Source organism: Mauremys mutica, chromosome 20 (genome assembly GCF_020497125.1).
Source record: "Mauremys mutica isolate MM-2020 ecotype Southern chromosome 20, ASM2049712v1, whole genome shotgun sequence".
NCBI lineage: Eukaryota > Metazoa > Chordata > Testudines > Geoemydidae > Mauremys > Mauremys mutica.
In genome coordinates, this window is record NC_059091.1 from 5,930,550 (window position 1) to 5,999,726 (window position 69,177).

General features: G+C 54.9%; 2 protein-coding genes across 10 annotated transcripts in view; both read left to right on the forward strand.

The window, feature by feature from the left end:
* The first annotated feature begins 1,634 nt into the window (after positions 1 to 1,634).
* EIF4B (eukaryotic translation initiation factor 4B) lies at positions 1,635 to 30,748 on the forward strand. 5 transcript variants are annotated; one of them, XM_044994670.1, is made up of 16 exons: positions 4,518 to 4,534; positions 5,935 to 6,016; positions 14,057 to 14,200; positions 15,027 to 15,235; positions 20,245 to 20,361; positions 20,551 to 20,605; positions 21,128 to 21,268; positions 22,472 to 22,594; positions 23,050 to 23,229; positions 23,400 to 23,637; positions 24,366 to 24,475; positions 25,024 to 25,240; positions 25,607 to 25,674; positions 26,861 to 26,960; positions 28,039 to 28,111; positions 28,538 to 30,748. In XM_044994670.1, the coding sequence occupies exons 2-16, from the start codon at positions 5,965 to 5,967 to the stop codon at positions 28,616 to 28,618; spliced, it is 1,908 nt and encodes a 635-aa protein (XP_044850605.1). In that variant the 5' UTR covers positions 4,518 to 4,534; positions 5,935 to 5,964; the 3' UTR covers positions 28,619 to 30,748. The 5 variants fall into 5 exon arrangements, with proteins under 5 accessions (XP_044850604.1, XP_044850606.1, XP_044850605.1 ...); XM_044994669.1 differs by lacking the exons at positions 4,518 to 4,534; positions 5,935 to 6,016 and adding an exon at positions 1,635 to 1,779; XM_044994671.1 differs by lacking the exon at positions 5,935 to 6,016 and having other exon boundaries at positions 4,398 to 4,534.
* A 15,113-nt stretch (positions 30,749 to 45,861) lies between these two features.
* TNS2 (tensin 2) overlaps positions 45,862 to 69,177 on the forward strand; it is a 50,249-nt gene continuing 26,933 nt past the window's right edge. Inside the window, exons 1-3 of one of the 5 annotated variants that reach the window (XM_044994601.1) lie at positions 45,862 to 46,031; positions 63,817 to 63,928; positions 65,544 to 65,581. In XM_044994601.1, the coding sequence (XP_044850536.1) occupies positions 45,936 to 46,031; positions 63,817 to 63,928; positions 65,544 to 65,581 (246 nt within the window). In that variant the 5' untranslated portion in view covers positions 45,862 to 45,935. Of the gene's footprint in view, positions 46,032 to 53,049; positions 53,201 to 57,421; positions 57,657 to 61,467; positions 61,613 to 63,816; positions 63,929 to 65,543; positions 65,582 to 67,647; positions 67,895 to 69,177 lie in introns of those variants that run through there. The other 4 variants (XM_044994602.1, XM_044994600.1, XM_044994603.1 and 1 more) reach the window with 4 other exon arrangements.

Below are 69,177 nucleotides of genomic sequence, written 5' to 3' on the forward strand. Positions count from 1 at the left end.
AACAAACCAGTGTGCATGACCCCTCGCTCAAGTGACCCTACAGGAACAAGCTGGTGTGCACCACCCTGCAGCTCACGGTGCCGTCTCACAGAAGTCCCAGACCCCTTTGGTAGAGTAGCAGCCACATGAATAATGTTAAGGATCATTTCACACCAGCCAGGGAAACTGTGTTAACACCCTTCTAGCAAGAACCAGCTCACTAGCAAAGGGCTAATGCATAAGCCAGCCCCCCAGCTAATGAAGGCAGGGACTTGCTAGGCCACCCTAAAAGCATCAGCTAAGTCTCCGGGTAAGCGATGGAGCTGGTGAGTCCACAGCAGCTTCACGTGATCGCAGCAGAGTAAAGGAAAGAGCCATTAGCCCATCCTGCAGGTCCATGGATTCTCTTGGCTCTGCACTAAAGGGTTTGGATCTGCCCTGTGGTTCTCCCTTCCACGCCCTTGCCTCATCTCACGTGCAGAAAGGGAGAGTGTTCCAGATTCTCCCAGAATGCACTGAGACAAACCGAGTCAGGCAGCGTGACCAGAGCTTATTGTTATTATTCATCTCCTAACAGCAGGGTATCATGATGCCAGGTGTTGTACAAACACAGTGAGAGAGCTCCTGCCCTGAAGAGTTTGCCTGCTAAACAAATACAAACAATGATTTGGGAGGGGAAACTGAGGCACAAAGCAGGGAAGTGACTTATTCAAGGCCATGCAGCAGAGTCAGGAATAGAACCCAGGTCTCCTGACACCCAGTTCAGTGCCCTAACCACTGTCTTGATAACACTGCAGCTTGGCTGCTGTAATCCTTAGGCAGTGTGACCTAGTGGATAATGGACTGGACTGGGATTTAAGAGACCTGAATCCTGCCACCTGGCCTGCTGGGTGACCTTGGGCAAGTTTCTTCCCTGCTCTGTGCCTCAGTTTCCCCATAGATATAAAATGGGGGTAATGATACTGACTTCCTTTCTAAAGCATTTTGAGACCTACTGATGACCAGCACTAGATCAGAGCTACATATTGTTATTTAATGAAGATTTTCTGTCCAATCTCACTGGGGTGGGTCTTGTTTTGTAAATGCCTTTTCTGGGCAATTTCTCCTCTTCCTCATCCCCCAGTTGTTGAAATGAAATATAGTGAAGGACCCTGGTTAATGTAGCCACAATGGGCGATCATCTACATAGTAAATAATATTCTTACTTCCACTACTGACTATGAGAATTGGGATACAAAGCGACATTCCTTTATTAATAGTTTACACGTACCGAACTCCTTTCATCGGAGGATTTCAAAGCACCTTACGTGTGTGAATTAAACCAGTGTATTTATTATAATTATTAGTAATGATGATGATTATTAACTTCCCTCTCAGGTAGGCCAACATTATTAACCCCGTCATTTTACAGGGCTGTGCAGTGAGTTGACCAAGGTCACACAGGGGGTTACTCATAGGATTAGGAAGAGAACCAAGGAGCCCTACGTCCCAGTCCCCTACTTTGACCAATATGCCACATTGTCACTATTGTATCACAATCTCTCCTGGAGCCAGACTGGATAAAACTACAGTCCAGGAATGGATTACAGCCTTTTAAAGTGACAGCCCCTTTAAGAGAGACAGAGAGAACTTTGAGCATACCAAGTTCTGAGTCGGTTGGGCACAGAAGTGGAGGAACAAGCTGCAAAATGGGGCTTTCTCTTAGCAAGACCCAAAAGGCTTCCAGAAATCTGGGACCCAACCAGAAACTGGGGACCAGAGAACCAGCGATCCTGTGGTTTTCCCATCAGCTCCACAAAGGTATGGGGATTTAGGTATAGGCTAATTGGAACAAGGGGCATGATTTCGGATGGTTCTTCACTTTAGGACTCTTGGGTTCTAACCCCAGACCTGGCAACTACCTTGCTGTGCGGACTCAAGCAAGTCACTATGCTGCACCGTGCCTCAGTTTCCCCATCTCATAGACTCATAGACTTTAAGGTCAGATCATCTAGTCTGACCTCCTGCACAATGCAGGCCACAGAATCTCACCCACCCACTCCTGTAGCAAACCCCTAACCTATGTCTGAGTTACTGAAGTCCTCAAATTGTGGTTTGAAGACCTCAAGCTGCAGAGAATCCTCCAGCAAGTGACCTGTGCCCCATGCTGCAGAGGAAGGCGAAAAACCTCCAGGGCCTCTGCCAATCTGCCCTGGAGGAAAATTCCTTCCCGACCCCAAATCTGGCGATCAGTTAAACCCTGAGCATGTGGGCAAGACTCACCAGCCAGCACCCAGGAAAGAATTCTCTGTAGTAACTCAGATCCCACCCCATCTAACATCCCATCACAGACCACTGGGCATACTTACCTGCTGATAATCAAAGATCAATTGCCAAATTAATTGCCAAAATTAGGCTATCTACAATACTCACCTATGCCACAGGGGTGTGTGGAGGAATCATCAGCTCATGTTTCCAGCAGCATTAATAATGCAGAGAGTTGGCCTGAGAGAGAGAAATGGGAATTTAGAGATTATTTTTGTTTCCTTTTTTCAAACAGTAAATTGGAGGATTTTGTGGGGTGAAAGAAAGTGGTTCCATTGGCAGTCTGGGGACCCTAGGCCTGTCTAAGGAGTTGGGACCAATCATCTCTGGGAGCGAAAGGGCCTTCACTCTCTCTGTTAGCCGAGATGATGAGCCTACCACAGATCATAGGTTAAGTACGGGTCAGTACTAGGGTGCTGCAGTAAGTGGTGCTAAGGACGCACCATGGAGTGCTCTTTCTTCCAAGTCTGCAGGGATACCCCAGTATTGCCCTTGGGGGTGTGGCGCTGCAGGAGCGGTGTGGCTCTCCCCTCAAGACAGTACAGACTCCAGCATGGTGAAGGGAGGAAGGAATTGTGCTGCAGCAGTAGCCGTATTTCAGATGAGCTATAAACCCCATGAGTTATTCAAACCCTATGGCAGGGTGCCAATAGCTGGGGTGAACCCCTTTCATCACTGGGGTAGGCATCTGCACTGTAGCTGGGCGACTGTAGCATTTTGAGTGTAGATATAGCCTTAAAATGTATATCAGCATGAAAACCCAGACACCTGAGCCATGTAGCTATGCCGTCATGACACCCAGTGGAGACGCAGCTATATTGTCGGAAGTGGGCTTCCATGGATGTAACTTTGCGGTGTTCCTACAGCGACAGAAAAACCCTTTTGTCGGACAGGCTGTGGCGACACTGTGGGTCTATGCCAGCACCGACTCCATAGCGTAGACATCTCTTATCCTGATGTAAGTGTGGCTTTCTTTGGGTTAGCTTAAATCCTATCCCAAGTGACATAAGTTAAACCGAAAAGGCCATGTCCACATAGGAGGAGGTGGTGTCAGAGTAGTATTATTATACCGGTATAACAGGTAACACTTTCCTGTGTAGACAAAAGCCCATGGGGCTGTGGGTTGGTTACACAGCACTGGTGTACAGCTGGAAATAAACCTGTTCCTTGCTGCTCATGGTCAGTCCTGACCACACTGCTGTGAACTGCCATGACCCCAGAGGTGGCTGCCTTGCAGTGTCAGGGAGATGTTGATTATCATCCCGCTGTGGTCTTTTGAGGAGGCCCAACACCCTGAACAAAGTTCCCCTCACAGACATGCTCTCGCCTCCGCCAGCTGCCCCCACATCCCACCAATCCCACTAACTGCCCCTCTGAGTCACCCAAAACCCCACTAATTGCCCCAAGTCACCCATAACCCTACTAACTGCCCCGAGACATTCCCAACCCCAACTACCCCCTGAACTACCCCAACCCCACTAACTGCCCCTGAACTACCCCAGCCCCACTAACTGCCCCTCTGAACTACCCCAGCCCCACTAAGTGCCCCAAGTCACCCACAACCCTACTAACTGCCCCGAGACATTCCCAACCCCAACTACCCCCTGAACTACCCCCACCCCATTAACTGCCCCTGAACTACCCCAACCCCACTAACTGCCTCTCTGAACTACCCCAGCCCCACTAAGTGCCCCAAGTCACCCACAACCCTACTAACTGCCCCCTGAGACATTCCCAACCCCACTAACTGCCCCCCTGAACTACCCCCACCCCATTAACTGCCCCTGAACTACCCCAGCCCCACTAACTGCCCCCCAACTTGTCCCCCAAAACATTCCCAGCCCCCTCACTGCCCCCCACATCCAACCAGAGCCATGCTCAAAGGGAGGGTGGGGCCCCCGCGGGAGCTGCCCTGGGGGCTGTGGCTGGCCCTGGGTGGGGGGCGAGCACTGCTGACAGCCCCACAACCGTGGCCATTCCAGCGCCCCACCTTGGCGTCAGAAAACCGAGAGCGTGCGGCGATGCTAAACGAAGAATCCCTCCCACGTTACTTTCGTGCCTTCGCTCGCCCGCCCCGCTGGCCTGGGATTTGATCTGCATCGCCCAGAATCGCAGAATCAACCGCGCTCCCTCCCCCTCCCCCCTGGAGCCCCGCCCCTTCGGGAGGAGGGCTTGTGCCTCGCTATAGTCACGTGACGGCGCCATCCGGGTCCTTTGCCTTCTCTCCCTCTGCCCAACATGGCGGCTTCAGGTGAGTGGTGCTCGGCGGCCTCCGGGCCCTTGAGACCTGAGCCGGGCCCGGGTCCCTTCTCCGGCCCGAGGACTCCCCCCGCTTCCTCGCCCCGGCCCGACCCTCGCCCTCCCCGGCCCGAGCGAGGCGAATCCTGTCCGTCTGTCTCCGCCACGCAGGGATCGCCCGCGCGCGCACCTCCCCTCCCCTCCCCTCCGGCCTCGCCGGCGCGCGCGCGCACCGCCCCCCCTCCCCAGGCTGCCGGGGCGCGCGCGCCGCGTCTCGGAACGTTCCATCCCGAAACGTTCGGAGCCGCAGCGCGCGCCATCCTACCGTAAGGGGTGAGGGGGGGGGCGGCTGGGGGAGGGGCGGCTCGCGCCGCCGGTGATTGACGGGGGAGCCAGATGGAACCTTCGGTCGCGTGACTGCGCAAGCGCAGGGATTGGCTGGCTGGGGGGGCGGGAGCGGCCACGGAGAGAGGAAGAAGGAGACTGGGCGGCACCCACGTGGGTGCGCTGGCGATTGGGAGGGGTGGGGGGTGGAACAGCCACTGGCGGCGGGCGGTGCCCAGCCCGGGTGCGTGCGCGGGCCCATCTCTCCTGGGAGAGGGCGGGGTCCCGGGCCCTGTCAGTGTGCGCACCCAGGCCCCCCACCGCCACGTGCAGCCCCCAGGACAGGGCCGGGGGTGCAGGGGGGGCCCTGATTCCTCCCCCACCCCAAAACTAAGGGGTGTGGCCTGACTGCTGTGCATAGAACCCCGTGGGGGGGGGTCTGCGGCCTGCCCCCAGTGCTGGGTGTCTCTCCTGCCTCCCATCCCTGCCCTGGGGGAGGGGGGGGTGAAGCTCCAGGGACCAGAGGGTGCAGTTCGCCCACATGGTCCCTTTCTCAGGGGAGGAAAGCCCAGCCCAGCCAGCGCACTCGCCACGGGCTACTTTCCATCTCTTATCTCTGCCCCCAGGGAGCTGGGTAGACCCTCTCCTGGGCGGTTGCACACCTCCCCCCTTGAACACATCGTTGCCCCATGCCATTTTGCCCGGTCCTGTTGCAACACCCTTCCTCTTGCGCTGTAGAGTTCTCCCTCCCCGAAGCAGGATCTGCTGCTGTCCTGGGTGGCAGGGATTCAGCGCCCCTTCTACTGCAGGAAATGGGGTTTGTGCCCTGCTCTGTACAGCTCCTTTGCCCCTTTCTCTTTGATGTACGTGGCTCCCTGCCCCTTCCAGGGCTTGCTGTCTGCCCTGTATTTCTAATATGGTGCATAGGGTCAGGACGGAATCCGGGGGCGGGGTGGGAAAAAGCATTGCCTTCCTTCAGAATAAAAGGTGAAAGATTTGGCTGTTCTAAACTGAAAGGGCTTTCTCTGCTGTTGAGATTCATTTATCTCCCTGGATGATGTTGAACTTGAATTTCTATTACTGTCTTAGTCTGAAGAGTGACTTTTATATGCCTTTGAAATGCACCAGACTGCACCATTATCTGCAGGTATTATCCAAAATAAGCCGGAAGGTATGTACCCTCAAATCTCCTAGCAGGGCTCTTCTTTCTAACCCTCTGAACCCAAGACCCCATGCTGAAGAGTTTAATCACATGCCCCATATTGCAAGTTATCCCTTTGGAACATTCCTTCAACAAATGCTGTTTGTTTAGAAAACCTCTCTGGAGCTAAAGGCCTGTCTGGGGTAGGGAAAGCTCCATTATTTAAATATAGTCTTACCCTGTCTGGAGCGATGGGTCTCCCATTAATTTATGTGAAAGATTGGCTTTACTCTGTTGGACTCTTCCTGGCACTCAGCCAGGATTGCTCCATTAAGAACTGAAGGGTCTGTAGCTATTGAGTCAGGATGCCTTTGTTTTAGGGCTATACTGAGGTTCTGCAGTTTAACTAGGCCGGAGAGCTTTTAAAATAAACTGTCTTCTGTTTCTTATCTCACTGGTTACACTTCTGATGACAGTAACCACAAAAGCCCTAGCTGTGTGAGAGTCCGTTGGTACTAATTCGGTCGGCGTGTCCCATTCAGTTCCCTAGAGAAAAGGCAGCAGAATTTGTGTGTTTTGTTGGATTTATTTTTCACAGGATGGTACATGCAGTGTTTGACATATAGGAAAGGTCGAGGCATGAGTATAACTGTTCAGGCAATTTTCTTCACTCACTTTTTCTCTAAAATGAGTAATATTTGATCTTTCTGAGTTAAGTACACAGCCAACTACATCCCATATGAACTGCAGTAACGTTGCTCTCTCTGTATGACTGAAATGTTGCGGGGGCATGGATAAGGATAGTTAAGCAAAACTGAAACACTCAGAATTTGCAGATGCAATTTGGAGTTCCCCCAGCAGAACTGTAAGGTCCCATATTTCATAGCAAGCAGTTTGAGGCAGAAATACCTGCCTTTCCCCTAGGTGTTTGCACAATCATGCCTGTAGCTGACTAGAGCCCATGATGTGCTTGTGCATTGGTGCAGCCCAAAAAGCGAAATATTGCTTTGAGCTTAAGGATAAGGGAAAATGATGAAACACACAATCTCCAAGTCACTCATTTAGAGTTGCATTAAATATACTTACAATATACTAATTCTGCCTTGAATTTTTATTTTCACATTTGCTGGGGTAACTTTTGAATGGGGTAAGTTTAAAAAAAAAAATTTAAAAATCTAGCATTTTCAATATTGCATCAAAGGGTAAGCAAATAGGCTTTGTGCCTAGGCTAATCAAATTTCCCAACAGTTTTACAAAGCGGCATTAATAAAACAGATCTCTTACAAGTGCCTGTACATCTCTTAATAATGGTAATGTTTCAATGAGCGAAGTTTGAGTAGAGCCAGTAGCATATGATTTTTGTTTGTATATAGCAGCTGGGTAAATTCCGATTCCAATTCCAACAGTAGATGTTAAGAAAACACGCTTGGAGGGCTTGGTGCTCCCAGGTATAACTGGTGCCTAGTCTGGAGTTTGCCTCCTTGATATGAGCAGAATCAGCTAATTCTGGCCTTATTGGAAATCCACAACTGGCCAGAAAGGGCTTCTTTTGTCCAGGTGGCTTTCCCTGCATTGTTCTTCCTGAGCCATATGAGGTTTTGACAGGCTCAGTGATGCATAAGCAGCGAAGTTGCTTCATACTGTTCTTCGCTGCTCCTGCCTGTGACGTGTCAGCCATTTGATGCAAATTGAGCAAACAGCCAGCCTGCAGGTTTTATGAATGCAGCGTCTGCTCTGGTTAGCAGTGCATTTGCTGTCATTTAGCAACCAGTCATTGACATCAAGTAGACTTCCTTGGGGGGTGGGAACATGCATGAAACACAACTTCAGCCACTTTTCTTTCTGAGCAACGCTCGCCTACAGCAGGAGGGCACTTAAGCCTCATTTTCCAAGACAGTCACTGCAGTATGTCGCTGTTGCTGAGCTGCCAGTTCTTTTATCCTTGGCCGATGTCGTAATTCCATGAGTTTACCCCTGACAACTGAACTTTAACCATCCTAGAGGACTAACCCAATTTTAATTCTCAGTCCATGTAGACTCCAGTGCTTTAACAATTGATAGTTCTTAAAGGTTAGCTAGATTCCTCTGTCATCCTCATTTGCAAGAATTCTTGCAACCCCTGCCTGCCATGCTCAGCAACAGCATTCCCAGCGTATACGATAAAAACATCAGACCAGAGAATTTTGCAGGAATGGGGGGGCACTTTGAAGTCTTTTCAATTTCTTCTGCTGCATCAAGAGGGTCACCTTAAACATCATGCAACCTTTACCCCTGAGGTTTTCTGGAAGACTTCAAAGCTGCACAGGTAGCAGCATGTGGAATTTGTGTGACCACCTTTAAAATAACTAAATTTTGTAAACCGAGCGGCTAATACAGTGGCTATGAACTTCTAAAGCTCACCCCAGGGTAGACATTTCTCATTTAGATCTAATTATCTATAGTGCTGTTTTAGTCACTGGTGAGGCCATGTTCTGCGCAGTGTCTGGAAGTCTGGTTGCTGAATTAGGTGTGTGACAGGAATTGAGATGGTAGAGCAGAAGGCAACCTGAAAGAAGAGATGTTTGCAGTGAAGTAGGAGGATGCTGGCAATATCATTTGAGTGATGGGGGACGGAGGAAGCAATAAACCTGTGCCTCTGTACTCAAATAGTTCCAGTAAATTATACAGACCCTCCTTTAATCACTTCCTTCTGACAGATTTTGGGTATAGGGCATTATTCCTGAAACAGCTGCTCTAGGTAGAGTGCAGAGTGGGCTGGCCCTGTGATCAAATATTAATCATTGCTGCTATGTAAGAAGCCTAGCTGCAAGTCTTTTCTCTTCCTTCCATAGTCAGCATGTGTAAATGCTGTGTAGATGCCTCTGACTCCTCTGGATGAAATGCTATAGCAGTGAGGCTGCAATGCTGGAAAGCAGACACTTAACTACAGCGATGGAAAAACTCTGTCCATTGCAGTAGTAAAGCCACCTCTCCCAGAGGAAGAATTCCTCCGTCAACCTAGTGCTATCTACGCTGTGACTGAGGCTGGCTTAATTACATTGCACGAGGAATGAAACTTTGCAGCCCTGGGCGATGTAGTTAAACCAACCGAAATTTGGCGTGTCGGCCAGCCGAGTGCTGTTGAGGGGCTCTGGAAAAGGCAGTATGGCTTAGTGGATAGTGTATTGGACTGGGATTTTGGGCCTGAGTTTCTTTGCTGGCTGTGGCCTTGGGTAAGTAGCTTCCTCGCTCTCTGCCTCAGTTTCCTCCCCTGTAAAATTTGGATAGTGATACTGACTTCCTTTGTAAAGTGCTTTGAGATCTACTGATAAGAAAGCACTGGGTAAGATCTCTGCTAGGAGGATAGTAACTGCAGGGTGGGCTTCATAGGTGATGGATTAAAATAGGGACTAGCAAATGGGATAGGAGAATCTACCCTATATGTTTATCGTCCTGTCACCTCAAAATTCCTCCTGGCCATAGGAACTGAGGGTCTTATTAACTGGATCTCACTGTTACTCCTTGGAACTCAGCCTGCAAGGCTGGAGGAGTTTTAAGGCTCCAAGTCCATTCCCATCTTGCTTGAGGTCAAAACTGCCTGTGCCTAAGGGTTTTTTCCCCTCCTCCTCTTAACCTAGCCATGAAGTCATAATGCTGAATCTGTGATTTCACAGTTGCTTCCATGGCAACAAAATGAGGTGGTTTAATAAAAAAAAGGACCATGTGGCTTTGCTGCAGGATTTAGACTCTAGAGTGGGCTGTGGGGGGGGGAGGACAGTGAGGAGGACGAGCAGTTCAAGCAAATGCCATGTATCTTTGTTCAGGATCTGCCCAGTTACCATGCAGACAGCAGAGGAAAGTAAGTAAACTTACTTGAAGCTGCTGCATCTGAACCAATTCATTTCATATACTGAGCTGCCCGGTAGGGCATGGGAAGTGCCCTGTAGTCAAACTTAACTTGGGAAGATTATATGCTGCTGTAAGAAGTGTAGTTGTTTAATGTTGTGGGCAGTCAGGAGTGTTGAGGAAGGGAAGAAAAGTCAGGGGGTGCTGGACTCCCTCGGTATGCTGGTAGGGAAAGCTGGGCAGGTTGCAGAGAAATCGATTTCTTGGGAGCTGCTGGAGGAGAAATAGTCATGCAAAGACCCCCTCCCAATAGCAAATATCAAGCCGTCTCCAAGCCTGGGCGGAACAGAGGCAGGAGGAGGTAGGGAGGTGGGAGCACAAAGAAGGGGAACGAATAGAAACACAGCAGGTACCCCTAAAAGTGTGTCCTTTGTGGGATGCTGAATGCAATGGCCTATCCTTGATCTGCTGCAGAAGTCCCGTTGATGTCCCTGGGACCAGATGGCCCTAGCTTAGCGGTCTGATTCCCCTCTCACCAATTTTATACCATTCTGGCTTCAATGGCATTCCTTCCTATCATTTGGGTGGAGGAATAATCTGGCCCAGCTAATGAAAATACTCGGATGTGAGCCTGCCTGTGAAGATGGGCACCGTGAAATCCTCGAGGCCCAGGCTCCATACTGCATGCAGAGGGGGCACTAAAGGCTGAAGATCAAAGCCAGAACATCCTCAAGGAGCTAGTAGAAGCCAAAGAAGAGCGCAGACCTGCATCCTAAAGTCCCAATACGTGTTCTGTGTCACTCCACATTGCTAAGCTTATTAATGCTGAACACATCCTCTGCCTAGTGTGTAGGTTTAAACCAGCCCGTGATATGGAAACTCCATTTTAAAGACACTGAATGAACACTGGTGATGGGTAATCTTGCTCATATGACTTCTTTACCACCCCCAGGAAAGCCATGAGTGATTTGGAAAGCTTTGCATCGGTGTAGGAAGTGCTACAAGTAATACCTGCTCTGACCAGCCTAAGGGGAATTATAAAGAGCCTCCTAGGACCTGGCTAATCGTATCAAACTGGGTGGATGAGAGAAGCCTGGCGGTCCATGGTGGAGTGCCCTGTTATCATATGACAGTAATCTGTGGAACCTGCCCATGTTCAGAGTCTACATGCTTGTGCACAACTGGCAACACGGTGGATGGGAGGCTGTAAAATTGGTTGCTGCCAGGTTATGGGCCTCTAGGAGCGAAAATACTGATATCTGTCCCCTTTGATGGCAGCATTTCACTGCAGACTGGCAGGTTTTCCAAGCTTGTCTTTTCTTTTTTTGTTTTGTTTTCCTCAGGTGGTTAGAGAGAAGCAGCTGATAGGTCTTCTTTGGACGCATGTGGTTACACTGCTCTGACAGCCCAAAGCAGAAAATCTAGGTTGTTTGCTGAAGCTTAAAATAAAGGGAAGGTTTCCAGGAATGTCAAATTAGATTCAGAGCAAACAACAAAACTGTTGAGCAAAAAGAGTTGGCCTGTTCTGTGCCCCTCCCTGGGTGTTGGTAGAAGACACTTAGGATGAAGACCCTGTGGAGAGCATGGCTTAAAATTTCTGTGGCAGTTCTGGGCAGTGACTCTTCTGTAGATATTCTTGGATGCCCAGAGAGTTTAGGTTTTCTGTAGGGCACAGTGTCCCAGGAGTTGCAGCAGAGGGCTAAAATAGCAGGGGTGAGGCTTCTTGCTATGCTACAATCTGGATTGAGACCAAAGGGGAATGTGAGGATACAAAGTAAATCCAGGGAGCTGAAAGGTGGGGAATAGGGTTGGGTAACAGGGAAGGTATTATCGGATATTCAGTGTGCAGCCAGAACTCGATGTTACTCTTAGTGCCTGGCGCTGTACAGCTACATGCTTGTAGCCAATTTGCAGTCATAATACTGATCCTCATCCACCAGAAGAAGAAACATTTTTTGTGCTGTCAGTGAGAAGTTCCCTGCTTGTACCAAAGAGAATGGTAGACGAGGGCTGGTTTATTGACAGTTGCAGAGCATATTTGAAAGCTTAGTAGGATCTGTTTTTCATAAAATGCATTTATTGAAAGGTACTAATTGTCACAATACAGAGATCAGTTCTTCATTCCCCTGGCAGAAGGTGGGTAAGAGATCTGTTTGAAATGCAGCAACGCTTCTACTAAAGTTTATTGTAGCAACTACTAAAGATAAGGGCATAAATTTATCAGTGGTTTTGGATGCTCAACTTGAGATACTTTGGAAGGGCCTGCCTCTCAGAAGTGTTGAGCATCTGTCCCCTGAAAATTGAGCACCTGTAAAATGTCTCGAGTTGAGAACCCAAAATCACTGGTTGTTTCTGAAAACTCAAGCCAGGTTTATTAGAATGCCATCGACTTCCCTGTTTTAAAATGTCCAGTTTCCATTAACTCTCTTCCGTGTTTGTTTTTGGCCTTAAGGTGGCATTTTGAAAGTTTAAGGAAATTGCTTACTAGTTTTGGGTTACATGCAGGTGAAAATCTTTCTGGTTTTTTGTTTTGGTCTTTTGCCACCACAGAAACCTATATTGAGTTGTCTTGTACATACATAATTCACATGCTGCAGTTGAAAAGCTGAATCTTTCAAGGTGGGTTATTTTGTGAGTGTGTATAGGGGATCAGTAAGGAATTATGCTCTTGCTTTGCACATGCACAGCACAAATTTCCACTAAATGTGCAATGCTGTGCTGGTTACCGAATAACACAAACGTGATCTCAGTGTTAACCATGGGGTGGTTTTGTGCTGTCATTTCATTGTACAGTTCCATAGTTCTGTCTGTCCGTGTGCAAGTACCTGATTAGTGTGTTAGTCTCTTTTTGTTAATGTAAACAAAATAGAAGTTGCCCAGATGTACAATTAAAGTTAGTTTTAAAACACAAGAAATGTAGCTGTCAGGCTTTCAGAATAGCGAATCTCCCTTGTCGCATGTATAGAATACCAGACTAATTGCATATTTGAGTGCACTTAAACCTATCTAAGGAACTTTTCTTGCCACCGTCACCATAGTATCTGAGCATCTCAGTCTTAAAAGCATTTCTCCTCACAACCTCTGTGTGAGGCAGAGCATGGCCGCTATCCTGATTTACAGGTGGCCTGAATCTCTGTGCTTCAGGTCCCATGTCGGCACTGCAAGCTATGCCACTGTAGCATAGACACTTCCTACATCAAGGGAGGGGGGTTTTCTCTTGGAAAAGTGGTTTGACCTAGACATGTTTACACTGACGTTTTTCACAGCCCTGAGTGATGTAGCTAAGTCGATCTAATTTTTATGTGTAGACCAGACCTCAGTAACTTGTCATGTGAAGCCTGTAGCAGATCAGGGAATTGGTTAGCACTGACCACTGGACCATCCTTCCTCCGTAAAATAGACCATGAAAGGGTTCAAATGGGATACAGTCCTACCAGAGCGTCCAGTCGCGCTCATAGTTCAGGTGACCTGCATGCTTCTCGCAGTAGCATTTCAGCCACCTTGTTGGCAATAGTATATTACTCTCTCAGAAGCCAGAACTCCCAGCACAAGTAGAATGCGTGAGGCTGTAGACTTTTCACAGGAGGGTCACAGAGGCCTTTGAATAATTGTCCGTTGTAAGTAAGAGGTTGTGGGTGTCGCTGTAATTCATGTAGCTAAGGGATGCTTTGGGCCAAAGGAATGAAAGTAGAGAGGTCCATCTGAACTAACAAGGGCTAGGGAAAAAGTGGGGAAGGTTCAAAGTGAGATTTTTAATTTAAATCCGATCTATCAGAATGGTCCTGAAGAGAACAGCAAAACGGGTCTTTTCTCTGTCCCATTCCCCTGAATCCTTAGGCCACAAGCCACAGCCAGCGATTCTAAGTGCTAGTGAGAATTCCTCTGGTGTGGGTTCATAGAGATGCCAATTAAAATAGCAGGAGTCAAATGCCCAACAAAAGTTATGGTGGAGACCCATGAATAAAAAGTCTTTCAACTCCATAGACTAGTCTGGCAGTCTAATGCTATATAACAAATGGCTGGCTTTTGTTTTCCTAGTCTGTGGGAATGGTGGGGTGTGGTTTTGTGCTGGTGAGGTTTGGCCTGGAGGTGATATGTTACTTTTGCCTGCTTCTCCTGAGCATGTAGGATACTTGCCTCCGTAGGCATCGTGATGGGCAGTAACTCCTCCATTCCCTGTCTTGTTGAATGGAATTAATTGTGCCCAAATGTTACTCAGATCTGTCCCCTTCTCCCCTTTAACAGCTAAGAAGAAGAACAAGAAGGGGAAAACCCTTACTCTGACGGACTTTCTGGCAGAGGATGGTGGCAGCGGTGGTGGCGGTGGACCCACCTTTATTCCAAAACCAGTCAGCTGGGCCGATGAGACAGACGACTTGGAAGGAGATGGTACGTTGGTTCCCAGGTTTCCATACTGTTAGCATTCTGTCTCTAGGTACTGTCCCTGAATAGCGTGTGTGTCAGTGAAACCTACTAATGTTAATACATCTTGAAGCTAAAAGATTACAGAAAAAGTGCCTTAATTTTTTTTTTTAGCTTGTTCCTGATGCATTTGACTGCACTTTGGTCAGTTTCACTGTCACGTTCTGGATATCGTTTCGCTGCATTTGTGAGAGTCTTATACATCAACGGGGAAAGAATGAAAATTTTCAGTGACACTTAGTATTTGGCACTATTTGTAACACCGAATTCCTTTGAGAGACCAGCTTGAGCTCTCTGCTTTATTTGAGGCTTGGTCTGTGGCTCGCAGCAGAGGTGTCCTGATTCAGGGATTCCGTCTAGGTAGCTCATTCCCTGACTCTGTCCCTTAGAGGCTGTACTCAGAGCTCACTGAAAACTTTTCTGTCTGCTGTATTTGACCATTTTGTTCCCATTTTATCACCAGCTTGGTCTCTTGGTTTTTTTCCTTCGTCCAGTTTTGTTCATTAGCTGGATCTCATGTTTTTGTGCAGCGTGCTATGTGCTATGATATGTTGGGGGGGGGGGAAGGTGCCCTAAAATACATGACACGGTTGAATGTAATTGTGGGATTGTTTATAATATTGCTGAACACTTCTCTTGACCATCTTTAATGCCTTTATTTTACAGCTGAGGGGGACTGCAAGTAAATCAAACATTAATTGCAATGGAGATGGGATCCGAGAGGCATCAACATCTATAAATACTGGGGGACTTGCTCAGTGTGTCTTGACCATGTGCAAAATTTCTCTTCTAGTTTCCACCACTTGGCATAGTAATGATGATGATATGTACCGAGCTGCACCAATTGACCGGTCCATCCTGCCCACCGCACCTCGGGCTGCTCGGGAACCCAATATAGACAGAAGCCGTCTCCCAAAGTCGCCCCCGTACACTGCCTTTCTGGGAAACTTGCCCTATGATGTGTCAGAAGAGTCCATCAAGGACTTCTTCAGAGGACTCAACGTGAGTATCTGTTCTGCATAATGTTAAGTTTGTGTGATGCATACAGGGGCCATGTGGCAGCAGAAGGCAGGTGGGACGTAACTTATGGCTTGTGGAATGCTCTCATCTGTTGAGCTCTCAGCACCCTATAGAGGCTCGTGCTATTGTACCAGTTCTACAGACTGAAATGACTTGCCCAACATCACCCAACAAGTGAATGGAGCTAGAAGTAAAGCCTAGAATTTTCCTGGCAGAATTGCCTGTATGGATCCCACTTCTGCATTGTTTGTGCCCTTGGCGCTCAGTCCTGTTACATTCTGAGGCTGTGTCTACACTTCAAGCTGGGATGCAAGTTCCGGCTCAAGGAGATACACCCATGATTGAGCTAGCATGCTAAGAAAGAGTGGAGATGTTAGCCACCCCAAGTATGTGCTTTCTATCAGACGCCGAACTTGGGGTGGCTAGCCCCTCCCACTGCTGCAGCTAGCCCGCTATTTTTAACACGCTAACGTGATCAGAGTTAGTGTGGGTATGTCTCCCTGAGCTGGGAATTGCACCCCAGCTCAAAGCACAGACATACCCATAATAGTATTGTCGTCTGGGGCCCACCCAAGAGCATAAAAGCATTCATTGCAAGCCAGTCGCTGCTAAGAGCAGCTGAGGCAGCTCGCGGAAGCTAGAAGAACAAGTTGACTTCTAACAAGACAAGTATCTTTTAGAAGGTTTGTTACCTGAGCCCCAGGCTTCTCCATAACAAGGGCCACTGATCAGGAGAGCCACTCTTGAAAGCATTTTATCTTGTGCACCATGGATAATCTGTCCCCCTCCTGTCTTCAGACCAAGCAAGGGTAATTCTGCTTCTGTGGTTGATTTAGCAAGCTTGTCTACATAAAGGAAGCAGCTCCTGGTTCTGGTAGCAAAGGCAGAAACTGTTAGTATCAGATCCTCAGAAAGAGACTGAGGCAATCTTCCACTGGCAGATGATCTGGATGTGTCTTCTCCTTGGCATTAGGGTGGCAAAGTTGGGATTGTCTTCCTCTATGGACCCTTAGCTGCCAGCAGGACTACGTAAAGTCTGTGGGACTCTGGGAATGCAGTCTTCAGATGCCCATAAAGTCTGAACAGCCAGAGACCAGACATCTTATGTGAATACGTATGAGGTCCCACAGGTTCAGCCTGAAGGAGAGTTTCTTCTGGGTTTCACCTGTGGTATTTGCTAGACTGGGTGACAACTTGACTGAGGAAGGAAACAGCTTTAAAGAGGAGTTCAGATTGCTATGAACTATTAATTCAGTCCTAATCAAGCAGGAGGCTCAAACCGTCTTCTCTTGGAAGGCCTGGAATAGAGGGGAGTGGTGGTGAAGGGAGAGAATTACAGGTAGGAAATTTTCCCCTTCCTGAAATAACACAAGCATTACAGTGGTGCTGAAGGTCAATATGAAATATTACTTGATGTCCCATTGGGTGTTGAACTGAATGTTGCCTACGTGATGATGAGCTCCGCTACTCACAGCAGATTATGTTCAAAATGACATTGCTTGCGTTTCTTGTCCATTTCAGCTGGCATCTATAACTCATTTGTTCTGCCTACTGATGCAGCATTCCCTCTTTCTTGGAAGTAATAGTATGGGTGAAACTCCTGCAGCAAGCCATGAGTCGGATGGCAGCCCGAGGGATAACAGCTGAGGGTTATGCAGCCCTTGGGATGGGATCTCTTCCACTCCCTAGTCAAACTTGCTCTCCAGCCTTTTCACCAGAGGGAGCAGGATAGGGCATTGCATGAGCAAGATGCCTATGCCGTGTCCTGGCCATTGCAATAGACTTCATAGCACCTGCTGCATATAGCAGCCCGGGGCTGTGCCGAAGACCTAGAATACTTAGCATGCAGTGAAGAAGCCATTTCTCATCTCATATGCTCCAAGTTCCACATACGCCTCTACCCCGATCTATCCAAATTCGTGTTATATCGGGTCGTGTTATAACACGGTAAAGGGGGGGGTGGGGCTGCGTACTCCGGCAGATCAAAGCAAGTTTGATGTAACGCGGTTTCACCTATAATGCAGTAAGATTTTTTGGCTCCCGAGGACAGCGTTATACCGGGGTAGAGGTGTATCTGAAAAATAAGTGGGAAGAATAAGGAAGAGATGAGGTCTAGTAAGTGGCTAAGAGTGGATGGGGGGCTTAATCTGTGGCACAGCTGGGAGTAGAACCCAGGAGTCCCAGGCCCAGTTTTGCCACTGTCTTGCTGGGCAGTCTTGGGAAAGACTTTGTGCTTCAGTGTCACCATCAATAGAGGCCGCGGTAGCTTTAGGTGGCTGGCAATGGTGGGTGTACCTCTGAGAGGTATCGGGCTTTGTCTACACTACCACTTTTGTCAGGAAAACGTGTCAGTTGACATAAATTTAATCGGCAAAAGTGATATGGACAGTGTTAGGGGGCTTATTCCTTCACCCTCTCACTTCCCTGGTCCTTCTCGCATGAACAGAGAGCAACAATACCCGAAGTCCAAAGGCGCAAACAATTCAATGTTTATTGGGGTGAACTTGCAGCAAGCATGATTCCAGTTTCCTTCCTCAGTGTCCCGCTTCCCAGCTCTGACACCACAGAGCCTTGCCTGTGTCCCTGTTTCTGTTCCCATCCCCTGTTCCCATTTCCCCCTTTAGCAAAACATGATCCCATTTCCTCCCCTGCTTCCTGATTGACTGCAGTTGAGTTCTGCTTAACTATACCTTAACCTATCATTTTACTGAAATTTAACTAACCAATCCTAACATATTGTAACATGGTTATTTAACCAATTATATCCCACCACCTTAATTGGTTTACACCCAACAAAATTAATTATACAGCAGACAGAAACAATTACAGAACCAGGCAGAGACCATGCAAATAAACATACAGAAGTGAGGATTTCACAGCTACATCTATACAGACATACTGTGTCTATTGATAAGTGAGTTCTTACCAGACAGAAAACTATCAAACTAAATTTCCTTTTACATGCTCTAGGCTCTTCCCTTTCTCTGGAGGTGATAGATCGGCTCACCTTCCTAACAGCCCCAGATTGCCTTATTTCAATATGACCAAACAGGGCCTCAAACTGTCACAGTAAGAGAACGCCATTACACGGACAGACAGTGATTTTTGATTCTTTCTTTTATATCTCTATAATTAGCTAAGTGATAAGAATACACCTAAATTCTTAAAGTATAGGCCTTTGCAGACAGGCCTGAATATCTATATCCTAACAGCGCTGTATCAGCAGGAGAGGCTCTCCTGCCAACATAGCTAATGCTGCTTGTTGGGGGTGGTTTGTTTATGCCAGCAGGAGAGCTCTCTCCTGCCGGCAAACTGTCTACATGGGAGACCTTACACAGCAGCATAGCTGTAGCGGTACAGGTGACATAGCCTTACGTAACCAGTTGGTGAACTCATTGGTATCTTTACACTTCAGAGTAAGGGACTGCCTTGTTAATTTCCTGCCTACCAATCTCCGTGGCATTCTGTTGCTTATAATCCTCCAATACTTGCCCCCATCCTCTACTTACACCCTAGGTGCATTAGCAAATGACTAGGTACTTTGGTGGTGGTGGTCCATGCTTCCAAAAGACACCACTGAGCTGCCCTAGCTGGCAAGCTGATGTTTTTTCTTCCAGCAGCAAAAACCTCTTGTTCTGACTGAGTCAAACTGAGCAAATTCGATAGGGAAATATTAATGAGGTGTGTGCGCGCGTGTAATAAATACGGGATGTCAGTTTAATGGCCATCGTGAGAATTTTTCCTTCCTCACTTGCTGAGCTGCAACTTTGCCCATATCATTCACTGTTAACCACTACCCAACAGCTTCTGTAATTCTTTATCAAACCGATGGCTTGTCACATGTGGCTTCTCTGAACACAATTTGAGCTCCTTGTTTGAGTGTAACCTCCACAGACCACTGTGGTGATATGCTGTGGCTTTGAGCTGTCCGCTGTGCTGTGCTTCTCTAAGCAGGAAGCACAACTGGGAGCAACTGTGCTTATGAAGTGGTTAATCAAGTGGAAATCATTAATGTGATAGAATTTGGTTTAGCCTTTGAAGTGACATTTACTACTTTAAGCAAACTGTACCGTAAGTGGTGATATTAGTTTCAGTTCTGCATCCCAAACCTAATAGTAAGCGTGGTGTTCGCTGCCCTTCCTGGCAGTGGGATGTCATCTGTAGTTAATTGTGCAGCTGGCTATAAAGCTGCTGTTCCTGTTTTCCATAATCTAGCTTGAAGGGTCTTTCCATTGAAGCAGGTCAGAAATTGGCCTTATGAGGACCTTATCTGGTAATACTAAGTGAGCTGTGGAAATGGGTGGGGTTCATAGGGCGCATTCACTGCGGGGTGGGGAGAGTGCACATATAATGATGTGCAAACATCCTTTTGCAAATTGTGTAAGTGTGAAACGTTCTGACCTGTGTTGCCAGTTCTAACCCCAGCCTAGGTCAGTTCTGATCAGTGCTCTTCTTCAACCTATGTGCAATGAGGAGGAAGGGGCAGCAGTTGTCTCTGCTGCTGGTAGCTCTCAGCAGAGGTTAAAGATTGAAAGACTCGCAGACCTTGTTTTCACCAGGAATGGCAAGGAAGCTTGCTCTGCCAATGCCTGCGTTTTCCCTGCTCTGTGGATAGAGACCTTCAGTCTTCAGGGCTGAAAGTCAGGCACCATTTACCAGTGCCAAATTCTTCATTCCAAACTGCAGTCTGGGTTCTCAGACAATAGTACTTTAAACAGGAACCAGGTGTTTCTGATATACGAATCCTCTTATTTGCCTGCAAGCGAACTATGCTGTCTGGCTTGCTTAATTCATAAATCTTATTTGAGTCACATGACTTTGGATAACTCAGCATCTCGTATTTGGAGACCACGTGCTTTCTCCAATGGATTTGAACTGCCAGATGAATGTGTAGTTAAACCCAATCCTATTCAGTCTTCCTCTGCATTGCTCATCAAGGGATCCTGACCCTTCTAATGAGAATCTTCCTTTCTGTTCCCAATTGACTGCAGATAAGTGCTGTGCGTTTGCCCCGGGAACCTACTAACCCAGAGAGGTTGAAAGGTTTTGGTTATGCCGAGTTTGAAGACCTTGACTCCTTGCTCCGGGCTCTGAGCCTCAATGAAGAGGTGAGTTGAAACCCTCAAAGAAATGGGATCAAAGCAATTCCCAAAACTCTTGCTTCCAGACCCCAGGTGGCTTCACGGGGTGTTCTGGGGCCCAGTTCATGGACACTGTGCCTCAGTGTTCAAAGATCTCCCTAGGCACCCCCACGTCCTCAGACTGAAAGGCTAATGACTCTGGTATTGTGTGTTCAGTCTCTAGGGAACAGAAGGATACGAGTGGATGTTGCTGATCAAGCTCAGGATAAAGGTGAGAACTGCCTGGAATAAGTAGCAATTTTCTTCTCTGATCAGATAAACTGCTGACAAATTAGGCACCACACCGCGAGGTGTGACTGAATCGGCCTTCGCACTGGAGCTCCTGAAGAGCTGGCTGGCAGCCTTACCTCCCTCTGACCTAAATAGTTCAAAGGCAGCATACAAGCCCTCCTTGTTCATGCCTGCTGTTCTCAGACTCACTGCAGGGCCCAGGCTTCTGCACATCTGCAGCCTTTGCTAAAGGGGTAGCTGGACTGTTCAGAGGCTGCTGGCTACCTGTCAGCAACATTAGGGCAGCCCTCTGCCCCAGTGTCCTTGAATCTAAAGCATCAGTCTGAGGTTCTTGTTGCCATTGATGTATTAACTGCAAGGCAACATGCCCAACGCAGAGATGCCGTATTAGTCTCAGTGCATTTCACATCCATGGATTTCCCCTTGGGTGCTCAGCCCTTGGGCATTTGAAGACTTGACCTTGCAAGCCTGACTCGACTGCCTGGTTCCCTTCCTCCTGCAGACAGGGACGATCGCTCCTTCGGCAGAGATCGTGATCGCAACCGGGACTCGGAGAGATTTGAGACTGACTGGAGGGCTCGTCCTGCTACTGATAGCTTCGATGATTACCCTCCGCGCAGGAGCGAGGATAGCTTTGGAGACCGTGAGTTGGCCAAGAACCCTCACTCTATGCCCATCATAGTATCTAGTCATTAAACGCTACCTGTGAAATGTTAGTTCCACGCCTCTTCTTGGGTTTCTTCTGGGATTTGCTGAGGGTGGGAATTTATTGGCTTCCTAGAGTGGATCTGCAGATCCCCAGATTGGAGGAGTCCGATCCTGTGTCCCCCTCAGACTCCAGCGTTATCCTTCCTTTTGGGATAGTGTCTGCTGGAAAACTACATCACCGTGGTATCCTAGCGTGCTTATTTTCAGCTCTGCACATGGTGACCAATTCAGTTACTGGGTGGAGGCCAGACAGATTCTATGTAGGTAGGCTCAGGTGTTTGACTGGGACCAGGAGATCTGAGGCCTGCTCCCAGCTCTGCAACAGCTTTGTTATATGACCTCGGGCAAGTTCGTCTCGGTTCCTCTGTTTCCCATCTGCAAAATGAGTAATGCTTCCCTGCCACACCGGGGTGTTGAGAGTAATGTACGTGACATTTCAGTACCATAGTGGCAAGTGCTGTAGACCGTCTGATGTAATATGTGATTCAACAAGTGATCAAAGGTGGGAGGAATGAATTGAACCATGTATAGTCTTTGCCAACTGAGCTCCTTGGGACAGTGTCAATTTAGGGCATGTCTGCACTACAAAATTAAGTCGACATACAGCCACTGCAGTAGTTTAATTCGATTTTTAATGTCCACACTGCTCCTGTCGGCAGTGCACGTTCTCACCCAGCGCACTTGCACCAATTTAACAGATGTTGTGGGGCGCTGTCAACTGGAGCCCTGCCCCCCTGAGGCTGACAGCTGGAGCCCTGCTGCATCCTCCCACATCCCCTTACCAGGAGGCGACCACAGATCAGGCTCTCCTCTCCCCAACCCCCTCAATCCCTCATCAGCTGTCAGCCCTGGGCTTGGGCTCGAGCCCCGGGAGGCAACAGGTGATGTAAGCAACACATTATCTACATGGACATTGTCTTGACCTAACTACATTGGCTTAAGCGTTACACCTCTCGCGGACGTGGAATTAAATCGGTGTGATGGGTGACTTACATCGGCAGGAGCAACATTAGGTCAATGTAAAGTGCCTTACATCAGCCTAACTTTGTAGTGTAGACTAAGCCTCAGTCTTTTGGGAATAGTGCATAGTGGTCCAATACTGCCTGTCTTGTACTGTAACCTTCCTTTCTCTCTTTAGGGTATCGGGACCGCGATCGTTACAACGATTCGGACCGGTATCGCGATGGCCCTCGCAGGGATATGGATCGCTTTGGGGGCCGAGATCGTTACGATGACCGTAGTCGAGACTACGATCGAGGAGGTAGTGTGGCTTCAGAGGCTTTCCTATGATCTGAGGGAACTGCACGTCAATTGGAGTCTGTTCTGTCCAGAGCTTGTGCTAAGCATTGACAAACCACTCAGTTGTGCAGCTCCCAGGGCTGCTGCTGTTCCCCATTCTCGAAGTGGGGGATGGACAGTAGGCCAGTCGTATGCCTCTGAGCTGCAGTCCACTTAGTCCTCTGGGTGCTAGATGGTGTGCACTACCCTGCCCTGATTCTTGCATTTCATAGTGCCCACTGGCCGAGCAGATCCAGAGAGGTTGGGTTGGCTGCAGTATGTGCAGGTCACCATTGCCCCTTTCTTGCCTTCCTGTTTGGGGAATGTGGCGTAAACCTAGAAGGGCCTCCCTCTCCTGCACTTCATCAGCCATCCTCTGGTGTAATGCTCCATTGCTCAGGAGTAACCAGCGCTGCTTTCCCTCTCGTCCTCCTGTAGGCTACGATTCCAGGGTGGGCAGCGGCCGGAGAGCCTTTGGCACTGGGTACCGTCGGGACGATGACTTCAGAGGGGGCGGTGACCGTTATGAAGATCGCTATGAAAGGAGGGACGACAGGGTGGACAGATGGAGCTCCCGGGATGACTACGCCCGGGATGACGTTCGTCGTGATGATAGAGGTAGCGCTCTGCTTGTTCTCAGGGGTGGGCTCAACAGCTGGAAGGAAGCTGAGCTTGGAGGGTTGGTAGCCAGTGCTCCTGCCTCCTCCCAGCTGGGTCTTCGTGGGGTCCTGTTCTGAGCAGATCCCATGGCGTTTGCCCTCAGTCGCTGTCCACTTCATCCAATGTAGGTTCCACTCAGAGGCCAAAACTGAACCTGAAACCGCGCAGCGCCCCCAAGGAGGAAGACTCCTCGGTGGCCCCTGCCACTCAGTCCAGCCGTGCAGCCTCTATCTTCGGGGGTGCCAAGCCTGTGGACACAGCTGCAAGGGAGCGGGAAGTGGAAGAGCGGCTACAGAAGGAGCAGGAGAAGCTGCAGCGTCAACTGGAGGATGATAAACCAAGGCTAGAAAGGCGGCCCCGAGAGAGGTAGGTGGCAGGCTGGGGCTGGAACACCATCGGGAGCAGCTCTGTATGTGAGCTGCCAGACTGCACCTGGTGATTGTGTGGTGTGCACACTGCCCAACTCGCCGCAATCCTTCTTCTAAATTGTTCAAGCTAGGTTGCTGAGGCTCAGCATGCCTGCAAAGCTGTGTAGCCCTCTGATAAAGGGTGCTGGAGATGTGACTGTTCCCCTCTGTAATACTGCAATGTCTGCTTGTTTTCATCCTTTTGGAATAATGTTGTCAAAGGCCGTGCGTTCGTTAGAATTCCAGGCGGCTCCGTAAACCTAAAAGGAGCGGTCGCCCCTAGCAGTGGGCTCCTGCTATGTCCTATTCACCGAGGCAGCTGTACCTTCTTGACTTATCTTGTCAGGAGATGATGGGCTTGATTCTCTCTTGGGTGACTTCTGAAGAGAGGCAGCCTTGTCCAGTGGGTAGGGCCTGGGCGTTGAGACGCGAGTTCTCGTCTCGCCTTGGGCAAATCTGTTAATCTCTGTCCTTCACGTTGCCCATCTGTCAAAGACAGGTAGTGGTGATAGCCCTCCTTTGCTGTCTCTCTTGAGATCAGCAGATGGGAAGCGCCAAGCAATTGTACTGCCTTCCCCAGCTTTGGGCTGCAGAGGGGCCCTTTGCCGACGCTCTCCTCCAGCCCCGCACCCAGTTCTTACTGGACATTACAGTTTGATCAGACTTTCTTCCCCCTTTCTATTGTAGGCACCCCAGCTGGCGTAGTGAAGAGAACCAGGAGCGCTCACGGACAGGGAGTGAGTCCTCACAGACTGGGAGCACAGGCCCGTCCGTGGGAACTGGCCCAACGGGAAGAAGTAAGTCGGGGACAGGATGAGTCGGCCTGGAGCAAGCCTGCCTTTGTCAGCTCTTGTTTCCCAAGTCAGTTGCTTCACCCCGCTTCTGTTGAAAGCCCCGTCACGTGTGTAGGCTGCGTGTGGGGAAGGATCCCTAGCAAGACTCGGTGGATGGTTGCACGGGACCAAGAACAACTGTGACGCTTAAACGCTTGTTCACCAGACTCCTCTGGTGCAGCCTCCATCATCGTATCCATATCCTGTCCCGCAACAAGCAGGTGCTATGTGAGGCCTGGCTTCCTGGCTGCTCTAGCGATCAGGTTTTAGTGGTCACTGGCTACACAAGAGCCACTTGTCAGGTTACTCGTGGGCATTGTTAGGTCAAACCTTCTGGTCTCAGACAGGCAAGAATCCTAAGGTGATAGTTAAGGGGCTGTTGAGGTCGATGACCCAGGCTGCCCAGGTTGGAATAACTGGAGACCTGTCCAGACCACCTCCCTTGGGCTAGATACATTTGGGGGAGAAGTCTTGCCTGCCATTGTGCTCACTGCCATTTCCCGTCCTTACAGCCACCCGAAGGAGGGAGAGCGAGAAGTCCTTGGAAAATGAAACCTTCAGCAAAGAGGACGATGCCCCGTCTCCCACCTCCAAGACCCCCAAGGAAGAGAAGCTCCCTCTGAAAGTGATGCCAGCACCACCGCCGAAGGAGAACGCCTGGGTTAAACGCAGCAGCAACCCCCCTGCCCGCTCCCTGAGCTCTGACACGGAGCAGCACTCTCCTACAAGGCGAGTTTGTACTGAGCGCCTGCTCCCGGGGTCTGATCTGTCAGCCCTAGATGCATGCAAGGAGCTCCGGTTACAGAAGGGAGGTTAAAACTCCCATGGAGATGAGCTGCTGTTCTGTTCTCCACTGAAACAATGTTGAATTGCAGCATGCACCTTCTAGAGCTTAGCTTCAGGCAGTGGCCTCAGGTTTGAGTCTGGTTTTGGGGCTTCTGGCTGCTTCTTGTATGACCCACATGTGGCTGCTGAAATCTTAGACCCAGGGCCGAGGTTCATCAAGACACAAATAGCTCTCAAAGTCAGCAGTATCCCAAGCACCTGTCGGAGGATGCAGCATCCCTGATCACATGTTTTATTCTTTTTTCCTAGCAGCAGCCAGACAGCACCAGCCCTGCTGTCGGAGGACAGAGCACCACCTAAGAGTGTTCCCAGGAAAGGTATGGTCAGGGGTTGTTTTCATTTGTAGGGCAAGAAGGGTTGAGAATTCCCGAGGTGGACTAACCCCGCTGCTCCCTGGTTTGATGCCTTTAGTTATATGGCATTAGCACTGCGGAGTTAAGGGGTGGTTCCAGGTTTGGGAATTGCTATTGTTCATATGGCTTATTGATCTCAGATCTATTCAAGTTCTAGTGACCTTAAGCTGTTCCTCTGCTGGACAGTAGAGGGCAGCAGTCTCCTCCCTGCATTGATGGGAGCAGAAATGGACAGTTCCTTCAGACATCCGCATAGATGTCTGATCGGCCGCAAAGGGAGAACTGCCGTGGGTCTGAAAGTGTAACCCCTCACTAGCCTGAATTTCTGTTGGCGTTTCTGTGGTTGGGGAAACCTCACTTCCCGTGCTGTTGTGACTGCAAAGATTGTTTTACGGGGGTCGTGGTATTGCCACCCTTACTTCTGCGCTGCCTTCAGAGCTGGGTGGCCAAAGAGCGGCTGCTGTTGGGCAGGCGCTCAGCTCTGAAGGCAGCGCCCCGCCAGCGGCAGCGCAGAAGTAGGGGTGGCAATACCGTACCGTGCTGCAGCTCAGCTTTCAGAGCTGGGCTCCCAGCCAGCAGCAGCATGAAATTTACGATTTTTTAAAATCCTATGACCATGAAATTGACTAAAATGGACCATGAATTTGGTAGGGCCCTACTTATGGGGGAAGGGATACTCAAAACTGCCTTTGGGATCCCTGAGTTCTAGAAAGAAGATTTCATAAAAGGGAGAAGCAAGTCATAGATGAACCCTAAAATTCGAGAGTGAAATGTCCAAGGGGCCAGTTGAGCTGTATAGGTATCCCTCCGAACATGGACAGCCAGCCCTTGTGGCGCTAATAGGGAGGAGCAGGTAACAGGCAGGCTGGAACTTAGGAAGGCTCAGATGGATTTTGGGCCTTGACTCTGTAAGCTGTTTGGGGTAGTGTTGTGCCGTGTGTATCACAGGCTGCCTAAGGGCTTGCTAAAAACACACGACAGAACTTTTGAGTGTGCAGCCGTAGGGTCCACCCGACATCTAGTGCACAGCAGGCTAGTACGCCCCAGCTTGCTGCACTGGAACTGTTCAGATACACAGGCGTTAAGTGGTTGGTTGAGATTTTGCTATGTTAGTGAGAGGGAAGGTTTCATCGGCTCTTTTTTTCTTCAGGAGATGAGAACAAACTAGATGAGGGGAAGGAGAGCGTTCCAAAAGGTCGAAGTGGCCCAGGAGACGGAGGCAGCAGAGATCATTGGCAAGATTCAGATAGGTATGTCTGTCAGTCTTCATCTTCCCCTTCTCCTCCTGCCAGTCCTATTTCAACGACTGTTTCAGATTTGAACAGCATTCCAGTGTCCTGCACCAGCCCCCTCTGACCTAACCAGCGGCAGGTGTGGAGTGTCTGACTGTCCGCCATGCTGGGGTCAGGCCTTAAATAGCCGCAGGCTTCTGTGTACTGAGCTGTTACTGCCTCATTGGTAATGCCGATGCTTCCATGCTGGGAGCCGGTTTTGCCTGGCTCGGCACCCACTGCCAACTGAAGCACAAAGCACTGGCTGGTGTAATGGTCTCATGACTCCTCGTTCTCCAGTTGGGCATGAGGCGGGGTGGTCTGTTACAATAGACTGTGCCAGGTATTTTAAAAACACTGCACCGCCTGAGCTGACCTCGGTTTTAGTTCTAACTTCAAAATGCTCATTTTGGGCCTTTACCAGAAAGCTAAAATCCAGCCCTGCAGGTCTTGCCCTGCATTCCATAGACACCTTGTCAGCGTCTTCCCCCGTTGCCCTGCCCCAGTGATGCTGCTGCCACCAAGGCTAGTAACCCCTCTCTTCTCATTTAAGTCCCTGGGTTTTTGCTAGAGCATTCATACAGGTGGCTTTTATGTGAAAGGGCTGATGTCCGAGAGCTGAGCATGTTACTAGCCGTGCCCTTGGGGACAGGCCAGTACTCCGCCCTTCGTCCACCTTCCGAGCTCCTAATCATCGAGCAGTAGTCAGTAAAATAGCTACACGGCCTCCCTCGCCACCAGAAGTAGGCGCGTGCAGACTTAATTCCCCTGCAGAGGATCTATAAAGCCAGTGTCCCTCCTTAACTGGAGGGGTGCTTGCTGTGTCTGGTCAGCAGTCAGCGCTGGGCTGAGAACCAGGCTGTGTGAAACACCAACGGCTAGCCTTGGACGTTCGATGTGAAATTGGCCATTTTCTCTTCCCCTTGATCGGCACCCCTTTCAAATCCAGTGTGCACCTATCGTGGGCGCAGCTGTAGCTTGGTAGCGGCGCACTGGCTCCGTTGGCAGCTCCTCCAGCTAAATGAACGCTTGTTCAACTGAAACTTGACTCTTGCAGGAAAGAAAGCAAGAACGATCATGACTCGCAATCTGCATCTGAGCCAAAGAAACCCGACGAGAATACGGCCTCTGTAAGCATTTAATCTACTAGCTGCTGCTTGAAGTACAGAGCAGCGTGTGGGGAGAGGAGGGTTGGCCTTGCAGTTAAAGATGCTGGACTGAGACTTCGGAAACCTCAGTTCGATTCCTACCTGTTCATGGGCTTCCCGAGTGCCATCTACTTCTCCTGTTCTCTATTCCCCATCTGTCAAATGAGGCTATTCCACCTCTACCTCTTATGTGGGAAGATAAATTCATTGTTTGGGAAGTACTCGCATACTATGGTAAGGGCTGTGGGGTATAAATACCTTGATTAAAAACCACAGTGAAAACCTTTTGGTAGGTAGTGGGAGCTGGGTGTGATTCTCCTATGAAATGCTGTATCCAAACTGAAGTGTTGCTGCAGAGTTGCCTACCTGGTGTTTCATTCCCCGTTTAACCTGCTGTATTTCTTGCAGAAGTTCAGCTATGTTAGCAAGTACGCTGCTCTGTCAGTGGATGGTGAAGATGAAGTGGAGGAAGACAATTACACTGATTAAAATCTCCAGACCCTGCGCTGTCTCCTAGCCGATCGCCACCCAGGAACATAGGAAAAGCAAACCAAACCAGACGAGACAGAAATAAAATGTAAAACTCAACATCTCCTGGAGACCTTTCTTAAACTTTTTTTAAAAAACAAAAGGAAACCATTTCTCTTGCATGCTGCTGCAGCCTTTAAAGTATTGAACTAACTGGAGAATCTCTGCAAAGTGTAGCAAGAGAGAAGTGCAAGTTTTAAAAAGAAAAGGGCGACTCAGCGTGGTTTCCAGCATGACTTGAGCTTAGGCCCTGTCACTTAGAGTGGACGGTTTAACATGTTAGCCAGCCAGGTGTCTTGGAGAAGCCTGAGCAGATTGGGCAGTAGGACAGCTAATTAAGGAAGAACTGGCTTTTCTCCCTCATCTTGCTCGCCTAAATGGATGAATTCTGCAATGTTACCTTAATAAATGATCACTTTGAAGGTAGGGTATCTAGTCCATGAGGTTATTCTAGCTTCCTTCCTTAAGCGTCCAGCTCTTCCTTTCCAAAATCCAGTGCAATACAAAGCGTTACCCAGTGCACTAGGGAAGGAGAAGACTGTCTTGCTGTCCCAACAGTGGAGGATGGGCTGAGACGTTGAGGTAGAGAGGGGGTGTTGAACCGTGCCCGTCTCTGAAATGAGCTTCGAATCCTGATACTCATCTCTGAAAGTGATGCACCAGGTCAGGCCAATTGATCCAGGAAAGAACAGGCAGGCTTTCCAGTGAGCACCAGCGGCAGCCCCCTGGGCAGTGGAGAGCCTCAGACAGCAGTCAGTTGGGAAAGAGTTAAGCATGCTAACAAAGTAGTGAAAGTCCTCCCTTTGGAGGCACAAACGCTCAGCTCCCCTCCTCCGAGCCCTGCTGGGACTGACAAACCTTTCAGGATCTGCCATCTTCCCATGGGTTGGTATCTGCCTCTCTTGGAATCTCTTCTCCTCTCCTTAGCCACCTTCTCCTCACTTCTTTAATCACCTGGTGTCACCCCTTTCACACACGTTTTAAATAGCACCCCTCTCCTTGAGTGAGAGCTCCCTCTTCTGGTTGGGCATATAGAGCTATCGAGATGCACGGGAGGGCAAGCTAGATGGCCTCAAGGCTGTCTCTGGGTGCACGGAGCAGGCTGCACTTCTGTGCCTCCAGAACGTGTTCCTGCCCCCTCTGTATCTGCTTGTCCAACTCCCTCCCTCCACTTGGACAAGCAGCAGACAGCATTGGTGGCATAGGCCCTTGTACAGGGAATACCTGACCCAAACTTCCACTGAGGAGAGATTCTCCAGTCCCTAAATATTCACTGGCCTAAAACTGGCAAGGTCTTAAAAGTCAGATTCTAAATTTTTAGCCGTTTTAATTCACCCTCACTAGGTTTCCTGAGCTGACGGCAGAGTTGTGATAATCTCATGGCATAGTCAAGCCAGCACGAGGGTTTCACCGCCTTCTAAAGAAAAGGGTTCTCAGAAAGAACTCATTCATGGTGTAGCATATCTGGATTGCAAGACTACAGACAATACTCGTTTGATTGACAAGGTGTGCACCCATTCATTCATGGTCGCCTTTTTACCTTAGTTGGTGGGAGGAGAATTGCACAAATGCTTGTGACTTAGGACTCTCTCTCTCCTCTGGGCACTCCACAAAGCACAGCTCTCTCTATCAGGTGCTGGATTTGATGCATTGTAAAGCTGCAGTTGATTGGTTATTTCAGTCACTTTTTAGCTAGTTTCAAAAAAAACCTTAAACCTGAGGTGTCAAGCACGTACCACGGGGGGGCCACCACCGGGACAGCAGAGCTGAATTTCAGACACGGTATCGCGTAGGTCTAGTTAACGCAGGGGCTGGATTTGAGGTGTGACTATCACTAAATTGCGTCTGAAAAAAGCATTCTCTTCCCCACCCTCTCCTCTGCTGTCGGGACAGGGTCACACTGATTGAGTTGCGTTTTACACATTCTGAAGACATGTAAAATTTGTACAAAAATATCTTCTATGAAAATGATTTGTAATCTGTAGTGGACTTCCTGGGAGATGTCTTTTATTATGTAAAATCCCTCTTTTTTTTTTTCTTTTTTTTTTTCTTTTTTTTTGTTTCCTCCAAATAAAGCTAATCTTTAAAATACCCGTTAAGGCCCAGATCATTTGCAAGTCTCTCACTCCCACCATTGGCAATTGGTGGCCGTGGTCCTGAACTCTACTTGGTACCATGCCAGCTTTCCAAAGCTGACTGGACAGTCCTGGAACATTCCCTGTGGAAACATCCACACCAGCTTCTGTTGCAATCTAAGGAAGACTTCTCAGAGCAAGGAGAACAGAAATCTCTTCCCTGGCTTGGTGTAAGAAGGGTGTTTTTTCTGCATTACAACCTCACTCTTAAATTGTTATTCCGGCCTTGGCACTGACGTTAAGCATGGTAGCCACAAGAGGGAGGCGTTTGCCAGTCTTTGCTCAGTTTCGTTAAGGAGCTCTTGGCTTGTTCCGAGAGATTGTCCTGCGTGCGTCTGAGTGAAGCCTTCGCTGCTGACAGTTCCAGCCCTTGCAGGCCAGGTTTTCTCTTCTGTGCCGCCTCATTACCTGTAGTGGGTGTGTCGGCACCGTCTAATCTGGACTCAGTAACTAATCTGGATTACGCTCATGAAGGCGCAGAATCCAGTTCATGTTCTGTGTTGGTTCTGGAAGGCAAACGCAAGCAGCAAAACCCCAGTGGCCATTGTAATCTAAAGCCAACCAGTAGTTCAGACTGGATACACACGGACCAGATGCCACTTACACATGGTCATTCTCCAGCACAGACCCTCCTGTCTAAAGTGCCCGAACCAAAGCTGCTTTTGAGGAAGAACACGGAGCTTCACTCTCTCTCATTCAGGCCTGGCCTCTGTCCTGGCACCACTGCCCAGTTCTTGATCCGTTTTATCCCCAGTGGGCTGGAGCTACAGCAGACAGCTCAATTGCTCGAGGGCCCAGCGTTTGGGTGGATGTTCCTCTGGGCTTGCCGGCGTAGCGCACGCAAGGGACTGTTGTTGCAAATGTGCTCTCGAACCCCAAGGATGGTCCAGGGCCCACTTCGCTAGGGATAGGGCTTCACCAGGGTAGAGAGCCGTGTGTGAATAGTCTTGGGCTCCCATCTCTTAAGATCTCATTGGCCTTTGGTCCTTTTTGTTTCCCCCTTCCTCAGGCTGCTCTTTGGGAGATCAGCAGATGCAAACGCCTTGGGCCAAATTCTCAGCTTCCTATGCGTCAGCTCCTCCCCCAGCCAGCTGAATTGCGGGTGGGCACTGTAGGGTGAATGTCTGTCCAGGTGCTGCCTTCTAGTTTACCTGCCTATCTGCTTCCAAAGGAAGGCAGTGACTGGTCTCAATCCTTTTTGCCTTCCCGTGTCATAAGAACATAAGAAGGGCCGTAACGGGTCAGACCAAAGGTCCATCTAGCCCAGTATCCTGTCTACCGACAGTGGCCAATGCCAGGTGCCCCAGAGGGAGTGAGCCTAACAGGCAATGATCAAGTGATCTCTCTCCTGCCATCCATCTCCATCCTCTGACAAACAGAGGCTAGGGACAACATTCTTACCCATCCTGGCTAATAGCCATTTATGGACATAGCCACCACATGTCTGTTCTGCACCATTCACAGATGTGTCAAAGGCCATTCCCGACCCCAAAGCAGCGGCTTTCACATCTCGTATCCGCTGGCTACAGCAAACTTCATCCTGGGACTGTCAAGTCTCTAGCTCAAAGCGGCCTGCTGCTCATTTCAGAAGTGCTGAGCATCCACAAATCCCGTTGCTGCTAGTCAGAGCTGCGGGGAGCTCAGCACCTTTTAGCCATCAGCCTACCTTTTATTTAGGTGCTTCAATAAATCTTATGTTACGGTGGCACCTTACCAGCCCCAAATGACGCTTTCCCCGCACAGTTGCCTGGATTTATCTAAAGTCCAAGTTTCCCCTGAGCCAACAACTTAGTGGGCTGACGTGGTTAAGACACATCCATTTCGTAGCCAAGGGTACACGAAGGAGCCATGTGGCCAGCATCATGTCCGACAACCAAGGACGGTCTCTAAATCAACTTAAATACTGCAGCCATCATTCAGTGTTTAAATATTGATCTGCAGCTGCCTTAGAGCCGTTCCGTTCAAATCAATCCATCCCTGAATTGCACCAAACTCTTACAAACCAGATTTAAGTAGTTAGTCAATTCCTTCCTGAATTAGACTTAAGGGCTGGTCTATACTAGAAAATTAGGTCGCCTCAACTGCGTTCGTCATGGGCATGAAAAATCCACAGCCCTGAGCAACGTAATTAAAGTGACCTAAGTTCCCGTGTAGACAGTGCTAGGTCCCTCGACCTAGCAACCGCCTCTTGGGGAAATGGATTGCCGACGGAAGAACCCCTATGCTGCACTACTGCGGTATTTCCAGTGTAGACAAGCCCAAACAATTTACCCAGGTTTGTAACAGTGCCATGCAATTCAGTGAGGAACTGACTTCAGCTGAACATCAGGTTTTAATGGACCGAAAAGCAACCTCCAGTTGGGTTTTGCATCTGTTTAGATAAAGTGGTTTAATAACAGCATCTGAGCAAATGAACGCAGCCCTCCAGGCTCGACATTTGCTGTTCATGCTTCTAGATCCCCATGATCTAGTCCTGGCGGACACTCCGTCCCAGCGGTGTTACAGGTGCTGGAACCAAGGTGAGTGATGCTTGGGTTAGCAGGGAAAAGGGTTAGGCCGCTAACCTGGGACTCGGCCTCAAGTTCAGTTTGTCGCTCTCCCCCACGCTGCTGGTGTGACCTTGGGCAAGTCACTTCGGGCCTGATCTTCAAAGGCTCCGAACTTCCATTGATAATGGGAGGATCGGGGCCTGAGGTATTTGGGTACCTGCTGGGCTGTTCAAAAGCGCCGCTGGAACTCACAGAGTTAGGGGCTTTGGGCAATCTGTTAGGTGCCTAAATCTCTTTTAAAATTGGGTTCCCAGGGTGTGTCCTGGGGCAGCAGGACTTGTGAGCCCCCTCACTGCCACCTACCCTTAGTGTGAAGATTTCTTCTCTGTGCCTACTGAAGATTAGTGCCCTCGCTCTCCCAGCCTCTGGCCATGCAAGCTCTGCCTTGCAGGCCTTGCGCGCGCGCGCTTTCTCCCTCCAGGTTAGCCATAGGCACGAACCCACCTGGGAGTTCTCCCAGCATCTCTGGAGTGCCCAGGTCCTGTGCCACTGAGCCCATGCAGAGCTCTGAGATCCGCTACTCCCCGGGAATACCGGCATCAACTCCCGATCCCCACGCTCTGCTTAGCACACGGCACTTGGAAGTCTATCTTGTGAAAGGAAGAATTAAATTCATCGTCGCAGAACAGAGATTCAAAAGACAGTAAGTACGAATATCGGAAACAAATGGTTACATAGCAAGGAAAATCATAACACACCTGCTGAAGCCTAAACTTAACTCACCCCATCTCCTACAGGCTAGCTTACCCCAAGTGCTTTGCCCCAGTGTTTTCAACCAGGATGACTGAGATTCTCCCTTTGATAAGATTGAACGTATTGTCAGCTTGGCTTCACAGACTGAAGGATCCTAGGGTGAGTCTCTGCAGCACCACGCATAGCAGGTCTGACCTTTGATCTTCACTGAAAATAGGGGTCTGTCCCCCTGCAGGAATAGTTTACCTCTTCCCGTTAATTTCCTTCTGCAGTCTCTGCAAGGGTGTGCAGACGTCCCCACGGGGCTCAGCCTTCCCTTGCCTTTGAGCACCAGGGGCTGCGGAGCAGCAGCGGAGCCCAGCGCTTGCAAAACCCCAAGCTCCTTGCAGGCTGTCGGAGGTCCTGAGGCCGGCAACAGGATGTTTGCTCCCCGCGCTGCCTCCCGTACGTTTGTGCAGGAAGCTGGAGCTGGCAACGCTGGGACTTTGCGGCTTCCTAACTGCACCGAGCTGAGAACATGCTTGGCCTTGTCTACTTTCTTTTGTTGTTTTTAATCACCGTGGGGCCAGATTTTCATTCCGTATCTTGCAGGAGAAACCAGCACAATCTCGCACAATCAGAGCTCTGTGTCCAGTCCCTGGGCTTGGACGGCTTTCGTGTTACTCTGGCCAAGATTAATTCCACACCGCCGCCCACCCCCCCCGATAACAATCCTGCTTGGGGCAGGAGCGTCGCTCTTGGCCTTGCGGATCTGCTCCCCGAGAAAGGTATTGGTGCAGCAGCTGGCAAACCTGTGCCATCCCGGCACCCCACCTTCCCTGCGGGAAGGGATCGAAAGTTGTGGAAACCTAGCAGAGCTGGCTGGGAACGGGGGAGGGGAAATCAGCGTGAGAATGCCCCAAATCTGGGCGTCCTCAAGACGTGCGTTTATCTAGTTCCTCTTCAGAGCTTGTCTCTGGGGTTCCTAGTTGTTAGAGAGAACATGGCGTAGGGGCACTTCCGCTAATAGGGCCAGGTATTCAGCTGGTTTCACTTTGCAAAGCTCCATGGACTCTTTTATGCACCAGCCGAGGGTCTGGCCCAGTGTGGAACTGATTGAAAACTCGCTGAAGGGGTCAAACAGCTGAGCCTGTTTGAAGGCAAATAGTACTTTTTAAGAGGAATCTGGTGCACTGTTTGGTTAAGCAGGGTCCTATGTGGGTTACGTAGCTGAGAAATACACCCCTTCGCTGGAGAATTATGCTGCAAAAGTTAAGTTTTTGTTGTTTGATTAGAACATAAGAACGGCCAGACTGGGTCAGACCAAAGGTCCATCTAGCCCAGTATCCTGTCTTCCAACATTGGCCAATGCCAGGTGCCCCAGAGGGAATGAACAGAACAGGGAATCATCACGTGATCCATCCCCTGTTGCCCGTTCCCAGTTTCTGGCAAACAGAGGCTCGGGACACCATCCCTGGTCATCCTAGCTAATAGCCATTGATGGACCGATCCTCCATGAATTTATCTAGTTCTTTTTTGAACCCTGTTATAGTCTTGGCCTTCACAACATCCTCTGGCAAGGAGTTCCACAGATTGGCTGTCCGTTGTGTGGGGGGGGGGAAACTTCCTTCTGTTTGTTTTAAACCTGCTGCCTATTAATTTCATTTGGTGACCCCCTAGTTCTTGTGTTAGGAGGAGGAGTAAATAACACTTTCTTATATGCGTTCTCCACACCAGTCATGATTTTACAGATCTCTATCATATCCCCCCTTAGTCATCTCTTTGCCAAGCTGAAAAGTCCCGGTCTTATTAATCGCTTCTCATATGGAAACTGTTCCATACCCCTAATAATTTTGTTGCCCTTTTCTGAACCTTTTCCAATTCCAATATCTTTTTTTTGAGATGGGGCAACCACATCTGCCCGCAGTATTCAAGATGTGGACGTATCATGGGTTTATATAGAGGCAGTATGATATTTTCTGTCTTACTATCTATCCCTCTCTTAATGATTCCCAAATTCTGTTTGCTTTGTTGACTGCTACTGCACATTGAGTGGATGTTTTCAGAGAACTATCCACAGTGACTCCAAACTCTCTTTCGTGAGTGGTAACAGCTAATTTAGACCCCATCATTTGATATGTATGGTTGGGATTATGTTTTCCAATGTGCATTACTTTGCATTTATTAATATTAAATTTCATCTGCCATTTCGTTGCCCAGTAACCCAGTTTTGTGAGATCCTTTTGTAGCTCTTTGCAGTCTGCTTGGGACTTAACAGATTCTAGCTGTTGCGGTTGTAAATATAACTTTGAAAATGTGAACAGGGTGTATGCTGCCGCAATGATGTCTGCTTGAGTTTGCATACAGCCTGAAACAATAGCACTGGATGGCCTGATTCGGGTAATTGAGCTGTTAACCCTGAAACCTAATGATGGTCAATTGCCAATGCTATTCCTTTTTGCAGAAATACCCAGGGTTACAATCCCTCTCCAAGTTTGGCCTGCAGGGCCTCCTGGCTGAGGCATCTCCCTGGGCTGCCCAGAATCCCCCTCGCTCTCCCCAGCTCCACACTGCCTCAGCCTGGCTGCTGCTGCTCTGCCTTCAGCTTCCTGGGCTGCTTCTCTGGCTCTGGTTGCTGCAGGTCTGCTCTCTCTGGGCTGTGCTCTGGCTTTTGGCCTGCAGCCCTGCTCCCCAGCTCAGCCTGGTGCTCCTGCTCTCTCCTTAGCTCGGCCCCACTCTGTCCAACTCAGGCAATTCCAGCTCACACAAGGACGGGACCCCCCGGCCTCCTGACTCCCTGATTAGCCTGGCCCCTGTCAATCAGGCTGAGCTGGAGCATTGGCCTCTCCCCATTGTTCCTGGGGACGGTCAGTCTCAGGCTCCTGATTTCCCATGGACTCTTCCCCTTTTAGTGCTGGGAGCTTGCCAATTAAAACGCCCCAGTCCCCTTACCCATAGACCGCGGGAACCGCCTGGTATCTATTGCTCTGTCCCTCACCTCCAAAGCCATGAGGCAAATCCATCTTTGCACGAGTGCTTGCGACACTCGCCTTTCCTGCAAGCATCACCTTTTCTCGCAACAGGAAGGGAAGGAGCGTGTGAGTAGCGGAGTGGGGACACCGTGCTGTGGAGTTGCAAACGGTCTGTCCAATATTCCTTTTCTGGTGGCTCCTCATCGAAGGCCGGAAGGGATGTTTGAACTACCTGCAGGAAAAAATCCTTGAATGGTAGAGTTAGTGCAAACTCTCCCCCCGCACTCCCCCTCATTGATTCGATTCATTTCTCAGCCACCCTGGGGGGAAATCCTGTATAATTCCCCTTTCACCATGGGAAACTGAGGCACTAAGACTGTCGTATGGCCCACTCTGCTCCCAGCTGGGAATCGCCCTGCTGTAACCACTAGACAAACTGGCCCCGTTTTCAGTTTGGAGCTGAGCCTCCCACAACTAACGTGAGACCAACTGGAGTTTTCAGGGCCGCGCAGGAAGCATGTTAAAGTGACCCAGGGGAATTAGACTAACACCTCCCACGGGGCCACAGCGGGGCTCTGTCCCCCTGAGAGCTCCAGCCTCTTGTCAGATGTGGGCTTTGTCCTTCCTATGTTAGGAGTCGCTGTCCAGTAGGAACCCAGCCTCTCTGGCGCTAGCAGAACTGGCAGGACAGCCTCTGGCTGTCTCATCTGCTTGGATAGCTGCAGTGTATGTGGCCATGGAGCGGGCATTGCTCAGAGAGCCGGATGAGCCGGCTTCTGTTCCAGGGTTTGCTGCTGACCTGCTTAGTGCCCCTGGGCTTCCCCACCGTCAGCCTGCGAGCTCCAGGGCTGGGATTGTCTCTCACCCGGTGCCTGTCTCTATTGGCACCTCAGAACCTGAGTGATGATGGTGCTTTACCCAGGCCGGGGGTGGGGGATTTGCAGATGCAGCATTGCCCATGCTCTAGACTCCAAGGTCCTGCTGGTCTCTGTGCAACAGCCGGGGGTCCCGGACCGGTGCTGGGCAGTGGGAAGGGAAGACAGGGTGCTGCTGACGGCATGGGGAACCGTGCTGCCTCTGTCAGACCCCTGCTTTGCAGACATGCAGCTGCCTTCTCCCAGTTCTATTAGCATCCAAGTGAGATCAGGGCCCTCTTGGGCCGGACGCAGCACAGACACAGAGCGAGGGCCAGGCCCTGCCTCTAAAGGCGCCTATGGGCTAAACAGCACCAGCAATGGGAGCATCCTCCTGCTGGCCATGTTCATCTCATTGTTACCTTCGATCCTCCTACATGTTGTCTCTTGTCCTTTTCTGTTTGTAAGTGCCCCAGGGCTGCCTTGTTCGTACAGCCCCTGGCACAATGGTAATCTGAATAATAACTAATGAGCTGGTTAACACAGCATCAGCTGTGGGCAAGGTGCTTTGTCACTCCGTGCCTCAGTTTCCCCTCTTAGCTGGTGAGCTCTCTGGGGTAGGACTCAGCTTTTTGTTCTGTTTGTAAAGCGCCTAGCGCAATGCAGGGCTGGCCCAGCGCTAGGGTTCAGAGTTGCCACTGCAGTGCAAATAATATTTGTTAGCCCTGTTTTATCACTGGGAAGCTGAGGCGCGGGGAGGTCAAATAACACGTCTGAGGAGCCTGGGAATTGAACCTAGGTATCCTGAATCACAGCCAGTGTCTTAACCACAGGGCTACCCCCCACTCTTGGTTTCCCTTGGCCGGTTGCTGCTCCCTTTACATTCTAACTCAAACATGCCTGTGATTAGCAATTCAGAAGCTCCCCCAGCCCGTCCCAGATGCTGAAAGCCCTCCTTTGTTCTGCTGTGACTCACATCTGTGTACACATGTGCGGCCACATCTCTGCAAGCACAGGATGCGGCGATTGAGATGCTCTCTTGGGACTGTCTGTGTTGGCAGCTGTTGGCCTTGCTGTAAAGGTGGCTTGCAATGGAAGAAAATGGCTTTATGTCCCCCTTTTTTTGCTGCTGCTTTATTAGGTGTATTAGGGTAGCACCGAGAAACCCCGTCCAAGATCCAGGCTCCATTGTGCTAGGCACTGTACAAACACAGGGGCCTGGTGTTCATCAGGGTAAAGGGAGGGGGGTGGGTGTGAATCCTAGTATAGACAAGGCACGTAGCAGCTTTGATTAGAACCTCGTGACATTTTTCAGCTAAATTTTTTTTTTCTGAAACAAATGCAGATTCAGGTCCACCAAAATGTGTTTTGCAAATTTGTGTTGCTTTCAGCACGTTATTTCAGTCCAAAAAAACCCCCAACCAAACCAAATCAGTCCCCTCACAAAATCCACAAAGGAGCCGAACATGTGTCTGAAACGACTTTCCCTTTCAAAATTTCCTTCCATTTTATTTTTGAAAAAACGACAACCATTTTTGAAAAGCGTCAAAATGCAAAATGAAGTGTGAAAATGTTTTGACTTTTCAGTTGGCCAAAAATTTCCAGGGCAATTTTCATTTTGGGGTTGATCTGAAACAATTTTTTTTCCCCCTTCAATTTCTCGGAACTGCCCATGAACCAAAAAACCCCGTTCCTCCCACAGCTCTAGTTTTGACACCTACTGGCTGGTCAAGGCCAATTCTAGACCCCTCCCTGGCACTGGAATGAACAGAGCATAGGGCTGGTGAAGGAGGAACGGTGAAAAAGTGTGCGGAGGTGGGGGGGATGTTCCAGTGTAGAATCATTGGGGATGGGAATCAGTGTAGGGACAGCAAGGCTGATAGTCACATCGTTAGAAGCAAGAAGTCAAAATTGTTAGAGCCGATCAAACTTTTCCATCAAAAATGAGAAACTGGGTTTCCAAGTCAAAGACGCTTTTCACGGGAAATGGCTGCTTGCCTCAAACTGTCGCTTTCTGGCCAATAACTGCAAAGTTTTGGCTAAAGCCCAAAGTTTGTTTCAAGTTTTGGTCAAAATTTGTCTGTTTTTTCCAATAAAAAATGGAAACCTGTCTTCTGAAAATGCCCACAGACGCGACAAATGGTTGGTTTTCATTGCAACTTTGCTGTTGGGAGCAGGGAAATGTTTTTCATCGGGCGCTGGCAGCTTGATTTAGCTGCAGCGCCGGCTGGAGGGCTCTGAGAGCGGGTGACCCTGTCAGTGAGGCAGGACCGACCCTGGGGGCAAGCGCATTCCAGGCTTATCCACGTGAAGCATCCTCTTGCCAGTGCGATCCTTGGGATGGGTTGATCACATCTGACTCCTGGCACAAAGCCGGCAGGGCTTATGGGAGAAGCGTCACCACGATTCAGGCATGTGACTTTCCCCGCACCCCGGTTTGAGCTGGTGCTAATAAAGTTCACTCCTGCAGCTGCCTGAGGCTCGTGGGATGGACAAACCAGACACAACAGATTGCAAAATGGGCAGCTCCACCCCCCAGACCATCTATCAAGGGAGGGTGATGCCCCAGGGGAATCCTCTAGCTATGTTAAGTACATAAGATCTGCCATGCTGGGTCAGGCCAATGGTCCATCTAGCCCCGTAACCTGTCACTGACAGTGGCCAGTGTACCTGAGCATCACGGAGAGTGTACAGGACAGGGAAATTTGGCAGAGATCCACCCCGTCTTCCTCTCCCGGCTTCTGGCAATCAGAGGATTAGGATCCCCCTTTTTAGCAGGAGTGACTCCAGGCCCCAGCATGCCAAGCGCGTGCTTAGGGCGGCAAGGCACAGGGGGCGCTCTGCCGGTTGCCGCAAGGGTAGCAGACAGGCTGCCTTCGGCGGCATGCCTGTAGAGGGTCCGCTGGTCCCGTGGCTTCGGCGGACCTCCCGCAGGTGTCCCTGCGGAGGGTCCGCTGGTCCCACGGCTTCAGCGGACCTCCCGCAGTCTGCGGGATTCAAAGCGCGGGTGCACCAGGGATTTACATGGTGATATTTTCTATCTCTTTCCCTAATAGTTCCTAACATACTGTTAACTGCTCCTGCTGCGCTTCAGTAGCACCGGGGCAGCTCACGATCTTTCATAGCATTGTTCTCAGGCTCCCGCCGTGAGGTAGGGCAGTGCTGTTACCCTGGGGAAGCGAGGCACAGGCTGTATCTACAGCAGTGCCGCCAGCCACACAGGTCCTCACCCAGGGTTCCTGGTGGGCACGCACAGCTCCCCATACTGCAGCTTCACCTCTTTAGTACTTGCACGAGCTAGATTTACATCCTGTGACGGGCGGGGTAGACATATCCCAAATCACACGGGCCGCCTGGAGCAGAGCAACCTGGGTCTCCTAAATCTTAAACTGCCATCCTGCAGTCAACCTACAGCCTTGGAGGCAGGGGGCGGGAGCTCTTTGGAAGATCATGATCAGATACTGTGGAGGGAGACCCCATCGCTAAAGTAGCTCATCCCTGGCCCGTTCCCGGCTTTGCAGATCAGGGCCAAGCCCCCTGACCTGCCAGCAGAAGCAGGTTGGGAGCCGGTGCAGGGAGCTAGATGCTGAGGGCTGATTTTTATCCTGACGCCGTTCCAAGCCCTTCCAGTCCTGAGTTCCTCCGAGACGCTTCGGGGCCTGCGGGATATTGAGTTTCTGTCTCTGTTATTAAAATGCCCCGGGATCCATTCACCACTAACTGCGCGTAACTCCCTAGAGCTACCAGCTGGAATGCAAGGCAGGGGCAGGCGCTGCAGCCTTGCCAAATGCACGGGCCTCTGTGACAAAGTGGGAATGTTCCTAATGTTTTCTCTGAATACTGTGTGGGTGCCTCAGTTTCCCCTATGGAATGGGCGACAGGGGATGGATCACTTGCTGATTCCCTGTTCTGTTCATTCCCTCCAGGGCACTTGGCATTGGCCACTGTCGGGAGCCGGGACACTGGGCTAGAAGGACCTTTGGTCTGACCCAATCTGGCCGTTCTTATGAGACTCCTTAGAAAGAAGGAAGGAGTTCATCTGGGGAGTGGCAGGGGGCGGTTGGCTGGTTCCGAGCTTCTCCCGCAGAGACATTAAACCCCAGCCCTTGGTTAATTCTCTCTCTTTATGGCACCAGCTAATGTGATCAAGGGACATTGCAGGGGTGGGGGGTTAGAGGATTCCATGGAGGGGCTTAAAAGGGGCTTTTGCTGACATTGATTTCAGCTGCTCCTTTGCCCTTGTTCCTAATGAATTAATCCCGGCCAGGCCAGGACGAGGGAGCAGCTGACAGAACCCAGGTACAATGACGCAGAAAGGATTCCCGCGCTGTGCTCTGCTTGCTGAAGATAAGCTCCCACCGTTGCAGCTGGGACAGGCCCCCAGCCTACGGTACTCAAGGCACGAAGCATTTTGGCAGGAGCTAGAAGGCTGGGCCACTGCATTAATGGCCCATCGGCCCATCCACTGGGCATGATGTCACGACGGCAAAGTGAATCAACGAGGCCGATTCCAGCTGGGAAGAGTCCGCCGCAGCCTCGGAAGTGAAGGAAGAAGTCCCCAGGTGTGACGAAGTGGGACTGTTCTTAATGTTGCCTCTGAATACTGTGTGGGTGCCTCAGTTTCCCCATGGCATTTCTCCAGCAGGCATAAATGGCCGACACTCTGTCTCCCGGCAACAAATGGCCGGGGCCCTTGCCCCTTGCAAGGGGATGGCTAAAGCTGAACAAAGAGATCAGGTGACCTCCTGGCCCAGGAAAGAGACAAAGGCCAGGAAGGAGGGGCTGGAGGGGGTTTCAGTTGGGAGCTGGTTGGGGATGAGGGGTGAGTGCAGACGGGGTTGTCTGGCTCGCTGGGTCCCAGAATGGACCCAGCTGAGGGGTCCCGTGCTCTGTACCTACAAGCTCTGTTTTAGACCCTGTTCCTGTCATCTAATGAAGCTCTGTTTTGCTGGCTGGCTAAGAGTCACGTCTGCCTGCGAAGTTGGGGGTGCAGGACCCTCTGGCTTCCCCAGGACCCAGCCTGGGTGGACTCGCTGGGGGAAGCGCACGGAGGGGGGTATGCTGAATGTTCCAAGGAGAGACCCAGGAGGTGAAGCCGTGGGAGCTTCTTGCCCTGAAGACAGTCTGCTCCAAGGGAGAGGAGGCTCCCCAGACTCCTGCCTGGCTTTGTGGGGAGCAGTTCCAGAGCATCGCCCGGGGACTCCGTGACACCAGGTTGCCCAGGTGGCAGGAGAACTCCCCCCCCTTTGGGGATGCCGGCCTGCCCGCCCACACCCCAGAGCCCCGAGCGTGGTGTCCCCCCCCCCCACCGCGACTGGAGGAGCCCCAGCCCTCCCCAGCACCGGGCCGGCCCCAGCTCCGGGCCGAGCCACCGCCCCACCCCAGCCGTCCACAGGGTCTGACATGGGCCGGGGATCTAACGCCTCAGAGAGAGGCGAAGCGCCTGGCAGGGAAGAATCAGGCGGTTTGTTTTGAAACAACCTCCATATCTGGCAGCCGAGAACTGTGCTATTTTTAAGGCTGAACTCTGGCTAACCTTGAACCTGACCCCTTCCACCCAACCACGCAGGCTCCCGGCCCCTCCCCGCCTGCCACAGCCCCGGGCTCGGGGTGATTTCAGCAGGGCCGAAAGGGGGACGCTGTGTCGTCTTGTTTTGCTGGGACTGATCTCCCCACATTCCCCCCTCCCTCCCCGCCCCCACCGCTTCAATGAAACTAAGCAGCCGGAGGCTGGAATTCGGTGATGGTTTCCCATCCGTATTAGCAGCCTCTGCCCAGCGAATGGCTGATCCCAGTCATCGAATCGGGCGACGCTTCCGCCCCCGGCAACGCTCGGCTTGGGACGATGCCTCTCTCCCATTCCTGGGAGCTGGGCGCCGTTCAGATCGTCTCTTCCCGCGGCCTCGGAAGTGAGACCCAGAGGCGAGCACCGAGGAACCTTACTGAAATCAGGGGCCGGGGTGTTGTACGGATCCTGGGGGATTTGTGTGCACCAGGGAAATGCCCACCCGTGTAACTGGGATATTAACACAGGCTTGATTTCCCCGGACGAGGCCTGAGTGAGAAGCAGCCCCTGAGCCCTGAAGGGGCCGTGAATGGCTCAAGGTCACAGAGCAGGTTGCAAGCAGAGCAGTGATTGGAACCCAGGTGTCCTGACCTGGTACCTGAGCCACCAGCCAATGCTGCCCCCTTCTGCTGAAGACCCATCTTGTGAGGGCAGAGATGACGGACAGAAACTCCTCAGCCCCACACCCCGGGGCTCTGGTTGTTTCCCCCTTGCGCGGGTTTGGGGAGGCGGGTTAACCGTGCATGTGCGACCCAGCAGCGGTGGCTTCAGAGTTAGGGATCAGCTGGGAAAGGAAACCCGGGGAAAACGGGTCCCAAAGGAGTCCCTGAGAGACAGCCGAGGCCGCGTCGGGAATGAACGTAGAGTCTAGGGCCAGATGCGCTGCTGCAGCAGAGCGGCTGAAATCCCCGGCAGATCTTACAGCAAAGAATCGGGTTGCAGAACGGGCCCGTCTTGCCCTGGAATATCTTCTCCAGAGGGCTCTGCCCTTCCGGCCCCAGCCCCCGGCCAGTGCTCCCAGTTCAGTCCTGGGAGTGATCGCTGGACCCCACCCTCTGCCCTTTGATCACGGGAGCACCCAGGGGCACAAGATACAAAGAACTCGCAGTCTGACCAGGCAAGACGGATACAGGGTGGGAGGGGGACTAGGGGCCCAGAGAGAAGTGTGTGGGGCGGGGCGGGGAATAGCCCCATTAGGGCGGGGAATAGCCCCCATGTCTCCTGATCGAAAGCATCAGCCATGAGGCCACTGCCTAAAGCCACGCACGTCCCGTCCCCGTCCCCCCCCCCCCCCCCCCCGCCTCCTGGCCGTAACCCAGCCCCGTCACAGCCGCGCTGCCTAGTGGGACTCGGCTTCCTCACGGCAGCGGGAAGGAATTTGTCGCCCGCCTGCTCTGGGATGCTCCGTGTCAGACACTGGTCCCTCACATCGGGGCAACGGTTCTGACCCCCTGACCCTTAGGGACGGGGCAGGGAAGCCGGGACCCCGCAAGCTGCAACGGTGGTGCTGCTGGGACGCCGGCCCCCGCCCCCAGCCCACATCTTCCCCGTGCAAGAGACTAAATCCACCTTCATCCCAGCCCTGGCTCCATCCGTGCACAGCTGCTCCAGTGCCCCACCCCCCAGGCACAGCACGGAGGGACACTTCCACACACCAGGCCAGGACTCCTGGGTTCTCGCCCAGGCTCTGTCGCCAGGAGGCCTCAGACAAGCCCCTTCCCCTCTGCTGACCCATGTGGGTGGAAAGCTCCATCAAGCCCTTGGCATCATTATCAGTTAATTAACGAGCCGGCAGAGGCCCCTACCCACACCTACGACCTTGGGGGGGGGCTCTAAAACTAGAGCCCCCCTCCCGCCAGCTCTCCCAGACCTGCAGCTTGTGTGGTGGCACAGGGGCGGGGCGGATGCCTTGTTCCTCCACTTCTCTCCTTATCTGATCTGCTTCCTGGCCATGTGGAGGGGCTGGGAGAGATGGCAAGGGGTGGGCGGGTGAGTGGGAAGCAAAGTCATTCCTCCTCTTGGGAGCTGGGCTGAGGGTCTGCAGCCCCAGAGCCGGAAGGCTGGAAGGAAATAGACGCGCACACACAGATATATATACACACACAGAGCACATATATCTATTTGCTCTGGAGGGGTTTCAGAGCAGGAACATGTTTTCAATTAGCCACTTCCACGGCTTGGAAATCCTGCACTGAAACGAGGATCCCTTCACCCTTCAAATCTACACCCACCCCCCAACCCCTCTCCGCACATCATTAGCCCCAAAGGTTAAGACCCCTTCCCCGTCCGCTCCTGGCCTGGCTGCATCTCGGAGATCTTCCGTCTCCACCTGTTGACGGGCTCGCAGCTCGCCCTGGCACGGCCGACTTTGCTTTGGCACCGGACGAAATATTATTAAGCGACTGTGTGTCAGAGCAGGAGGGGGGGGGAGCAGGGCAGGAGGTGGAGTTTTCAAGGCAGTTTCAAAGAGCCAGAGGAAGAAAACAGCAGCGTAGACAGAGGAAAAGCCGGAGGGAGCGGTGGGGACCTCATGGGCTGGGGCAGTGGCTCCGAGTGCTGGGGACACGACTGCTGCCAGCCACCCCGGGGGAGCAAAGGCAGCAGAACAAGAATGCAACTGACCAAGGTGTGTTACCAAAATCTGCGCAGCAAGGGGGGGGGGGGAGGGAAGGGTCAGATCATGTGACGAACGGCTTTGGGGAGGGAGGAAGCGCTGCGGGGGGGTGGGGGAGACGCGCGTGTGGCTGCGGGGGGTTCGCCGTCGGGGGATGGGCGCCGTTGTTTTGCAAAAGGTGACGCGATCTAGCGGGTTAAATGGGAAACAGGAGCCGGGAACTCCCCGGATTGGCCTCCGATTCCCAGCATGAGTCACTTCCCCTACGGTCCCTTCCCCCAGTCTGCACAGTGAGGGTCCCAGCTCAGAACCCCCCCCTCCAACAGCTCCAGAGGAGAGGGGACCCAGGGACCGTGGCAATGGAGCAGAGCAGGGCCCAGCCGGTCCTGTGGCCAGCACCAGCTGATTCAAAGGCAGGGGCAGCCCTCCCCCGTATGGACAATTATGCAATCAACATTGCACCAGGGAAGAGCCTTCCTGACCCCCTGGGACTGGCATGTGCCCTGAATTAAATCCGTGGATTTACATCCTTGCTAATAACAAATACCAACTAGGACCAGCGCATGTTCCCCCACAAACAGCCAATCCTTTTTTTTTAACCCTAAAGTCCCAGCCATTTCATGAGGCGGTGAGTTCCGCAGGCAGATTAGGATGGAAGGATGCGCTGGCCAACGTTCGGAGGACAAGAAGTGCTGAGTGTGTTCAAAGAGGAGAGGGCCTTGCTTTCCTCCCGCCTCCTGGGCTGCCAGAGGGGTTTGAGCCACCCCTCCCATGGACCACACGTTGCGGGGGTGCCGCCGCAGCGAGGAGGCAGCTGTGTCAGGGCTCCCCATTTCACCCGACGTGATGGGTTTAAGCGCCAAGCTGCGGCAGGGAGGTGAGAGCGCTGCTGAACCGGGGACTTTTCCAGCTGGGAAAATAAAGCCCCTTTCTGTGCTCTTTGCATGTTCCCCAGGCATGGGGCCTACCCAGGGTTTGTGTTCCCCTGCCTGCATATTTTAATTCCTCCCTAGGCTGGGAGCTCTCGCTTTCCCTTTCTCCAAGCCTCTTTCTCTGGCCTTCTTGGCGCCCTCTGATTCGGAGGACGTTCTTTGCATTTTTTGAGGTTAAAACCTGATTTGAGGGGATTTTGTGTGTGTGTGTTTGTGTTTGGCCAGAGCAAGGGGAGCAGAGTGCACCGGGGTGAGATCCGGTCGGGGATCCTCACAGATGTCTAATTCACGGGGGCGGAGGGGGAGGGGCCAGGGGTCGCTGATGGAGGGGGTCTGGAGATGGAGCGTGGAGGGAAGTGTGGACTCCAGGGCTGGTGGAACAAGTAGCTGCTAGGAATCTACTCTGCTGGCAGGAAGCTACTGGAATTCAGCAGGACCAGCTGATGGAATCAACGGGCCAGAACTGCCCCTGGAGATGACGGGGAAGCAGCGTGGTCTAGCAAAGACGGTGTGACATATTGGCTAGGGCATTGCACTAGGTGTCGAAACCCTCTGGGTTCTCTTCCGAGCTTCGCCCCTGATGTTAGATGAGTGGCTTCCCGGCTCTGATTGCCTCAGTTTCCCCTCTTTGGGGCAGGCACTGCTTGGTGGGCTGTGATCTCTGTTGAGCGGAATGCAAATCGCAAGTGGACGGTGCTTGGTTTTACGCAGAAAGTTAGTGACTAGATTTGCCGTCTGCAGACGGACCACGGAGCCTGGGGTATATGGACGGGAGATCCCTCAGTATAGCTAAAAATGTCACTTATCTGAGCACAGCTGCTGGGTGGAACACGAGTTGCAACAATGCGTCATTTCATCTCTTCTAAGCCAATAGAAACAGCAGCTGCCTGGGGTTTTAATGAAGTCACAACCCTTCAGGGACTGTGTCTGTGGGGCCCTGATCTTGTCCCCAGGGCCTCCGCCATACAAATCACTACCAGCAGCTTGTTCTCCCATCGCAGGGAGCTGGAAGGCAGGAGCTTGTGCGGGTAGAAGCAGCGGCTCGGATGCCCAGGGAGCAGGCCGACCCGATCAGCAGGGAGTGGCTTTGCAGAGTCACCTTCTGCAGGAGGGAAAGTTTGCAGGAGAATTTCAAAGGCCTTGTTTGTACTTGGGACTCAGCCATCAGAGGCCAGGAACCGACGCAGCAGACAATGGATCTCGCCAGCTGCACGGGGTTAGCCGCACCAGGGCAAGCCGTGGCTTGGTCTGCGTCGGGATCTGTCACACCCCATCCCTTACTGAGCACTTCCTGCAGCAGAGCCCTCCACAGGCCGTAAGGCGGGGCAGTACCATTAGCCCCATTGCACAAAGGGGGAAACTGAGGCACGGCAAAGTGACTTGCCCAAGGGCACACAAGAAGTCTGCGGCAGAGCAGGGAATGGCACCTGGGTCGCCCGTGTGGATGGCTGGTGCCCAGCCATACCACCTGCCCACGCTGGCTGCTGGCCATTGCCTGAACTGGGCTAATCCCCAGTCTAGACGTGGATTTCGGGGGCAGCCTGGGGTGTGTGCGTCACACCCAGGTGAGGTCTCCCAAAGCCCTGTTATCGTGGCGTAGCCCCTGGCCATTTGATTTCATCTCACAGCAGACTTTGTCTAGCTGCCAGGCGGAAAAGATCTCACGGATGTCGCAGCAGTCGTAGGGTAAGGCTGGCTGGCTAGGTGCTTTCCACGGGCCCATCACCACGGCATCTGGGCGTTTTACAATCACGCATGGATTTTATCTTCACAATCTACCCTGCGAGTAGGACAGGACCATCGCCCCATTTAGAAACTGAGGCTCGGACAGGGGAAGAGAGCGATCTTGAGATTTTTCCAAAAGCCTGGCAGATAGAGCCCTAGGCTGGGACTCAGGAGACCCAGGTTCTACTCCTGGCTCTGCCAGCGACTCTGGGCAAGCTACTTTGCCACTCCGTGCCTCAGTTTCCCCCCTCTGAAGAAATGGACAGTAATTCTCTTTGCGCTCCCCTCCCACCGACCCCCAGAAAGGCATAGAGACCCTCAGCTGCGAGAGGCTCTCCATGCAAAGCAGCGTCGTCCCATCCCCGGCCCTGTCCTGCCCACCTCCAGCTCCCTTCCCAACCCTCCCCCCCTCCTAGCTTGCTCCCAGGCATCACCCTGCCCCTCATCATCCCCGCAATGCCCCTGCCCCATTTCCACCCTCAGGCCCCCTGCTCCATTCCCAGCTCCTGCCGATCCCACATGGAAGCGTGTGCCTGGGGGGGTGAACCCAGCCGGGCGCCTGTGCCCACCCTGCAGTGAGCCAGGCCGGGCACAGCGGCTGCTCTGACAACCCTGTTGCTCCGGCCTGGCGCTGCCAGAACGTCCTGGAGCCGTGCCACAGGCCTGGCAAAGCCAGGAGCCCCTGCTCAGGTTACTGATCCCAGCCGTCCCCTTCCTCTGCCCCTTGCCCCCCACCCAACCCTTCGGCACAGCCGCACCGAGCTGGCAGGCCGGCCCGTCCTAGCCGCGTGGGCAGCGGAGTGAGGGGAGCCGGCAGGGACCCTCGTGAGTCGGACTCCACAGGCGGCTGCACTGACACGGCTGGCAAAGGGTTAATTAAGGACATCCCCCCCCCCCCGCCGCCAGTGCCCCCAGGCTCTCCGTACAGGAGCAGAGAGGAGACTGGTTAGGAACTGGTACCCGGGGACAAGGGCACAGTGGGCAGATCCAGGGGCACCAGGCTAGCCCAGCCTCTGGGGCAGGTTGCACCTAGTGCGGATGCCGGGACCGGTGGCCCTGGCTGGCCCCTTCACCGAGGCGGGTTACAGCGGCTGGGGCGGGGGGGGGGTTAGAGCTTTTCCCCTGCCAACCAAGCTGCCGTGAACCCCACGCTCTCGCTCCACAAGCCCCTCATCCAGCCCTGCCCCCTGTGTGCCCAGCTGGCATAGAGGGCAGAGTCTGGGCAGAGACCCTCCCCCCAGCTGGAGAATGGGGGTGGGGAGTCACCAGCCCGGGCCCACTACCATACCCCTAAGTCTCAGTGGGCCAGTTAGGACCCAACTGAGACCCAGCAAACTCATCTCATGTCACCCCCACCCCCTCCAATGTTCCCAGCCTGCAGCACAGACTCAGGGCACTGGGCTGCCAGGGAGCTGAGCCCCGGGCATGGATCTGTCTCTGTCTGCACTTCCCCAGCTGGGAACATGAATGGGGAGAGGGTGGAGAAACCCCTTCCTAAGCCGGCCTCAATCCCTGGCGCCCCTGTCCTGCTCTCGGGCACTGCAGCCCCCTGGGCATGGATCCTAACCCCCCCAGGCCCGGGGGAAGCTGGATCCAGGCCTGAATCCCAGCAGCCAGCACAGAAAGCCTGGCCCCGCTCCAGCTCTGATAACAGCCTTCCCCTCCTCGGAGCAGGAACGTTACCCTGACAGGGAGCCTGGCGTGATGGAGTGACAGTGGCCAGGACACCGGATGCAGGCAGCTCAGCCAGGCCCTGCTCAGAGAGGGGGTTGGCCCTGGCAGGGCTAATTGCCTGTGACGAGCCCATGAAGGAGGCTGGGATCGGCAGCCAATTCCCGCCCTCCCCCTCCCGTTTCCTTTCCTCTGATATTTAGCCCCAAGGGAACTGCTGCCAAGATAATAAATATGTTCAAAAATCCCCCTGAATTGGCAACAGGCCCTGCTCGATCACAGCCGCACAACAGAGACCGGGGCCCTGGCGTACCGGAGGCTGCACAGCCCCAGCCCCAGCCGGTGAGTGGGGAAACTGAGGCACAGAGCAAGGCAGGGCCTTGTCCAAGGTCATGCTCTGGGGCTGTGGCAGACCCAAGCCCAGAGCCCACATCTCCCCCGGCCTACTCCAGCGCTCTGCCCACTGCACCACGCTGTCTTCCCCTCTGCTTGGCCGTTGCGCACATCTCTGGGCCCCTTCCGAAGACGTGGCCTCCTGAATGGCAGGTTGGCAGCCTCTGGTTCCCGCCACCGCTCGCCAAGCGCTTTGCGAACAGGCAGCCCCGCCCCGCCTTAGGGAGGGGTGGACGCTAAGGCCCAAGGACCTGGCCGAGGTCACACAGTGAGGCATTTGCAGAACATCAGAATCCTGAACATCCAGCGTCCCCCGCTCCAATCACTAGGCCCAACTCCCCTCCTCGACCTGGGTTGAGAACCCAGGAGTCCTGACTTCCAGCTCCCCTGCTCTAATCACTAGACCTCTCTGCCCTCCTAGAGCTGGGATGAGAACCCAGGAATCCTGACTTCCAGCTCCCCTGCTCTAATCACTAGACCTCTCTGCCCTCCTAGAGCTGGGATGAGAACCCAGGCGTCCTGACTTCCAGCCCCCCTGCTCTAATCACTAGACCTCTCTGCCCTCCTAGAGCTGGGATGAGAACCCAGGAGTCCTGATCCCCAGCCCCCTGGTCCAATCACTAGACCCCCGCTCAGAGCCAGGAATAGAACCCAGGCGTCCTGATCCCCCACCCCCTGCTCTCCTCCCTAAAGCCCACTCCTCAGTACCAAACCTGGTGAGACGCAAACAGCTGATGTGCTCTGATGCTGTTCGTTCACCTTCGGGGCAGCAGACCCAGGCGGGGTTTGTTTCACGCTCTCTCCCGGGTAGCAGCCCCTGGTGAGAAAGGCAGGTCCGTAGACTGTCAGCTCTTTGGGGCAGGGGCTATGTTTGTGCAGCCCCTGGCGCCCTGGGGTCTTAGGACGAGATGGGGGGGTGCCGAAAATCCGAATAATAATAATAAAACTGCCAGCTGCATCTCGCCCCGTGCAGTTTAGTGCCTGCCCACAAGGTGGCGCCCCGTGACCTGCGCACAGAGCCCAGGGGCGGATGGCACAGAATTTGCTTCCCGGTGGACTTGCACCGGTGATGCCCGGGCGAGCCTGGCTCCAAGCCGTGGAGGTCACAGGAAGCCGGCAGAGTTCCTCCCAAGCCCGGCTCCTGAGCGCTATGGGCCTGGGGAGAGCGGGTCAGGGCCAGGCCGGGCCTGGGAATGGGACGGCGTCTCTGGGGAGGGGGGGCCGAGATTTGGGAGTCAGCAGGCAGAGCGGGGCATGGGCGCAGCTCGAAGGCCAACTCGGGGGCGTTAAAAGGGGGCAGGGGGGCAGCACGGAGCGCCTGGCTGCTCAGGTAACTGCAGCTACCTCTTTGCTAAGAATTATATCAGACCAAGCGACAGTGTGGGCTAGTGGGCAGAGCACTGGGGGTCTATTTCTGGCTCTGTCGGTGACTTGGGCAAATCCCCCTCCCCCCCCCCCGCTCTGTGCCTCAGTTTCCCCTCCCATCCCATTTGGATGGCGAGCCCTTTGGGGGAGGGGCTGGCTATGCAACCCCCAGCGCAAGGGGCCCCTGGCCTCAGCCCATAGTGCAGGTGACGGTGGGTAAAGGGGCGAGGCCCTAAATCTGTTAACAGCCTGGCCCCTCGCGTCCTTCGTTACCGTGCTGCCCCCTAGCTGGGAGCGTCCCGGGGCCGGAAGAGGGCCGGGGTCCCTGCCTCCCCATGGGAACAGAGATTTCATGAAATCTCCCCTGCAGGGAAGAAGCTGCCGTTAGCCCCTTGGTCCAGCGAAGACGCCCTGTTCCCCGGCCAGCCCTGCGGGGGCCGCCCCAGGGAGCTGGGTGGAACGAAAGGAAAACCCGAGGCCGGAGGAACGTCAGAAACATTCCCAGTTCTCGGACTCTCCGGGGCGCGGCCGGGTTTCCAGGGGGCGTCAGACCCCGCTTGGGGCCAGCCACGGGGGTCGGGACGGGACTTAGGTCATGTTTGCACCCGGCCCAGCCCAGCGGGGGGATCCGGGCCATGTGCCGAGCATGGGGCCACCAGCCCCAGGATTCCTTAGGGCCGAGAGGTTGATCCCTCGACATTAACGCTTTCTGCGCCTCGCAAGGGAGGTCCCAGGCCTGAGCTGCGTGAGCCGTTATATTAACGCTCCCTGCGGCTGCTGGGCTGCCTGTGTCCGGGGGCTAATCCCCCCCCCCCTCGCCCTTAGATGATTTCATTTCTGTGGCAGGAAGCCAGCACGCTCAGCCTCCCTGCAAGGAGGGTGGGAAAGGGGGCCGGGACGAGCGGCTGAGGGAGGAGAGGGGGTGTTTTCCTCCGCCGGGGCTGCATTCCGGAGGATTCGCTCCGACCCAGAGGCCCAGGAGTTTCCCCTGAGCAAGATAGCGGCTGGAATAAGACGGAGGAGACGCCGCTGTGTCCGGCCAAGGGGGGACGGCTATGCCCGAGCCAGCCGCTGGGCAGCGAGATTAGCATGAAGGTAGGGACCAGGCAGAGCCCTGGGCCGGCGGGCAGCTGGCAGCCCCGTCATGGGGCAACGGGCTGAGGAGAATGGAGCGATGCTGGTTCTCTAGGCAACCGTGCGGGTCCTGGGCATGGGACATAGGATTTAAGGCCGGATGGGACCACCAGGTCATCAGGTCTGACCTCCTGTGCATCCCCGGCTAGCAAACCCTCTCCCCCCCGCATGCCACACCCCACAGCTGAGTGCAGACATTCCCTGGGGGAGCAGGAGCGGGGGCAGGGGACGCCCCTGGCCCTCTCTGCTGGGGGAGGAGGGGTGTGTCCGATACAAGCAGCTGGTCCTTAGCGTACGGTTTAAATCAACGCAAGAGCTGCAGGGCGCTGGGATTCGGGGGGGAGAAATGGATCCCAGACTCGTCATTAGAGAGAGATGGAGATTGGGGCAATCATTCTTTCTTTCTTTCTTTCTTTCTTTTTCTTTCTTTCTTTCTTTCTTTCTTTCTTTCTTTCTTTCTTTCTTTCTTTCTTTCTCCTGCGCCCCAGTGCTGTATTCACTAGGCCACACGGCCTCCCTATAGTACTGCCAGATCCCGATCCTTGTTATCCCCAGTGTAAATGCAAAGCAATGTGAATGGAGTGACTCCAGATTGACACCGGTCTAACTGAGAAGGACTGAGCTCCAGTTTTATTAGAAAGCAGCGTCACTCAGGGGTTGAACGCTGCCGGCCGCGGCGTAGGGGTTTGCGGTCACTTCCGCTCTTTCTCCACCCGTCCAGCCTCTGTGTTTATTTAATCGGTGCAGCCTCGTCTGCCCCTTCATCGGAAAAGGGAACGGGCCGAATTCGCCACTGGCATAAGCACAGGCAACTCCACTGTTACAGCAGGGAGGCCTCTGAGCCCAGACGTCTCTCTCCCAGACCAGGATGGGCCGGGTTTGCCAGCGGCAGGGCTGGATTTGCCGGTGCCCCGCACGCTGCGCCTCTCTGCAGAGCTGGCGGCTTGTTTTGGAGCCTGGTTGGGAGCTGAGGGCCTGTGAAAATCTAGTCCGGAGTGGTCCGTTCCGTCGCCACGGCTTGCTGGGAGCAGCTGGGCTGTGGCGGCACCGCATGCCTCGGTGAGTGCGAGAGAGCATGTGAGGAGGCGCTGGCGGGTGGATCGATCGGCGCGGTGGTGCACGAAAGCCGCTGCGCCAGTTGCAACCCCTAGCGTGAACATGCACGAGGGTGGTGCAGCTCCGTGTGTGCAAAAACACCCGGCGGGGGAAAACCTTTAGGCTTGACTTTCGCCTCCCTAGGTCTTCACACCATGCACAGTCAACCTGTGGAACTCATTGCCAGGTGATGTCGTGAAGGCCAAAAGTGTAACCGGGGCCCAAAAAGAAGGAGATATGTTGATGGAGGATAGATCCATCAATGGCTATTAGCCAAGATGCTCAGGGACACGATCCCCATGCTCTGGGTGCCCCACAACCTCCGCCTGGCATGGGTCGCTTGATGGCTGCTCGTTCTGTTCGTTCCCTCTGAAGCATCTGGCCCCGGCCACTGTCGGAAGACAGGATCCTGGGCTAGCTGGAGCCCAGGGTGGCTGTTCCTATGTGGACTCAAGACCTGCCAGATCTCAGCATTGGCCTCTCTTTGCTCTACTTGACAGCTGGTTCCCCGGCCAGCCCTGGGCTGAGTCACTCCCCCCACGGCTGTTCCCAGTAGGAACAAGCGGGAAAAGAGAGCCGTTCTCCAGGTCTGGAAACCACGTGGGTGCTCTGGAGGCGAGGGGACGCCCACGCCCCATCTTAAAGGGGCAGCTGCCGCTCGGGCCGCAGATCACTTCCCTGGGCTGGGAGGAGCTGGAAGCCAGGCCGGGCGGGTGGGACGACGCGGTGGGGGGGGGGGGGGTCCCTGCTGAAAACCGCGCCCCCTCCAGGCTTCTGTGGGAGACTGCAAGTGGAAAGACCCTTCCCCTGCAAACCCTCTCGGCCTGGCAATGCCAGTTCAGCTCCGCAGACACAAGAGGAGTGGGTTGGTTCTCTGGGGTGCTCTGGATGGCTGCAGCACCCGGAATCATGGTGCTCCCCTGCACCTGGGCTCTGTGCATTCTTGGCCTCCGGGCGAAGCTTAACGGGTTCATGTTTCAATGCTGTCCTGCCCCCAGGGCAATGGGGAGCAAGGAACCTGCCTGCAAAAGGGATGCCAGCAGCCCAGGGAGGAACGAGGTGACTTGTGCCGGGTTGGTACCGTGGGAGGAGTCAAGGCTGCTTGGATCTAGCATGCCTGGTAGTCAGAGGAGGAAATTGGCTGGCAGGACTCCTGGTTCTATTTCTGGCTCTTCTGCGGACAGGTTATTACATAACCCACTGCAGGGTGTCACACGCCTTCCTCCTCTGTGGCCAGGGCCGCTGTCGGAGGCAGAGTGGTGCCCCAGAGAGCTCACAGTCTAGCCTGAGGATGGGAGGGGAAACTGAGGCACAGAAAGGGGCCATGACTCGCCCCGGGTTACCCAGCGGGAGAGGTGGAGCCGGGCCTAGAACCCAGCTGTCCGGAGCCCCAGGCCAGTCCCCTGACCTCTAGAGCAAGCCAGTCTCAAAGCGCAGGTGGGTCCTGAAGGCCCCCGGAGCCCTTTGCAGGGCACGTGCAGGGGATTCTCCAGGCGACAGGCAGCAGGACTGACCTGAGGTGCTTGGGGAACAGGGAGCGTTGGAGAAACTCAGGACGGGGGGGAGCTTGGGTTTGCACGAGAGCTCCACTCCCCTGCACAGTAGTTAACCCAGGGCCAGGGCGGCAGGGAACTGCGGCGGGAATTTGCCAGGGGCTGGTTAATTAGCGGGTCACAAGACTCCAGTGGCAGCCCCTTGGCACCCTCCCAAGGTGCCTGCGGCCCTGGCGGAGCAGAGACAGCAAAGAGACACAGCAGAGGCGTCAGGCCGGGAGCAGGGTCAATTGTGCCCTGCAATTCATTCTCCAGAGCTGTGTCCACTCTGGCTTGGAAGGGGGAGCCGCGCAGGGAGACGGTCAGTTTGCCCCAAGATCGCCCTGGTTACCCAGGAAGGAGCACCCCTTCCCATGCTGCCTGCCACCCCTTTGCCGTGATCTGCCCCCGTCCCGCCTCGCTGCTTTGGCCTGTGCACTGGGCCACGTGGACTCTCAGCCTTGGGGGGCGGAGCCTGGTTTGCTCCATGTCTGTACAGCACCTAGCGCGGTGGGTGCTATCGGCCCAAACTTGCCTGATCCCCCCTTTGCCCGAGACAGGATCCCCAGCTCTGAGCCAGCACATAGTGACCGGAGGGGGTTGGGGCTGGGAAGTGGAGGGCCCCATGGCTGGTTGCCTCTTGCTCAGTCGCTCTGCATCCCTGGAGGGGCAACTGAATGGGTGAGAAAAGAAAACAGGGTGTTCAGGATTCACACACACACCCGCACCCCGGCCACTCTCGCAGGGCTGTGCCATGCCCCTCGAGTGGGCCAACCCCACCAAGGCTGAGGAACTGGCAAGAGCCCCTGGGTTAGGAGAACTGTCCTATGGGCTACGTTTAAATCCAACGGCCCTGGGTTCGAGTCCCACCATGAGCCACCCACAGGTGTCCTTACAGGGGGCTGAGTTCCTCTCTAGGGAGAAGTGAAAGCTGAGCTGGCATCTTCCAGCAAAGGCCTCCTAGCGGGAATCCTGTGCCAGGGGGTCTCTGAGTGGGGCTGGGAACTCTTGGCCTGGGGGGATGGTATCTGTTGTTGGAGGGGGGCAGGAATGAATTATTCCTGTGCATGGGGAGGGAGAAGGTGTCAGGCCCTGGCGCTCTCTGCTGCCTGGAGTGGGAGTGAGGGAAGGTGGGGGCTGGGGGCTCCCATCCAGGCTTGGGGCCCGCCCGCCCCAGGTGACAGGGGGCTGCTGACCCCTCTAGGCTGGACACTGAACACCCTCTGGCTGCCTCTGGTGAGGGGCCAGCAGCAGCATGGGTGTCCCGAGTGCGTCGGTGCTCAGCCCTGCCTGGCCCACGGTGCCGCGTGCGACCCTCGCCGAGGACAGGCTCCGAGACGTGTGGGGTGGCCGTGCCAGAGCCCAGGCCCAGCCATGTCCTGGCGGGCAGGGCCCCGCCCGCGGTGGCCTTCGCAGTGACCTCAGTGTGAAGGGAAGCAGCTATTGTGAGTCAGGAAACACCAGCTCGTCCCTTCGTCCTGATCCCAGCCCCTGGGCCGGGTTCTGGCTCATTGTTTCCAGCCTCACATCCTATCCCACGCGCCCTGGCCCCCTCCGGCTCTGACCGGGCTGGGCTGCCGGGGGAGTTAGACCGCTGCGGCTGGGACGGGCTGAGCCCACCGTGCCGTCGGGTGCCACCCTGGATGGGGCTGCGTCGGCGCGGGCGGGCGGGCGCACCCTCTGGCCAGCCCAGCACCGCGCCCGCTGCCATGAAGCCTAGGAACACCGTGGAGATGCTGCTGAGGGCGCTGGGGAGGCGAGAGAGCACCCGGGGGCCAGGCTCCAGCAGGGTAGGTGTGACCCCCCCCCCTTGTCCCCACCTCCCAACTCAGCTGACAACCCCCCCAGTCCAGGGAAGGTCGGGGTGGGATGGGGTGGAGAAAAAAGGATCAACTCCTCTGCAGTGGGGGTTTGGGGTGTCAGCAACATAGGGGGTCACAGGGGGGACAAGCCCCTATCATAGGATGGGGGGATTAGATATGGGGTGCAGGTGTGGAGGGGTCTAGCCCCTCTCATAGGCTCTAGGGCAGTCAGCCACGGGGGGCACCTGTGGGTCCGACCCTCCATTGGTAACCAGGGTAACATGGAGATGGGGCGGGTGCTAAGGGAGGCCGGGCCCTAGCCAGTGGGAGGCGCTGTCCCCTGCCCGTGCAGCGGGAAGGATGTCGAGGGTGGGGGCCACGGGCAGGTCCCGGGGCCGTCCGAAGGTCCCGCGTCCGGCTGACTCATAAATAGCTTCTAGGAGGGCCCGGCCTTGTGACGGGGCTGTCAGGGCGCCAGGCCAGTGCTAATCGGCGTAACCCTGGAGCACGGCCCAGCCGGAGCCATTCCAGGCTCGGAGCAGCAGGAGGAGAGGCTGGAATGTGGGGCCCCTGCTTCCCCGGGCACAGCACGGCCCGGAGGCTGCGGCTAGTCCCCGGGGCCGGATCGCGGCCCTTCAGTAAAGAGTGCGGCACGGCCCTGAGCCCTAACGGGAGGCGATGAGCAGAGATGGTGGTGTGTGTACAGCAGGGACGCTGGGCGGAAAGGGTTAACCAGGCAGGACCTGGCACTGGGACTGGGAGGGAAGGGTTAACTGGCACTGGATGGCACTGGGAGGGAAAGGTTAATCAGGCAGGGCCCGGCACTGGCACTGGGAGGGAAGGCTTAACCAGGAAAGGCCTGGCACTGGCAGTGGGTGGCACTGGGAAGGAAGAGTTAACCAAGCAGGGTCTGGGACTGGCACTGGGAGCAGGGGCAGCTCTAGACATTTCGCCGCCCCAAGCAGGGCTGCATGCCGCGGGGAGCGCTCTGCCGGTCGCCGGGAGGGCGGCAGGCGGCTCCGGTGGACCTCCTGCAGGCGTGCCTGCGGAGGGTCCGCTGGTCCCACGGCTTTGGTGGACCGCTTTGCGTGCTGGGGCCTGGAGCCGCCCCTGACTGGGAGGGAAGGGTTAACCAGGAAAGGCCTGGCACTGGGAGGGAAGGGTTAACTGGCACTGGCACTAGGTGGCACTGGGAGGGAAGGGTTAACCAGGCAAGGCCTGGCACTGGCACTGGGTGGCACTGGGAGGGAAGGGTTAACCAGGCAAGGCCTGGCACTGGCACTGGGTGGCACTGGAAGGGAAGGGGTAACCAGGCAAGGCCTGGCACTGGCACTGGGTGGCACTGGGAGGGAAGGGTTAACTAGGCAGGGCCCGGCACTGGCACTGGAAGACACTGGAAGGGAAGGGTTAACCAGGCAAGGCCTGGCACTGGCACTGGGTGGCACTGGGAGGGAAGGGTTAACTAGGCAGGGCCTGGCACTGGATGGCACTGGAAGGGAAGGGTTAACCAGGCAAGGCCTGGCACTGGATGGCACTGGAAGGGAAGGGTTAACCAGGCAAGGCCTGGCACTGGCACTGGGAGAGAAGGTTTCTCCTGGCCCATCCAGTGGTCTGTAGAGCTCGATGTCCCCGTGCTGACCCCTCCAAGCCAAGCCTGGCAAAGGCGAGTGGTCAGGGTGCTTGGGAGGAGCTTGGCAGCTACCACCGACCCTTTGGCTGCTTCTCCGATCCCTTCCGCGTGCTGGCGGGGCCAAAGCTGGGGTCAGGGGGCTGCTTCCCAGGCCCGGCCCTGCACATCTCTGGCCGATGCCCAGAGCACAGGGCACCGGCCTCCCCTCTGCCACCTTGCTGGGCGATGCCCCTGGCTCTCCAACGTCCGCTCCGCCTGCCTCTCGGGGAATATTTGGGGGGCTGATCTGGAGCCAGTGCGCCCCCTCCTGGGGCTGCATTTTCTGACAAGCTTCACTGAGGGAAGCTCAAGCCTCTTTCCCTCGCTGGCCATTCCCTGCGTGAAACGAGTTTGCTGGGTCTCAGCCCAGCTCCTAGCCAGGGGGTGTTGCCAGGCTGCACAGCGGGCTGCGCCCATAGCCAGGGTCCGTGCCAGGTTTGCCCCCTTTCCTCCCCCCACGGCGCTGCGCTCGCTTCACTGCCGTGATGACCCATGCCAGCTGGATTCCAGTGTGCTTGGGCAGGGTAGCCTCAGGCACCGCTTTCGCTGTGTAGACAGCCCCACCGTTTATACCCTCCCAGCCTGGGCGCTTCGGGGATTATAAAACACTCTCACGGGCGGTTCTGGCACCAGCGTGGGTGGCTGCGATCGGGCGACGGTGGCGCGGGCACCGGGGGATGGGAATTACAGACACATTCTCGGGCTGGCCGAGGGCCGTGGCTGAGGCTTGGTGCACACAGAGGGTTTTACCAACCCGGTAATTTTCGTGGAATTGGTTTCCAAACGAGAAGCGAGATCCTCGGATTCCGGGCAAGACGTTCCCAGGTTCCCTCCCTCCTGGGGACCTGACCCCACATGGGAACCAGGAAGTGAAACTGACCATGCTGCAGGGAGGGGAGTGAAATGGCCCTGCGTGGTTTTGGGATCCCGTGCAAGGGGATTGACTGGGAGGGAGGTCTCTTTGGACCGTTCAGTTGTGGCCTGATCCGTGGCCCAGGGGAAGAGAGGCTGGTTCTCACATTGATCGTTTGACAGGGCCTATTTTAAGGCCGGGCACCCTCCCTACCCGCTCCCTGCCAGCCATTCTCTGAGCACGGGCGTGTTTCCTGAGCAGGGAACACGGAGCTCAGCTTTAGGGGAACCTCCCATCCCGTGTATAGCTAGACTGAACTGCAAGGGCCGGTGTCTCTGCTGTGGCCTGGTGTGGGTGCCCGGGGGCATCGGCACACGCTCTTCAGGGGTGCAACAGGGCATCCCCTGCCCATATATCGGACACCAGGAGCGACCGGAGAGGGGCGGCAGGGCAGAGACTGTCTATGGGGCACCAGGAGCTGCCGTTCTCTGCCAGCTCCCTGGGGGGGGGTGAATCTCTAGAGGGAGGGGGGAACACACACTCCCGCCCAAGGGTCATAGCATGGCGCCTTTGCCCTTAGAGTGGCACTCACAGGGGCGCTACCCCGGAGGAGGTGCTGGGCACACCTGGCTGCCCCGTGTCTTGTCTCCCCTGCTGAGGGCAGGGCGAGGGGGGGTAGAGCAGGGATGGGCCAGGGAGTGATGCCAGCTTGGGCAAGGGAGGGTGTCTCTCATGTTATAGGGAACCCTCCTCCCTCCCTGCTCTGCCAGCTGCCCGGCCTCCCTCAGGCCGGCGGGGAGGTCACAGGCCCAGGCTGAGGAGGCCTGAATCTCCCCTTTCCCGAGTTGAGTGGGGTCTGGAGCTGGGTCCTGGCTCCATCCCTCCCTCTGCATTTCTCCTCGTCCTTCCTCCCTCTAGCCGAGCTCACAACACCCCCCTCCCAAACGACGGTGAATGGGCCCCGGGCACTGAACTCTGCCTGCAAGTGGGTGCTCTGCTGGGGGCCAGCCTGGGGCATGTGGATGGGGTACGCCCAGTCCCTGGGGGATGCCTGGAGGCCTGCAGGCCTGGGGACGAGGGCCCAGCTGCGGGTATGACCCAGAGAGGCTGGGACGCTGCCCGAGGCGCGGGCACTCAGCAGGCAGCAGCGTGACCCGAGCCAGTGAGTAAACATGTTGTGCTCCCGCCCGGTTCCTGGACTCGGCTGGGAGCGGGGAAGGGCTGGCGGGAGGAGGGGGGGGGGCTGACTGTGTCGCAGCTCCCCACGGGCAACGATTGCGAAAGGCAGGCCGAGCCGAGCCAGATCCCTGCTGTATTTCCCCGCCGGCCTGGGCAGAGAGCAGCCCGCCCCGAAGGGAAAGGACGCAGGGTGGGAGTGCCCTCTGCCCGCCCCCACGCCGGCGCGGCTTGAACAGGATGCCGGTAAGCGGTGCCGGTGCGCTCCGCCCACGGCCTGTGCTGCCAGGGGTCGGGGGCTGGAGGCTGGTGGGGCTTAAGGAGGCGGGGGGCAGGGAGTGGTGCATGGGTGAGGGCTGCTCCATGTGCGGGCCAGCGGGTGTTTCGGATCCTGCCCCGCCCAGCGCCCGCCACCGTGCAAAGACGCTGCCGTTCTCCTGTGCCCGGCTGATGGCACGAGGAACAGGGGAGGGGATACTCCAGCTAAGTGACCTGGCTACTCGGGGGGGCCGTCGGCCCAAGCTAGAGCCGAGCCGGCTGCATAACCGTGGTGCCCGTCGCTGGCGTATCTGAGCCCCTCCGAGCACCTGTCTGGAGCCAGCGGCTCGGCCGGGCACTCTCTGTTGGACACGTGCCCGTGGGTGACTGCGGCGGGTCCTGTGCCAGGCATCCAGCTCAGAGGGAGGAGGGGGCATATTAGCAAAGCAGGGTTTACCCCCCACTCCCCCGATCTCGCTGGGCCCTGCCCGCCTTCTCCACCTCTCGCTGGGCCCACCCTCGATCCTGCCCTTTAAGAAGGAGCCTTGTTTTCGCAGCACACGCCGGGCAACAAAGCGGGCGATTCATGGCTATTTATAGCACGGGCGGCCATGCCCGAGCCGGCGTGAATGGCCCATTCAGCGGGGTTTATACAGGCGCCGGCACGGGGCTGCTTTCTGTCACCCCTTCCCTTCCCTTCCTCCCCAGGGACGAACTACATGTCCCAGGAGCCTCCTGCCCTGCTGGAGGGGGCGGGGGGGGTGGAGGATGCCTGGCTGATTTCAGGCATCATTAACCAGATGGGGGGAAAACCTGGCTGGAACCAGTTTGGCGCAGCTCCTGCCAGCCTGGATTGGATGGCTTGGCAACCGGGGGGGCGGGCCAGGCCGGGGTGGGGGGTGGGGCTAGTTGACTCCAGTGTCCGCTGGATGGTGCGATGGAAGAGAAAAAAGCGGGGGGCTTTGGGGGCACCCTGTGTCTGTCCTGAACTCTGGTGACCCTCCCCGGAGTGGGGTTAAAGGTGGGGTGAGGGTCTCAGCCCCCACCCTCCCATCACCTTCATACGCAAAACCCAAAGGGGAGCGTGGCCAGACCATGCAATGGGGCAGGGAGGACAGGGCTCTGGAAGCAGCAATAAACAGCCCCTGCACTTAGGGGGCAGCACTGGGGCACTGGCAGGGCTGGTCTCTCAGTGGGGCAGGGGTTGTCTCAGTTTTGAGGGCTTTCATGGCTAACCCCAACGCGGCCTGTTAACTCGGCCCGCCTTCTAAACCCACCCACCTCCCGCTGCAAAGGCGGAGGCATGGCTGCTGTTACGGCAGCAGGCCCTGCGAACAGGGCCCCATCGCGCCAGGCGCTGTACATACGTACACAAAACAAAGCCGTCCTGTCCCGAAAAGCTCATGGGCCAAACAGACCAAGGGTGGCAGGGGAAACTGAGGCACGGAGCGAGTAAGTGACTTGCTCAAGACCACTGGTAGAGCTGGGGGGTAGAACCCAGGTGTCCTGGCTCCCAGTCTAGCACCTACCCCTGTGCCTCGTTCGCTGGGCCCGATGGTGGGCTCAGGCCAGTGGAATCTGGCCCTGTGTAACTGAGCCCTCCCCAGCAGAGGCCGGTGCGTGGGGGCAGGGACGGAGACTCTGCGGGGAATCCATGGCATTTCAGACCAATCCCACACACACAGACACCCCAGCCGCACGGCTGGAATCCGGCCCCTCGAGAGGCTGCGTTTCCGGCCGGCCAGCTGTTGCGTTTCTGGCTAATTGGTGCTGCACTGTGGGGGGGTCAGCGGTTGGGAAAGGCCCCCCCGCAGCTGGCAGGACACATTCCCTGCCCCTCCGTGCAGAGCTGACAGTCATTGGCCCTAAGTGGCGCTCGGAGGGGCTGGGGGAGTGAAATTTGGCAGTAGTGCCCTGGGGCGTAGGGCCTGCTGTGCCCGGGGACTGGGGCATGGAGTGGGCTGTAGAGACCCAGCGCCCCCTGCAGGTGGGTGTCCAGTGCCCTGTCGCGCTCTTCTTTAAGCCACTTCCAGAGAGGCAGTATGGCCTAGTGGCTGAAGCACGGACCTAGCGCTCAGGAGACCTGGTGTCTCTCCCTGAGCCCGCCACTGTCCTGCTGGGGGACCCACGCACTGCTCTCCCCATGCTTTAGTGAGCCCTGTACCAATTCTGCCCTGTGTTTGCCTCCGTAGCCGGAGAAGGTGCCCGAGCCGCACAGCTTCAAGGAGAAGGCCTTTAAGAAGAAGAAGAGAGCGTGTGTGGTGTGTAAGGAATCCATTGAGGCACTGGGCCTCGTCTGCCAAGGTACCAGCCCCCACCGCCCTTGCCCTCCTCAAACCCGGTCCGAGGGATCCCAGCCCGGCAACCCGCAGCCTCGGCAGCCCAGTACCCAGGGCTCTAGCACCAGGACTCGCACTTCCAGCCCCCGGGCTCACCAGGAGCCAGGCCCTAGTGCATTAGCACCAGGACTCGCACTCCCAGCCTCCGGGCTCACCAGGAGCCAGGCTGTAGTGCACTACCACCAGGACTCACACTCCCAGCCTCCGGGCTCACCAGGAGCCAGGCCCCAGTGCACTAGCACCAGGACTCACACTCCCAGCCCCCGGGCTCACCAGGAGCCAGGCCCCCGTGCAATAGCACCAGGACTCGCACTCCCAGCCCCCGGGCTCACCAGGAGCCAGGCCCTAGTGCACTAGCACCAGGACTCACACTCCCAGCTCCGGGGCTCACCAGGACCCAGGCCCTAGTGCACAAGCACCAGGACTCACACTCCCAGCCCCCAGGCTCACCAGGAGCCAGGCCCCAGTGCACTAGCACCAGGACTCACACTCCCAGCCCCCGGGCTCACTAGGAGCCAGGCCCCCATGCACTAGCACCAGGACTCACACTCCCAGCCTCCGGGCTTACCAGGACCCAGGCCCTAGTGCACTAGCACCAGGACTCACACTCCCAGCCCCCGGGCTCACTAGGAGCCAGGCCCTAGTGCACTAGCACCAGGACTCACACTCCCAGCCTCCGGGCTTACCAGGACCCAGGCTGTAGTGCACTAGCACCAGGACTCACACTCCCAGCCCCGGGGCTCACCAGGACCCAGGCCCTAGTGCACAAGCACCAGGACTCACACTCCCAGCCCCCAGGCTCACCAGGAGCCAGGCCCCAGTGCACTAGCACCAGGACTCACACTCCCAGCCCCGGGGCTCACCAGGACCCAGGCCCTAGTGCACAAGCACCAGGACTCACACTCCCAGCCCCCAGGCTCACCAGGAGCCAGGCCCCAGTGCACTAGCACCAGGACTCACACTCCCAGCCCCCGGGCTCACTAGGAGCCAGGCCCCCATGCACTAGCACCAGGACTCACACTCCCAGCCTCCGGGCTTACCAGGACCCAGGCCCTAGTGCACTAGCACCAGGACTCACACTCCCAGCCCCCGGGCTCACTAGGAGCCAGGCCCTAGTGCACTAGCACCAGGACTCACACTCCCAGCCCCGGGGCTCACCAGGACCCAGGCCCTAGTGCACTAGCACCAGGACTCACACTCCCAGCCCCCGGGCTCACTAGGAGCCAGGCCCTAGTGCACTAGCACCAGGACTCACACTCCCAGCCCCCGGGCTCACTAGGAGCCAGGCCCTAGTGCACTAGCACCAGGACTCACACTCCCAGCCCCCGGGCTCACTAGGAGCCAGGCCCTAGTGCACTAGCACCAGGACTCACACTCCCAGCCCCCGGGCTCACTAGGAGCCAGGCCCTAGTGCACTAGCACCAGGACTCACACTCCCAGCTCCCGGGCTCACTAGGAGCCAGGCCCTAGTGCACTAGCACCAGGACTCACACTCCCAGCCCCGGGGCTCACCAGGCCCCAGTGCACTAGCCTGGCTGCGCAGGGATCTCCCCTTCACACCCCCTTTCTCTCCCCTACAGCCTGCAAGATCGCCAGCCACAAGAAATGCGAAGCGAAGGTAGGAGAAGGCGCGATGCCGAATTGGGGGCTGGGGGGCGATGGCTGGAGCCCAGCCTTTGGGACCATGTCCCTTCCTGGCCACAAGTGATGGGCAAACCCAGCTGACGGGCACCCAATGCGGCAGGCAGGGGTGTCTGTCCACAGAGGGTGACCCCAATTCCACCCTGCACGGCCCAGCGGGCACATGGCTTGGAGCACTCCCAGGCCGTGCTCGGCAGGTACTGGGGGCCCAGCGAGGGACCCCCCGAGGCTGCCGCCAGAGGAGATGCTCAGCAGCCTCGGGGAGGGTTGCTCACCCCCATGGGGCAGGAGGAGGCTCCTGGCGGCAGGGAATGGGGGAGCTCAGCCGGGGAAGGGAGCCACTGCGGGTGGCAGCTTCAGCACTGCAGGAACTGGTCCCTGTGGCGCCAGGGGGCTGGGGGAGGGAGGGATGAAACTCAGCCTCAGTGACCCAGGCTCCTGCCCTGTTTGCTGGGAGATCCAGGCTCTTATCTCGGCCTGGGCCAGCAAAGGGCAAGCGAGCAGCCGAAGGGAGCACGTCTGAGGAGCAGCAGGAACATGGGGCCGTGGGAAATGTCCTGAACCGAGGGAGGGCAGAGTGGGGGCCGGCAGCATGGCCGAGCAAACATTCCCCGGGGCTCTGGCATGAGATGTGGAGTCCTGCCCTCTCAGAGAGATGGACCGCGGCTGCCAATGCCAGAGCGGGTTTCCGGGGGCTTTGTGTGAGCTACGCTGGGAGAACTCCGATTTACTGGGGTTCTGGCAGGGCACTGCTGTGAGCAGGGCACTGCTTTAGGGAAGCTCACAGCGCTGGGGTTCCGACAGGGCACTGCTTTAGGGAAGCTCACAGCGCTGGGGTCCCAACAGGGCACTGCTGTGGGGAAGCTCACAGCGCTGGGATCCTGGCAGGGCACTGCTGTGGGGAAGCTCACAGCACTGGGGTCCCAGAAGGGTACTGCTTTGAGCAGGGCACTGCTTTAGGGAAGCTCACAGCACTGGGGTCCCGGCAGGGCACTGCTGTGAGGAAGCTCACAGCACTGGCGTCCCGGCAGGGCACTGCTGAGAGGAAGCTCACAGCACTGGGGTCCCGACAGGGCACTGCTTTAGGGAAGCTCACAGCACTGGCGTCCCGGCAGGGCACTGCTTTAGGGAAGCTCACAGCACTGGCGTCCCGGCAGGGCACTGCTTTAGGGAAGCTCACAGCACTGGGGTCCCGACAGGGCACTGCTTTAGGGAAGCTCACAGCACTGGCGTCCCGACAGGGCACTGCTTTAGGGAAGCTCACAGCACTGGCGTCCCGGCAGGGCACTGCTTTAGGGAAGCTCACAGCACTGGCGTCCCGGCAGGGCACTGCTTTAGGGAAGCTCACAGCACTGGCGTCCCGGCAGGGCACTGCTGTGAGGAAGCTCACAGCACTGGGGTCCCGGCAGGGCACTGCTTTAGGGAAGCTCACAGCACTGGCGTCCCGGCAGGGCACTGCTGTGAGGAAGCTCACAGCACTGGGGTCCCGACAGGACACTGCTTTAGGGAAGCTCACAGCCCTGGCGTCCCGGCAGGGCACTGCTGTGAGGAAGCTCACAGCACTGGGGTCCCGACAGGGCACTGCTTTAGGGAAGCTCACAGCACTGGCGTCCCGGCAGGGCACTGCTTTAGGGAAGCTCACAGCACTGGCGTCCCGGCAATCCACTGCTTTAGGGACGCTCACAGTGCTGGGATCCCAGCAGGGCACTGCTGTGAGGAAGCTCACCACCCTGGAACACTGCTCCAAGCTTTACTCTCCTCCCCTCCTACCACACCTGGCTTGAGACCCAGTGCCAGGGACGGTTCCGCAGGGCCCGGTACTCGGCACGCTCCGGGCTTTGAGCCCTCTCTGCCCGATGCAGGTGGCCCCGTGCCGAGCCCCACGGCTAGCTGCAGCCCTCACCGTGCCGGAGCCCCTGCGTCTCTGGCCCTTTAAGCCTTGGTTGTGTAATTATGGTTGCGCGGAGCTGGGAGTTTTTCTTGGCCCTGGGCCAGCGTCTGCAGCTGGAGGCTGCTGGTTCTCCTCTGGGATTTTCCGGGGCTCTTTGCTCCGTGCAGACCCCTCAGTCCGTCCATCCGTCCAAGGGGCGGAGGGCCGCGCTGGAGTCAGATGAGGGGAAGGCTGGGGGTGAAGGGAGAAGTGGCTGAGCGAGGGAGGAGAGGATAGAGGGAGCGGAGAAGATCCTGCAGCGGAGGGGGAATTTGGGGGCCTCCCCCCATGCGGGGAACGGCTGGATGGAGAAGCTCGGCATCCTAAAGACGAGCGCCACCCTGCCCTGCTGACCCCCAGGTAAAGCTCCGCTGCTGACAGCCAGGGGGGCCTGTGGGGACAGGACAGGACGCCCCTCTGATCGGCCCTGTCCGCCCCCTCCACCGGGGGGCAGCCCAGGGCAGAGGAGGACCTGATTGCTAAGAGGTCTCCATCTCGCCAGTCCCTTTGGCAGCCCCTGGGCTTTGCCCAAGAAGCGCCTGTCAGGGGCATTTATCAGCTGGCAGGAGGTGCCCGGGGGGGTCCAGAGCCTGCTCCGGGGAAGGGGGGGCAGGGCTGGGCACCCTGCCCAGAGGAGCTATCTCCGTTCAGCGCGCTCCGGATGCCAGGGTCCCTTAGAGGTGATGTTAGGCTGAGATGACACCTTGCGAGAGGGAGGTTTATAGACTGAGGCATCATCTAGTGCAGTGGTTCTCAAACTTTTTTACTGGTGACCCCTTTCACGCAGCAAGGCTCTGAGTGCGAAACCCGCCCCCCCCCTTATAAATTAAAACCACTTTTTCTATGTTTAACACCATTATAAATGCTGGAGGCAAAACAGGGTTTGGGGTAGAGGTTGACAGCTCGCGACCTCCCCATGTAATAACCTCATGACTCCCAGTTTGAGAACCCCTGATCTAGTGTTTAGAGGACTGGCAGCAGGACACCTCTGTTCCTTGCTCTGAAAGGGAGTGGGGTCTAGTGGTTAGATGAAGGGGGCTGGGGGCCAGGACTCCTGGGTTCTATCCCAAGCTCTGGGAGGGAGTGTGCTCTTATGGTTGGAGAAGGGAGGGGGATAGAGAGCCAGGACTCCTGGGTTCTGTCATTCGCTCTGCTACCAACACAGTGACTCCACAGTACCTGCCCCCACTCCGTGCCTCAGTTTCCCCACCTACAAGCTGACTTTCGGGGAGGGGAGGGTGAAATGTGGCAGCTGGTAGAAGCCACATGCTCTTCAAACACTGCTCCTGTTTGTAGGAAGCGGGGCTGGGGGAGCGGCCAGGGGGACCCCTTTCCACATGGCCCCTGTAGCTTTCAAGCCCATTTGCCTCGCTCCCAGAGTTTCTGGTTACGGTGCTTTCCCCACGTCCCAGCCCCCTCTCCATCCCGCAGGCCGAGCCAGATGTTTTCCCAGGCCGAAGCTGAGAGGCAGACCAGGGAGAGGGGGCAGGAAGTTTGCACTGAGGATGATTTGTGCGACACACTTTGCTCTGGACAGCAAATGTTCAGATAGAAACTGCAGGAGGGGAAGGGAGGGGAGTTAACAGGCCGGGGGATGAGGGAGAGGATTGCAGAAGGGATGCAAGGTGGCTAGCAGGCGCTGC

What these genes read in the sequence shown, in the direction of transcription:
- EIF4B (XM_044994669.1), top strand. Translation starts at nt 1,668, where the DNA reads ATGGGGCTTTCTCTTAGCAAGACCCAAAAGGCTTCCAGAAATCTGGGA. An exon ending in AGACGACTTGGAAGGAGATG is followed by an intron (nt 14,201 to 15,026) that starts GTACGTTGGTTC and finishes TTTCTCTTCTAG; the next exon opens with TTTCCACCACTTGGCATAGT. An exon ending in ACTTCTTCAGAGGACTCAAC is followed by an intron (nt 15,236 to 20,244) that starts GTGAGTATCTGT and finishes AATTGACTGCAG; the next exon opens with ATAAGTGCTGTGCGTTTGCC.